Source organism: Corvus cornix, chromosome 1 (assembly GCF_000738735.6).
Source record: "Corvus cornix cornix isolate S_Up_H32 chromosome 1, ASM73873v5, whole genome shotgun sequence".
Lineage (NCBI taxonomy): Eukaryota > Metazoa > Chordata > Aves > Passeriformes > Corvidae > Corvus > Corvus cornix.
This window is the reverse complement of record NC_046332.1, coordinates 113,978,098-114,039,045: the sequence shown is the minus strand read 5'-3', so window position 1 is coordinate 114,039,045 and position 60,948 is coordinate 113,978,098. Positions and strand designations below refer to the sequence as shown.

Here is a 60,948-nt window from a genome sequence, read left to right as displayed (position 1 = left end):
CCTGCTGCAGCCTGTGCCCAGCCTGGCTGTGTGTCACATCCTGCCACCCACAGCCAGAGCTTGGGAACAGGCCCTGTCTGAATCACTGCCAGGTGAGGAATGAGGGAAAAGGGCTGGGTCTAGACAAGTGTGACTGCTGTGCAGTCAGACCCATGGACCTGAGTAAGGCAGTTTGAAACCCACCAAAACAGCCAGGAATCAAGAACAGCAGATCACTCGAGGTTATGGACAAAACCAGAGGGAGTGAGAACTAAGGGGTGATCCTGCATCCAACTTGCAAAACCCCTGACTGAACAAAGAATACTGATGTTGCTTAACAGCTTAGAGCCTATTAACAACAAAGAAAAAATCCCAAAACACAAAAAAATGAGGACAGGAAAGCAAAGGCAGCAGAAGAGGAAGCATCCTGACCCAGTGATGTTGAGGAAATACCACAAGGTCATGAGAAACAACTTGGAACTGTCCTGAAGCAGTGCATAACAGAGACAAATCACACTGTGTGTCAGCTTTCTTGTCACCCACATCCAACAACCTCAGCCATACCCTGCAGCCTCTGGCAGCCAAGGCACAGCCCAGGTGAATGGTGGCATGGTTGCCCACCCTGGCTGGGCTGGAAAGTCTCACTGGGAGGTGGAAAAAACATCCCTCTCGTGTGGAGGGGGCCCTCACCCATGTGCTTTTTGCATGGAGGGATGAGGAGGCTGAAAGGGCCCCTGGATGGCACAGGACCAGCATCCCCAGCAGGCGAGAGTGGGGCACAGCAGCTTGAACCAGCAGGTTCTGCCCCAGGCATGAGTGAACTGACTCACTGAGATGCCTTTTTGTGGGGGGGAAAGGTACGTTTTTGCTCAAAGGCAGTTATTTCCAAATGCCGCTGCCATTTGTCCCTGATATCCTATTACACAGTACAGCCAAGGAAGGAGGAGCTCAGCTGTGTTGTGACAAGTTTGGTTTCTGGTGTGCACTAAACATAACAGGGAAATGAAAGGAAAAAACCCAACACATTGCATTATTATTTCCAGAGCTATCACAAACCTGTCACCTTAAGAGTATGAATTTCACATTTGCCTGACAGAGCCCCTCCAAGGACTTTCATGGAGACAGTTTTGCCAAGTTGAGAATTGTGTTTTGAGGTGACAGCTGTAACAGATTCAGAATTGCCTTTGATAAATGCATTTGCTGCATTAGTGCTAAATATCCTAAGGCTACACAGTGATTAATTAATAATTCACAATTCACTAAAAGTTCAGCAATAATTAAGCTTAGTTTCACCTGGGTATCATCTGTTGAAGAGCGTTACAGAAGCGTGGCTGGTCTTCTGAGAGGGTTCAGTGAGAAGACTGAGATTTTTACAAGGGCAAGTAGTATTAGGACAAGGGGGAATGGCTTTAAATTGAAAGAAAGTACGTTTAGATTGGATATTAGGAAGAAATTCTTCCCTGTGAGGGTGGTGAGGCCCTGGCACAGGTAGCCCAGAGAAGCTGGGGCTGCCCCTGAATCCCTGGCAGTGTCCAAGGCCAGGTTGGACGGGGCTTGGAGCAGCCTGGGACAGTGGAAGGTGTCCCTGTCCCTGACCATGGCAGAGGGCGTGGAACAAGATCATCTTTGTGTCCTTCCAACCCAACCCATTCTAACATTCTATGGCTCTCTGAACTTATGGCTGTGAGGTCTCCCATTCTCTGTGGACACAATCCATGTGTTAAGATAACCATGCCCTTAATTGAGCCAGGTGCAAGGTAAGCACATGGTACCCACTTGTGGCAAATCTATCTTTTGAAACAGCCCGGTCATTTCCACAGAAGCCAAATATTTCTCCTGTGAGAATTAGTTTCATTTCTGCTGTTTCTCATCGTAGTGGGTAGGTGGAGCCTGTATATAAAAATGCATCTGAAGAAGTTTCGGAAAGTCACTGCTTCTCCTTGCTACAGGAGGTAAGTTTCTCCTTACAAGGGTAAGTTTCTCCTTTCCTTCTAAAAACAGTAATGCAATTTTTTACTGTTATCTTCATTCATTTTAATGTGACAAGGCTTCAAAAAGTGTCTAAAGTAAGTGTGTTTAAACAAAGTTGCTAGGAGCAGGATTATTTGCTTTCTGGAGTGGCAAAAAAAAAGAAAAGATGTTAGTATTATTTCCTCATTAAAAGGAGACAACTGAGAGATGGCATTTAATTTTTTTTAAAGCCAGTATTCAGCAAGATGATCTAGCCAGCACTATTTATGAGTAGGATCGTAAGCTTTGCATTGCTTCATTTTCTTTATGAGAAGACAGCTAGAGTTAATAAACATACAACACAGAAACTGTGAGATTTACCCAAAAATTTATCCTGAAGTCACAGGATGTGCCAGCCAGAAGTCTATGTGCTCCTCTGGCTGGACAGAGAGTGAATAATCCAAGAACTGTGTGGGTTCAGCACTGCAGCTCTGTACCTTGGATTTGAGAGGGGATTTTTTTGGTAGGGGCTTCTCATCTTCTCCAGATGCAAAGCCAAAGGCTCATTACAAAAAAACAAAGCAACTCCTCTTCAGAACCATGAGCAGGTTGGTGTTTGTGCAGATGTGGGCGAGCAGCAGAGTGCTTCGTGTTGTGCTGGGAGAGGCTTCCCACACACAGGCAGGCAAATTCTGCAGGTATAGCTCAAGGAAATCAGTATTGTCCCAGCAAAGGAGGCAGGGGCAGCTCTGGTGAGAGGAAATTGTTGGCAGACTTTCAGTATCATCATGTCATCCAAGTGTCATGTTTCACATGTGGATTCTGGCCCATTGTAGAAGGGCTCTTAAAAATTGCAGCTGTTTTGTTTTCTTCTCCCCCTTTCTTCCATCCGATGTTGTCACGGCTCAGTACACAAAGAAATCACTATGCCATGTGGCACAGGGAAGGGTTACACAACCTACTTACCCTTTCCAGGTCCAGGGGGAGAACAGAGGTGTGGCCTCAGAAATCCACACGTTTGTTTATTCTGGTGCTGACTGCAGGTGCCTTTGTTCGGGGCTGGTGTGTGTGTGTGTACCCTGTGGTCTGCACCCCATCTCGATGTTTGTAAAGGGTGACAAAAGGTAGTTGGGTCTCCTCATGCATCCTCAGCCCCCTCCATATCCCTTCCACCTCTGTGATAGCCATGGGGTTTGTCTTAAGTAAACACGCTAGGGGGTTACTGCGGGATGTCTGGATGTTTGCATAAATAATTCATTCCAGAGAGCAGGAGCTGAGATGTCTGTGTTTAGCTTTGGTGGACACTGGCCACAAAAAGGATATAAAATGCTGCTGGAGACTGGGCCAACAGGGCAGCCTGGTGTCCCAAAGTTGCAGGGAGTTTCTGGGTTGATTTTCCCCCACTTCCCACCCCCTTCTCTCCCCACTTCCCCCAGCGCCCCCACCAGGGATACCCACAAGGTACCTCCAGCTCCAACGCTTTTGGACAGGTGTATAAATTCAAGGTCCACCCAAATATAGACATAAAATCCTAAAGGAGCCCCAGAGGTGCTTTGTTGCTTTGTAATGGTGAATTCTGCAGGGCCAAAGACTGTAAATCTGTACATTTCCAGCTGAACCTGCTCATACTGTAACTCCTTAGACATGGACTGTTGACCAAATCTGAGAGTAAGTGGACCAGGTTGCACCTAGGCTGCTCTGAGAAGTTTTGGAAGCAGGGGGAACTCACTTGTGACTCAACAGGAAGGACCGTGACCTGATTATAATCCATTGGAATAGATGATAGAGATGTTATTTTGATACTGCACTGGCAATATTTACATACTGTATTATTACATACTGTATTATAAATCTAATTATAAATGCCCATGCAGTCACTGTGTCCAGCTTCCCGTGCCTGGCCCAGAACCTTCTCTCAACTGCTCTGCTACAGTGTGTGGTGTTTTTTCTAAACTTTACACGTTGAAAGTATAACCTGCATTGTGTCTGATCATCTTCTTCTGGCATCTGTTTAAATTAGAAAACCTGTAAACTTAATTCAACCAAAACAAAATTAACAGAACAGGAAGTTAATTGCAAGCAAAGATGTGGGTCTCCTAATTTGTTTTCCGAAGTGTTTGAGTTAAACAGATCTTGGTTTCGGCAGAGGAAGGCTAAAAAAAATCTAGCTTTGAAAAAGTACTCTTGCTTTTTTGCCCTTAAATCACTCTCTCTGGAAATCACCTTCCCTGGAAAATGTCACACCAAAAGCCTCTAATTTCCTCAGTCACCAATAGAGAACAAAACTTCTGCATAAGGAAGTGCTGAACAAGGAAATAAAAGGCCTCCTAGTCCTCCCTTCTCTCTAACATCATATCAAGCAAAGTCTGCTTTTGGGAGAGGGTTTTAAGCTATAGAGGAGGGGACCACGATACAGAGCTTCTAAAACAGGAGTCAGACTTGCCTCTAACAAGTGTTTCTTCCACAAAAGAGGTGAGATGGCCACTTAGCAGACCATAGCTTGGTGTGTCCCACCTATGCAGAGCCAGCCACAGCCCTACATTCCTGACACCAGGAAGTGAAGGATTCACACTCCCTCCAATCATGCCCAGATGCTGACTGAGCTTCTCCAAACATCTTTCAGCAAAATATTTCATCAAGGAAAATTGGCTTTTTTGCAAAAGCTGGTGTAACTTTTTTTTCCCACAGAAAACAAATACTTTTTTTTTCCCCGTGGCAATTTTTTTTTTTTTAATACAAAAAAAAAAATGCGTAAGAGAGGTAGGGAGAAGGGTTCAAGTCTATTCTCTGGAGACCAATTTCAGTGACTTGAAAAGAGCTGTGGCACCTGGTACCTACCAAGGGTTTGGATCAGGGAATAAAAGTGGTGTTTGATTTTTTTCTGCTCTGATCAATGTTGCAAGGTGGAGTCACTCACTGCCCTGTGTTTGATTTCAGAAGCTGCACCTCAGAGTGGTTGGACCAGGCAGTGATCCCTGCTTAGTGAGTGTAGTGGTTTGGTCCAAAATACTCATTACTTATTTACACACTTGTGGAAAACCTACGTGGAAGCCCAGAAAATCAGCGGGTCATGGATAAAAAGAAAGCAGCATTCAAACAACCTTCTGAAAAAACCAAAAATACCCCAAAGAAAGAAGGGTTTGTATTTCCTTTCTTAAAACCATATCCAGAAGCTGTTACAGTGCCTCTCCCACCAGAAGAACCAGAAGAAGCTGATCTGATGTCAGAGAACATGTTTGAGAGAAGGCCTGACTATGAGCAGAAGGACTTGGAGAAAGAGTTTTCCGGAGAAGAGGACAAGGTAAGGCAAGAAGAGAGCACAGATTCTCCCACTCTTACTCTGTTGTTTCACTTTGTGCCTCAAAATGAATCCCTTGGTCTCTTCAGGCAATCTGCACTTGTTAGGTCTAAGGAGGACTTTTGGGATCAGGGCCAAGCAGTTATTTGTGTAACTAGGAAGAGAGGTACCTGCAATTAATCTGCAGACATTAACCATGCAGGTCTAAAAAAAAAGAGATGGCTGCAGCCTAGAAGCCAGTTTAATGTGTGACATGTATCTGTTTTGATCCTAACAACAAATGTTGAACAGAAATCATAAAAGCTGAGATATTTTTTACTTGAGGCTCTTCAACCCTCAACAGAAATGCACAGAAAGGTTAATAATAACCTGCTTGGATATTTTCCACTGAACACAGATTGGTTTAAAGTCTGTGACACAGTTATTGAAGTTTTTTGACAATTTGCTAGCTATTAAACATTGTAGTGAAGAGAGTAGGCAGGGGTTACCAAAAAGGGTTTAAAATGCCTGCCTCCAGTAATATGTGCTGCCCTCCTCATCTTGAACCAAAAAATCTGCTCTGTTTGAGTACATCTGATCCACAGACATACTTTTAGATGCATCTTTTTTGGATAAAAGTGATGGAGAGAAACGTAAGTTTTTCTTTTCGAAAAATCAGGGTTGAATGTGTCTGGCCCAATATGTCTGAAACAGATTGGTGTTCCCAAAATTGCATCTCTAAATGCAGCAGTCAGACTGGAACATGGAGAGAGGAACAGGGAGAAGAGACCAAGCTGATCTTTATATACTTCAGTTGAGCCTATTTAATAACAGATGGACGAATTTTGCCAAAGACTGGAAATTATTTGTTTTGTTTTCATGTAAATGAAGAGCCTGTGTTGATATCTGGACATGTATCAAACCCAGAAAATGACAATAATCAGTCATTTAAAACAACCCACTCATATCCATGCCTTATGTGAGCCTAAAATGAGGTAAATAAAGAAGACCCATGATGATCTAAAATATTTCAGCCACCTGTTAAGAATGTTACAGCAGAACACTTTTGGTGTCTGTGCACAAACTAAATCTTCAAACTCCAAAATAAAGATCTAATAAGTTATTCTTTACCAAATTCAGTGATTTCTGGGATCAGTCTTCATTTGCATACACATATTCAGTACATCTGTGGATGAGTGGAAGAAAATGGCAGTTATTAAAAAACTTGTTATTAAAAAAAATTAACAAAGCACACTTAGTAATGTGTTCTTTACCTTCTCAGGATGGCTTCCAAAATTTGGTATTTTTACTAAGCATGATCTTTGAGCCAGCCTCAACTGTTTCTTTCATATTTCCAGACACCCGTTTATTACCTGGAGATGTAAGGATGCACAGTGATATGAAATACAGCTTGATGCCAGTAAATAAGTTTTACTGAAGAAAAATGAGTACAAAATGAGTCTAATTTTATTTTTTTTTTAAATTATGGAAAATTCACTGCAAGTTTAACTCCAGCAGGCTGCAGAACACACCTTGTACAACCAGTATGAGGAGAAGATCCGACCCTGCATTGATCTTGTCGACAGCCTGAGAGCTCTTGGAATAGAAAAGGACCTGTCCTTGCCTGCAATTGCAGTGATTGGAGACCAGAGCTCTGGGAAAAGTTCTGTGCTCGAAGCCCTGTCTGGTGTTGCTCTTCCCAGGGGCAATGGTAAGAATTCACTCTCTCAGGTTTTCACTTTGATGAGGTGGAAGGGGGTTTTTTTCTTCTTTTTTATTTTTTGGTCTAGAATTGGATAACTCCATGACTGAGACATGGAGGTGCCAGTGAGGCACCACAAAGTAAATCAAGGCACATGTTCCAGGTGGTCAAGAGAGCAGGAGTAAGAAGTGTGGTGTAGTTGCCCCACCTGATTCTGTGCATTTCCCAGAAAACAGCAGTGCAGCCGAGTATTACTTTCCCATGGAAAACCAGTTTTTAAATTTGCTTCTGGGGTTGGTTTGGGTTTTTTAAACAACATTTTCTTACAGATACCATTATTATTATTATTATTATCATTATTACTATTATTTCTATTATTATTATTATTATGTGTAAAAAGTGTACAAAGACCTTTACTTAAAGCATTAAGTCAGAGATGATGGTTGGAAGACTTTGCAGCTCAAGAAGATCCGCTTTTCCGCTCTGTGTGTGTATTTTCACACATATAAATTCTGCAAGTTCCGTGTGAGTTTACCATATAATCTAGTCTTTCAGGCTGGACTTGTGGAAAAGTTTTTCATGGGACTTAGCTGCAGCAGTGAAACAGATCATCCAGAGAGGAGCGAAGCTCCATCTGTGGAGGTTTGCAGGGCCAGACGTGTCTGGGAAGAGCCGTGGTTGTCCTCATCGAGCACTGGTGACAATCCTGCTCTGAGCAGGAAGTTGGACAAGCCCCCTCTGGCAGCATCTCTTGGAACATTTCCATGTTTTTGTGTGAAACATTAGGCAACCCTGTGTACATCACACACTTCGAGGCTGTGTTTCATGCACAGCAACCTCTGCCTTTGGAACTGCTGCAGGTATTGTCACTCGCTGTCCCTTGGAACTTAAACTCAAGAGGGTGCCTGAAGGCCAGCCATGGAAAGGGAAAATCTGCTACCGGAATGTTGCCCTGGAGCTCCAGAACGCCTCTGAGGTGGACAGAGCAATAAGGCAAGGTGAGTGGATTTGGCTGGCTCCATTTCCTCTGAATCCTCCTCTTAGACTGAGCAGCATCCACAGTGATTGTGGAGTAACACCAAGAGCTGGATTCAGAGCAGAAGAAGCTGGGCCAGGAAACTCTCTCGAGGGAGTTGTACCAGGGCTTCAGTGGTGAAGATGATCCATGATGAAGATCTCAGAATAGCCTGGGTTGGAAGGAACCTTAAAGTCTTCTGGTTCCAACACCTCGGGCAGGGATGCCACCCGCTAGATCCATGATCCTTTTATCCTGATCCATGATAAAGGCTCAGGCTGTGTCTTACCTGGTTGGTGTCTTCCTGGTTTCCTGGTTTCCTGGTTTGGGGAGGTTGTCTGTCAAATTGTAAACATGCAAAGCCTTAAATGGTTCCTGTCATCAGTTCAAAAGCCCAGAGAGCTTGCGGTGTCTCTGGTTGGAAATCTAATGATTTTGGAGGAAATTGCAAGAAGGCAGGGTGGAGGACAGAGAGCTTCTGCCAGGTACTGTGACCACGGGCTCGGTCACTGCCCTTTGCACGTCACATTTGCTGTTATGGCATTTCGTGCTGTGTAAGAAATCAGTGTTCTTACCCACAGGGCAGTGAGCACTTGCCCTAAATGTGAAAGTTGGATTGTCCTTACTCCCTTGAATAGCTCTGCACACTGTTATTCTTTCTATTTTTTTATTAGCTTTTCAATACATTATTTGGATATTCTCAAAACTGGCCAGGTGATTGGTATGAATTAAGTAAGGTGATTAAAGACCTGAAAATCTCTCATGAGAATGACTGTGGGGTTTCCTTGCTTCTCTGTGTTCACAGTTCAAGCATTATTGCCTTGTAGGATCTGGGACAATTTACTCTCAATCTCCCTATCAAAATGTGAAGAGTATAGAACAGCACCTATTTTTCTTTCAAGGCATCCAAGGATTAATTAATGCCTACAAAGTCACTTGTTGTTGAGGAGGTATTTCTACAACTGACCAGTATTTTACCTGATCCCTTTCATTGTGGTTTATTTACATGTATTTTGTCTGCATACATGAGAGTCCATAAATATATGCTCTGTAAAATATTACAGTTCATATTCCAACAGGACTTCACATCGCCCTGTGCTGCATGATAATTTCCTTTGATTTTTGCATAAATGGATTTAAGTGTGTGGCTGGATCTGAAAGAAAAAGCCAAGCCTAAAAGAGCCTCAGGTGGTAGTAGGTACTTTTCAAAGTCGTTGTGTTCAGCTTTGGTTTGATGCACCATCTGAAGCTTGTGTGCATTGCCTTGCTCTTTTCACAGCCCAGGATGTTGTGGCCGGTCCTAGAGGTGCCATTAGTGGACAGTTGATTTCCCTGGAAGTTCAGTCCCCTGATGTCCCAGACCTGACACTAATTGATCTTCCTGGAATTGCCAGGGTGGCCGTGGGGGACCAGCCGAAAGACATCGGGGACCAGGTAAAACTCGGCCTCGTGTGCCAGTCTGTGCCCAGGGTCTCATCCCTTGAGGGGTCCCAGCAGACCTTTTGTGAAGTAAACAGAATAAGTGGAGGGGATCTCTGCTTTTCCTCTGGCTGCTTTTAGAATAAATGCTGGGGAATGCAAATAAAGCTCTAGTTGGATAAAACCTGCTGTGAGAGTGATGTGCAGGAGCTGGGTGTGTTGTTTCTCCTAAAATACCTTTAAATAGGAATTTGGAATAAGAGGAGCCCAAACTAAACTAGATATACCAAATAGAAATGAGACAAGATTGGCTTGTCTGGGCTTTACTTTCTGGGAGGAGAGTAATTTAATTTGACAGTTAGATAGCAATCTTTCTATTGTATTGAGAAGAAAGCAGCAGATGTGATAAAATCCAAACATTACCATTGTCCCCAGCTGTCTGCATGCTCCAGAGATGGAGTCTAAAGCATTGCAGCCTGTCAGAAATTGGGAGGGATGGGGAGTAGAAAAGAGAGGCATCTTTACCAAAATCCGGGTGAAAAGGAGAATTGATTTACTGCAGAAGAAGCACAATAGGGCTGTGTGAAGCTTCTGCAAAACAACACAAATTATGAGAAACTCGTTTAGTTTGGCATTGAAACAGAAAAATGCCAACTAGATGCCATGTGCAGCTTCTGTTTTGGCTTTTTTTTGAATTTTCCCACAAACATTCTACTGAAATGTAAGCCAAAGACATTTGTGCTCCTTTCAGAGATACAAATTTGAGATTTATCAGCAGAATTGAGCTTGCTTTCTTTCCATAAGTGTGAACCTACACATCAGAACCAGATTTTCTTACATGTGATTAAATATCAAATACCTTTAATATTTCCATAATGAAAGATTATATATGCACAAGATGTTAAACTCAAGACAGGCTTAACAACATTAGTCTGGTCTCATTCAAGCCAGATGTCTGGATTAATCCTCACATCAGAAAAGAGTCTGCATTCTTCTGCTGACCCCTTTCCATGCCATCCTCCAGCATGTAATACTACCCTCAACATATGTGGCATTTAATGTCATCACACAGTGGCTCATATTGTTAGAAATTGTCACATCCTACAAGAAGCAAACGTCTGATTTCACTGAACCTCCTCACTGCTGTATTGAATTGCAGATCAAAATGCTACTTAAAAGATTTATTGGCTGCAAAGAGACAGTCAATTTGGTCGTGGTGCCATGTAATGTGGATATTGCAACAACAGAAGCATTGAAAATGGCTCAAGAGGTGGACCCCAGTGGAGAAAGGACAATAGGTGAGAGAATTTGTAAGCTATGAGTTGAAAAGGAGGGCAAATCTTGGGGTTTTTTTCCCCATGAGGGCTGATGTCCTGTGTTCTGCACCAGATCTGTGAAATTAGCTACTAGAAGAAAAAAAAAACAAATAAGGAAAGCAGCCTAAAGAAAATATTTGCAAATGTTTCTAGTCACAATTCCTGAGCAGCTCCAAGAATCCCTTAGATTGGTATCTTGCTGGCACTCATGTTATGAATAACTGGAAGATGAAAATCTCAGTTAATGGCAGTTAATCTGAAGTTAATGGTAAAAAAGCTTTGCTGCTGCTTGGTAAAAAAGGTTTGCAAAGCAAAAGACGTGGTGGGAGGCCAACCACAGAGCGAGTTTTACAGTACAAAACCCAGGAGTTGAGAGCTTTCTAGGAGAGAGAATACAAAAAAATTGCTTTATAGAACATAGTACAGAGTGTTCCTGCTTGGTGGGTAACTTTCTCTTTTAATTTTACAGGAGTCCTCACAAAACCTGACCTGGTGGACAGAGGGACTGAAGAGTCTGTTGTTAAGGTAGTGCAAAACAGGGTAATCCCCCTCAAAAAAGGGTACATGATCGTGAAGTGCCGTGGGCAGCAGGACATCCACAACAGAATGACCTTGGCTGCTGCAATCCAACACGAAAGAAACTTCTTTGAGAGTCACAAACAGTTCAGGTACTCCTCGCAGAAAAGTTCTCATCAAAAACATGTTAAAGTCACCTCAAAGCTTCCTGTTGATTTGCTGAGATTTAACTTAGGGGTTACAAACAGGTATTAATTATACTCATTATTTCTCGTTGCCCATGTAGGGTTGTGTTTCAGTAACCCAGAAGATTTTTACGTAACCAAATAAACTTTTAAAAGGTTGGTTTGTTGGGGTTTTGTTTTTTTTTTTGATGCAAAATACATGGGGGAAGTGCAATGAACTTCAGAAGTTCAGAATAGTCCCAAAGAATTTGAGTTAAGCATCTGAGCACTTCAAGTCAGGCACTGAAGTATTTCTATTCACTGGAAAACATGGTGAAACAGCATGAGAAGGAAAGGCTGTGCTGAGGGCACAGGCTGCCCAGATGACTCAGCAGCTGATCAATCATAATACAGAGAATGGCATCTAAAAAGGGTTTTGGATCAATGAGCTTCACACATGAAGGAATAGTAGAGCAGCACATTTATCTGCTGTTAGAATTTGCTTTATTTCAGATTCTTTTCTGTTTCCCTTCGTTCAGTCAGTAGCTGTCAAACAACTCTTGAATAAAAGTGCCCAGAGAGTCCTGGGCTGTTGCCACATCTGCACCAGCATGGCCCAGAGACTCTTTTTTTACTCAAATTGCATAATACAACTAGTGAAAACAGAGCAGAGCATCAGTGCTGCCTCCTTGCCCTGCACAGCCTGGCTATCCAAACCCACCTTTTCCTCTTTTTTCACAGGGCTGTTATGGAAGAAGGAAAGGCTACTATCCCCCATTTGGCAGAGAAGCTCACAAATGAACTTGTGAAACACATTATTGTAAGTAACAGAGGTCCCATGCTGAGCTGTTTGTATCAGTTACTACCTAAAATCTAGTTCAACCCTTCAGCCTTGGACTGCAGTCGGATTTCATCTTTATATGCACAGACAGTGCTTAATGATCCTTCAACCCAGTGATCTGAGAACAAACTGAACTGAGAGGCAGAGGTAAAAAGCCCCATGCTCTGTCCTCAGATTTGCCTTTTAACTGCAGATCAACAATAAGCAAATTATTTCATCTATTTGTGACTCGTAACTCCTGCCTTTTCAGTGGCAGCTTCTTTTTGATACTTCTCTTTGTTTATGAGGTATGTTGATCACCAGGGTGACAAGTTAGTGCTGTCAGCTTACTGAAACATGGTGATTTCTATTTAACTGAAAATGTCTTCAAAACATCAAGATGTTCTATTATATTACTATACTAATGTAAGGATATTGGGGGGTTTATTTGATATACATATATCTGTATGTAATTTATCTTATTCCATTAAGGGAAGACGCTAAACTATAGAGAACCTCTAAATTCAGTCTCAAAGGAGAAAAAAAAATTATTTATGTAAGTTACAGAAAATAAGCAATTACACAGCCATGTTCCATCAGATATTTATCAGGAATTGAGCAGTCACCACCTCATCACAACCTTTCTGGCACAACCTGTGAGGACAGTTTTTGGCTCACTGTGGGTGGCATCTTGCCCTAGCCTGCAGCTGTTCTGCCCAACTCACAGTGAGGTCCAGCCTCATTCCTCAGGGAGATCCTGGCCCCTTGCATTCCCTCAATGAAGGCCATATTTGCTCTTCCACGTTATCCCACTAGTGCACATGGGACACAGACAGCGAGCTCTTGGATTTGTAGAAATAGCAAAGATCCTGTGCAGGTGTAGGTCACTCTTAGAGGGATTTTGTTTTCCTTCCAAAACCAGGCAGGTTCAACCTATCTCAATTTCCTGCTTCACTGTCTCCTCCCCAGAAAACTTTGCCAGCACTGGAGAGCCAAGTTCGTGACACCCTCCATAAAACATTACAGGATCTGCAAAGGTACAACAGAGGCACACCCAGAACAGAGTCTGAGAAGCTGCTTTTCCTCACAGATGTAAGTATCAGTATTGGTCACAGAGCAGAGCAAGGAGGTAACTGGGGGAGAAAAAGAAACCGCTTGAAATTATCAAAACATCAACATGGACCACCAGGAAGTTTGTGGTATCTGTCACTGAAGTGCTTTGAGGGTAACAGAGACAAGCCACACCTGCAAAAATAATGGACCACAGGAGCTCATGGCACCTTCTAGCATTTTTTTTCCTGTAATTATGGGACAAAAAAGCCAAACAACTTGGTTGATTGGTCAAAATCAAGCATCTCAGCGAGGGAAAACTTATCCTCCTGCCTGCTCAACACTTTGAAGGGTTCCCATTGTTTACAGCGCTCATAAGATCAGATGTATTACTGATATGAAAATGTGATCTGCAAAATGTGATTTCCATCTAAGTGTCTCATCTCAGGGAGTTAGTCCCTCACAGTAAGCCTTCAGCAGGCAGGAGAGGTGCTTGTGAAAGCTCATCAGGCTTCATGCAAGTCTGGCTTATTAGAATTTAGTAAATGGTTCTAAAAGTCTACAGGGGGGAAAACAAAAGAGTATCAAGTTTGTTCTCCTCTAGCTGTGACAGTTTGGGGAAAAAAGAAAAAAAACAAACCCAAAAAACAACAACAACAACAACAAAAAGAAAACAACTCCAGGAGCTAAGAGCATAAAAGATGCAAGAAAGGGATGTTTTTTATGAAATGTGTCCCTGCTTTAACATCTAACAACTGCAGATTTACTTAACATCCACAAATTAACCTGAAGAAATGGAACTTTACTAAATTGCCTACTTGTTGTTCAATTCTCTGCAGTTGATCAAACTCTTTAACCAAGACATCTCTCGGACCACGCGGGGAGAGGAGCAGCTGTTTGGAGATGAAGTCAGGCTGTTCACGAAGATCCGCAAGGAGTTCCGAACGTGGGGCGCGATTCTCCTGGAGTGTGCTGCAAGGGGTAAGCACAGAAACCATCCTGGCAGCTGTCCTGAGAGCCCATCCCCTTGCTTTTAAACCTAGACACAGCATCTTCAATAAATATTTTTCAATAAATTTAAGAACAAGAAGCCAGGAGCATCCATCTGTTGTGGTGTTAGGCAAGTTATGCTCTGGTCCCTGGGGACACGGACATAGTTTGTGTTAAATGCTGTCATTACAGAGGGGTCAGTGCTTGTCTCTTCTCCCAGCATAGCAATAAAATCAAGACACTGGCACAGAATTTGTTGGTGATTTTCTGAACCACTCTTCTAAATAACAGCAACACCAATGAATAATAATAAGTAATAATAATCTATGTAATAATTTTTATGATTAGTGCTAATGTTTTTATTTTATTATTGCTATTAATAGTTTAGAATCTGGGTGGGGTCTGTTCCACTTTAGCTCTGGGCTAAGGTGATACCTCATACAAAAAAATATAGCACATTTGTATAATATCAACAAAGAAACATTGACTGTGATATCTTAAATAAAAACAGCTAGTCAACAGTAGATTCCCTGGAAAAAGTGTTTAAAAGTGTTTCGTGAGCTTGGAGGTTTGTTTTGTTCAGGGTTTTTTTTTAAACTTGGAAGTGACTGGTAATGGCCAGCTACTTCTGTGGGGGTAAAAATACCAAGAAGAACCAAAATTTTTCTGCCCTGTCATATCTTCTGTCAGTCAGATGCTCGATGCCATGTGTGAGAAGGCTCATTCACTGAGCCACAATGTGTTAGCTCTGTTCAGTGGTAACAAAAAATGATCTCAGTTGTTGTTCCTCTCAAGAACAACTCAAAGAGGAGAAATAAACTTCCTTCTTAAATCTGAAACGTATAAACGGAGTGATTTAGTAGCAAAGCAATGTTACTTTACCATTACAGCTAAAAAAAACACCCCCAGTAGAGTGTGGAAATATGAAGACCAGTACCGTGGACGGGAGTTCCCAGGCTTCAGCAACTACAGGACTTTTGAGGACATTATAAAAGAGCAGATCAGAGAACTGGAGGAGCCAGCAGTTGAGATCCTGAACAGCGTGATGGGTATGGCCCAGGCCACGGGGGGCTCTTGTGTGGGAGACTCTGCTGGGCCTGACGAGTTTATTTTCCAGGAGAAGCTGATGCTCTCACTGATGTTCTCAGGATCCTTCAGAGTGAGGAAGTAAATCTGATTCGACTTGGGGGTTGCTCCTTCTCTAGAGCCTTCAATCTCCACCCATGGTCTCCAGCATTTGTTCATACTTTTCCCACTGGCTCTTAGAAGGGAGTTAGAAAATAATAACTGTATAATAAATAACAAAGCAAGGAAGCAGTACTGTAGAAGTACCTAGTGCCAGTTTGGTATTCCCAAACCCAGGGAGTGGAATTCACAACCCTGAAGTGGGAACACAGCTTTTTTTGCATGACATTGCATGTATTATACAAGGACTGCTGGGGCTGAAGGAAAGGGTACATAACTCATCCAGTAAAAAGCACCCAAGGAGAAATGATGTTGTGATCCTGTCTCTTCTGTGTTGTGCCAGACTCAGTGTCTGTAAGCACAGAAACTGCTTTATCCAAGAAAATCTCACTGTTATTCAATCTCTCAGGTGTTAAGTGGTCACACTCTTGGACCTGGAAAACTAAATTTCTACTTGTTTGTATTGATCATAAAGGCAGAATATACAGCTGGTCAGCTATTTCTGAATGAATACAGAAAATCTCCCAAGACTCATATTAATACCTTAAAAACCCCACTTACTTACCTGACTTTATTTTGTCTCTCTGTTCTTCCCTTAGAACTGGTTGAAGAGAAATTTATGGAACTCGTTAAAAGGAATTTTGCTAATTTCCACAATCTAAGCAGAGCTGCCAAGGTGAGGCACTACCTATAACCTGAGATAACTCAAAAGATGGAATGGCATTTGTAAATGCTTCCATGCTTGTGGTACCTGTCTCATTGCATTACCCTTGTGCAAGTGTGGAATTTCTTGCAGGAAAATAAGGAATATCTTGAAAATGTTAGCATGATTGTAATGGCACTAATGAAAGTGCATTTTGTACAACTTTTACAAGATCTAATATATACATTCTTTATTCATTCTGCTCACATTCTTGATGTTTGCAACACAATGCAAAGAAAACCTGGTATGGCTGCCTTGAAGAGTTTATCACCAATTTCAAATTTAAGTCCTGCAATGATTTGTCAGAGTGCTAAACAGTGTTTTACCCTCTCTGAAAGCAAGCCAGGGTTTTAGCCAGTGCAGGAATGTCATCTTTGATGAAAGGGAGCAGGAGGAGACAAGCCAAAAATCATCCAGCTATGAAAAAACTAGAAGATGACCATTCACAGTTTGGGCATTAGCATGTTTTGGGGTGGAGTTCAGTGATATGGATGTCCTTGAAGGCCTTTTCTCAGAAAGAGCTTTGAAGAAGAGATGAGAAGCAATACTGGCAGCCAGGAAACAGAGTTCACTCACAGGGTACTGCTGAAAAAGGAAACTCAGAGGCAAATGTGAGTGAAATAGGTGGTTTGCTATTTGACTTGCCTGGTCAAACCCTACTAAGCTCCCAGGCCAACCAGCTGGTGAACAAATAAATTATTTCATCCAAACACAGAGGTATTCAGGCAGGGTCTTTAGGTACTACACAGTGAGAGGAATGAAGAGGGAAGAAGTTCTGGCAGACACTGGATATGAGAAAAGAGATGGGGTGTTTTCTTAGGGGTGCTAGGAAAGCATTTTAAGGGAATTTGAGCATGACTGAGGGAACTTTGCCACCCCCACAGACTTTTAGATGGAAGTATCAAAAAGGCCAGAAAGCATCAGATGGCTGCAATAAAAGCGTCAGACAGGGAGGGGCTGGGCAGGGTTGGTTTGCTGACAACAGGTATTTTCCTTTGGGCTTCAAGCACCAGGTTTGGGCTGATCCCACTCGTCCATAAGGAGGGGACAAAAGCCATGTTTTGTGCTCTTTCACAAAAGAGGAACCACAGTCTAAAGCATTATTCCATGTTCCCATGGTCTGGGATTAGACAGTGCTGCATAAGGGCAGTTGAACACTGTGCCCACCTTGCCATTCCCCGGGGCCACTGCTAAGCACTGGACCCTTTCCAAAGGAAACAAATGTCTTAGGACTTCTTGTTGCTTTCTTTTGCAGGTGAAAATTGAAGACATTCGAGACAAACAAGCAGCAGAGGCTGAAAGACATATCCGGACACAGTTTAAAATGGAGAGAATTGTGTACTGCCAGGATGACCTTTACATTGGTGCTTTAAATGCCGTTAAGGCAGAAAACGGCCCCAACCTTGCCATGGGGAAAGATCTGCAGTTTCTTGATCCAAAGGAGCCCTCTTTTGTCACAGAGATGGTTTCTCACACGAGCGCCTACTTCTCTGTGAGTTCACAGGCTGTGGTACAGAGATTTGCTGCCCCCTGAGTACTGTAGCAGATACCCCTCGAGCAGATCTTGCTGGGGTCAATATCGCCCTGTATGCCATACTACCACTATGCAGGGATAGCAGCCAGAGGGTATCTAAGTGTCTCATTCAGGTACATGCTCAGCTTCTGTACAAACTCCTTGGAGCTTCTGACCAGTGATGAGGATCTCAGGACAAAGCTGGGCTGTATCAGCACAGTCGCTGGGGATAGATGGTTGCAGGATGCTGGATATGGTGATTAGGAAAGCCTGAAGGTGTCAAAGTGAGAGCTCCTAAACCACTTGTTAGCTACCTCCCAGTCTGGCTCAGGTCAGCCTCAAGCCACTGCATATTCCTGCAGCCAGCAGAAAGTGGTGTCAGCGGCTTGTAGTCAGATCCTAAACTACTGCAGCAGGAGGAGCAATAATAAAACATTACATTATAATATATCAGCTGTCTGTAGAGATCAGAGTGCATCTGCTGTATTGCAGGTAGCACCCTCTAAGTGAAGTCTCTGGAGACAAATGGGGTGTTTAAATAAAGGATCATGTTAAAGAAAGACAGAAAAGAGAGCACGCAGTATCCAGACTTGCTTTGTCATAAAACTCCCTCAGAAAGCAGCAAGTTCAATATTAACAATGCAGGAAGGTAGGCAGCAGCTCACTTTGAATTCCAAGAGTAGGGTTTGTGACAAATCCCTGCAATTAAATGTTCAGGCTGCTCAGGCTGATAAAGAGAAAACCATTAGCTTTCAGAGAACAAGAAACAAAGCCAGGAGTGCATAAGCCCTTCCGTCTCACCTTGCTACACACTCTGCTGTATGTCTTACCTGCAGTTAAATATTTTTGTAGATGACCTGAGAGCCATTTCCAACAAAAAAACCCCAACTGCCAGGGCATCACAGCTCCGTGGGACTGACTTATGCAAGGCCAAATGCAGTTTGAATGAGATGGAAGCTCTTTTAAGTGTCCATGGTTGCCTACACCCTATAGGAGCTACGAATGCCATTTTCAAGTTGTATTACAAAAAGAAAGACAGAACCTCTCAACTGCAGAAAGGCACTTAGGTCTGAGTGCTCACCCAGTACCAGGAGGGCTGGAGGCAGCCACTTCCCAGAGTTGGGAGAGGTTTAGAACCTCATGTTGCCCCAAAGCACCAGGATGTCCATGGGGAAAGGGCCCCACAAGCTCTTCTAGGTTGGTCTGTTTCAGTTTGCATCCATAAATCGACCAGGCAGTTGGTCAGGTCAGACAGGAGATGATCTCTTGGAGATATCAATAGATGTAACTTAGGCACAGACATTTCCCCTTAAGGCTAAAGCTTCCTCCAAAGCTGTCTTACACTTAAAAGAACAACCACATCAGAAATACCATCTAAATGCCACCATCTAATAGAGGAATTTACCAGCTTCAGGAAAAATCACTCTTTGATGTTCTGCACCAAAACATATTGTTAGCATTCAGTGAAGACAGGTTGGACACCAGAAACTGCACAAGTTCTGTTTGTCAGGAATGTCCTCCTATAACTTGTCCCAGTGACAGCTGACAGAGCTGAGCAGAGAACAGCCTGCCTGGGCTTTAGTTTGCTGAGGGAAGAAAAGCAACAGCTGACATCCCCATGACTCCTAATTTTTAGATTTCAGGCACAAAAGAGACTGGTTGCAAACATTTTTTAGTTCATAGCAGTATTCCCTTCTTGAACAGTAATTCAGTCCAACATTTTAAAACCTTGGTACCACTTTTGTTTTTACCAGATTATCTATAGACCCTTCATTTTTCAGTTCTTTTTACCAATTTAGTATTTTGCCTTTTTCCCCCCTATCTTGCAGGGAGCAAGCAAACGCCTCTCCAATCAGATTCCTCTGATCATCCTGTCTTCTGTCCTTCATGACTTCGGAGAAAATGTGCAGACCGCAATGCTGCAACTTTTGCAAGATAAAGAGAAGTTAAACTTTCTCCTTGAGGAGGACACTGAAGCTGCTAAAACCAGGAATTACCTCAGCCAACGAGTTGATCGTCTCAGCAAAGCCTGCCAGTACCTGAGAGACTTCAGCTTGTTGTAACTTCTTTGTTTTTCAGAAGTTTTTTTCTCCTCATCTTCTAGCATTACTGAAAAATGTAACGTCAGCCCAGACCTTTAATACTAGAGTTCAGTTTTTCTTTATTTTCCATAATCAGTTATATGCAAACAGCTGCCTTTACGTAAAGGGCTCCACTGGGGAAGTTGTGATTAATGAACGTTATCCCATTTCTAAACATTTTCTTAATGAAACTTAACTCTGTGAAACTGTGAAACTCTGTGAACCACTGAAATAAGCACTAAAAAGCTACCACTCTGAGGATTACATGTTTTGTTGTTGTTTTTGTTTTTCTCTTTTTAATGATGGGAGCTGTGTAATTCACAAGCTGGAGAAATCAAATTATCTAACTGTTCCTCAATGAAGCTTAGTGCGTGACACTCGTGATCTCCCACTTCCCTTTGTGTTTTTGTCTTGCTGGGGTTGTTCTCTTTCCTGCTATCACCTAAAAGACACCTCTGCAAAGTGTCACCACTAAGTCAGCCCAGGAGGGAGAGAGGGAGCACACAGCGGGCATGAAACAGCTCCAGCCTAGAAGGAAAAGAAAGTTTATTTACTCCACTTCATCCAGAGGATGCCATTGGCTCTGTTCAGTCTCCTTTCCCAGCTGTCTGATTTGCAGAAGGGCCAAGAAGCTCTTTCTCTCAGATGTCTGCAGCATCACCTGAAAGTTTGGGACTGATGGGCAATGCACTGGAGAGCAGGATTTGGATGTCCAAAAGGAATGAAACCTCCCAGGATGTTAAATGTTACAAGGGTGTCTCAGCATGTGTTTTGCTGCTTTTCTCCTTCCCCTCCCCAGGGCAAGGAGAACCTTTCCAAAATCTCCTTCATTTCATGAAAGCTAATGCAAAATATGTTATCACACACCGTGTTCATGACATATTTTTCATAGAGTGCTTTGTGCACCAAAAGTAATGTCAGTATCCAGCTAGAAAAAATGTGCTTATACCAGTGTGGGATGTAGTAATTTCCAAGTTTCTTGCAAGAGAAGCCTTCTCTTCAGGCTAGAAATGACAGAAAGTGTTTGTCCCTGTGGCATGGAACTGCAGCTGGTGCCTGACTTCTGGTACAGCATTCACCCCAAGATCCAGCTTCCTTAACCCTCTTGAACACTGCAGCCAGTTTCTCCTTTCTTCCAGTACATGATTTTGCTACCATTGACTTGCAGTGATGCAGGTCAGAAGCCACAGAAAAAGCACCTCAGACCTGTAACAACTTAATTTTTTAATTTCTGTTTTGAAAGTACTTTCAACTCATGGGCTATTTCACTGTATCCCCATGCCCCAAGGTGCACTTGATGCACAAGTGCTATTGAAAACACCCATCTCACACCTAAAGAGGAGAGGCAAGGACACATTGCTCCAGGCAGCATGAGGTGGAATAACAAAATAGGGTGCAACTCGCTCAAGCCACTGCCTGCAGGCTAAACTTCCTTATTTAATTCAATTAATTCAGGGTGATTTCACCAGACCCAGCCACCAAAGACATTCAGCATTCCTGGGCACCCTGCTCTCTGGGTTTGTTCAAGGGCCTGAAATATTGGAATTAAAAAAATCTCTTTGCTGACTGTTGGGGTCCCTCCCCCGCCGTGTAGCCCTGGCAGAGGGGCCCTGAGGGCACAGACACGGGGTTTCCCTGCCCCTGCTCAGCCTCGTTCCCATGGGTTGGTTTGTGTTCCCTGCGCGGGCAGAAGGACCCTTGGTCCCGTGACTGGAACAGTTCCTGGAGCAGAGCTCCGGCCATGCGGCTGGAGAAATAAACATCTCTCTGAAACAGCTATCAAGAATCTGTCTGTCCATATATATTTCCTTTCCACGGGACTCCTGGTTTGATATATGCGTGTTGCAGTATCCCCACTGCAACAGCTGACCCTCTTGAGGTGTTTTTCTTTTTTTTGTTTGTGTGTTCGTTGTCGGTTTTGGTTTTTTCAGTCAGATTCTCAAAGCACTTCATACACTGAATCCAGCAATTGCTTCCAAAGAAAACTCCAAGTAAACAGATATAAAACACAACTAGGGAAAACTATTTGTAAAAAAAAAAAAAAACAAACCACAATTTATTTGGTGCAGTGTTTACATGTAAGATAATTGCATTTCAGTACCAAAAGAGAAAACAAGACTAGTGGAGTCATTTCATTCAATAAAGATTTATCCTTCTTAACAAAGTGACTTGATATGGCTTTTTGATCCTCTACCATGATTACAAATTATTTTCAAAATCCTAGTTCAGGTGGCACTTGGATATGAATTACATTTTGCTACAAACATCCAGGCAGATACATAAAGCAGAGCTCTAAGGAATCAGAAGCCAAATTTAGCAAATGAGGTAGTTCATCTCGTCCTGCAGAAACGCAGCTCTGTTTCCTTGTAGAAAACATCCAGTCTGTGTGTGTGTGTGTCTCTGTGTGTGTGTCTCTGTGTGTGTGTGTGTGCAGTACAGCCTGGCTGAAAATGTTTGCCCTTCGCCTTTCACAGCAGGGAGAGGTCAAGAGTCACCCTCGATGTGCTCAGCCAGGGAGCTCAGCACTGACTGCGCTCACTGCTTCCTGCTGCAGCTCCAGAGCATCCCTGTCCCGGGCATCCCTGTCCAAATCCCACATCCACAGCAGCAGCAGGCCTCGCCCATTTTGGGTTCAGAGCAGCTTAAGGCAGAACAGCACTTTTTGCAAGGACTGAGGCAGCCAGACTGCAACAATCTGACTTTTGATGACGGCTGTGTTGAGATCCTGAGGATTTTTAACTACCTGAATAGACAGTATTTTCTTTTTTTCTGTACCTGTACTGTAGTGCATGAAAAATTCCCTTCATATATACCCCTCACCCTCTACTCTCCTGAGACCCCACCTGGAATACTGCATCCAGCTCGGGGATCTCCAACATGGACCTGTTGGAGCGAGTCCAGAGGAGGCCACAAAGGTGTTCCAAGGGCTGGAGCACCTCTGCTGTGGAGGCAGGCTGATAGAGCTGGGGTTGTTCAGCCTGGAGAAGGTTCAGGGGAGACCTTAGCGCCCTTTCCAGTCCCTAATGAGCCTACAAGAGAGCTGGAAAGGGACTTTGGACAAGGACATGTAGTGAGAGGACAAGGGGTAGTGACATCAGACTGAAAGAAGGCACATTTAAATTAGATTTTAGGAAGAAATTCTTCCCTGTGAGGGTGGTGAGGCACTGGAACAGGTTGCCCAGGGAAGTTGAGGATGCTGCAGCCCTGGAAGTGTTTAATGCCAGGTTGGATAGGGATCTGAGCAACCTGGGATATTGGAAGGTGTCCCTGCCCATGGCAGCGAGGTTGGAACTGGATGATCCTTAAGATCCCTTCCAACCCAAACCATTCTATGATTCTATACTAAAAAAACATTCATTTCTTTTTAAATTGCCAACCAGCAGCTTGGAAATTCAACATTCACATTACTTAACATTTAATTTAAAAACTACTAAACCAACTGTCTCGGCATCCCGCTAACGAAATCTGAAATTAAATTGTGATTTAAATTGTCATTAGAAGCCTGATTATCAAGCGAAAGTTACTCAACAAAGGAGAGGCATTTCTGCAAGCATTTGACAGAATGACTCTGCCAGGCACCACAAGGAGAAGAAAGGTGCTCATTGTAATAATCCTTCACTGATTAAGATCAGTCACTGTAGCCAGCACAGAACCAAGTGTGCAATCCTTCATGTTACTTTTAAAAAGAAAAATCAAAGAGGAAAAATGAAATCAACTGCAAAGTGAATAAATATCCCAGGCCCCCATGGCTTCATATATTCTTGTCCTCAGGAACATCGATTAGCAAAGAGAGAGTTGTCATCTGTTTGCCTGTTTAAAAGACAAAACAAAACAGAAAACAATGGTTCAAGTTCTGTCTTAACAATTGCTCAGATGCTTCCCAACAGAACAGCTAAGTTATCATGCAAATCACATGTATTTATTAACTTCTTTTAAGCAAAACCACATTTCAGGATGTGAGGCCTTTACATTTATGAAAAAACTCAGACTATTTTACCTGCATGTTTTTATAAATCCAGTCTGTAAACACAGTCATATTTCCATACACCCCAGGTTTGTTGGGAGTGGCACAGCCAGTGCCCCAGCTGGTGTCTCCAACCAGCCACCACACGGAGTGGTGGTAAGTCACCAGAGGACCTCCACTGTCACCCTGCACGGGACACAAACACCTTGTTAGTGACACAGCCACCAGGAAAGACACGACCCTTTCCACTCCAGGAAGACAGGTCTGGTTTCAAAAAAAATCTACCCACCATTTAGGGAGTCACTAAAAAAAATGTGATGGTGATTTTGGTATTAAATGATGTCTGCTTCCAATAGGGATGAAAATAATTTGCCCAGAGCCCCCTAAGTAAGATTGGCATTATTGACTTTCTTGTTCACAAGCACAACACTGTGATTAATAATATAATAATGATAATAACGCTGTGATTATGAGGAGCATTTGATCACTTTCAAGTACCAGGTAACAAACCATCCTTGAAGCATTAAAAAGGAGCCTCATCCTCTTTGGGAATTCAGTGAGAACTCAGCACTGGCAGCCATTCAGGTGATGAAACAAAAGCTCTCCTCTTTAAAAGGATACACCACCAAAGGAACAAGAAGCCCAACCAGATGTTATGCAAATGTTTCATTTTTGGGGGGCATGTGATTTATTTGAAATAGAGAAATGGAGAAATGGAGAAATGGATAAATAGATAATTTTAAAAGCCTACTAGCAAGGCCTCAAAAGTAATCAGATCATTATTAGCTATTATTTAGGAATAATTACCTGACAGGAATCAATTCCCCCTGCTAGGTCCCCAGCACAGATCATTGTAGGCAGAATCATGCCATTGTAGATATAAACAGCATTACACCTCGAACGTTCTATCAAGGGCACCGCCACGTAATTCAAGTTATTGGATGTTTTACCTGGAATTGAAATATGCACAAACAGACAAAATTAGGATAAGCATCACATTACCTTGCTGTTACAAAAAAATCCCAGCAGCCAAGAAGAAAAAACCTCCTAGAAGCAGCTGGATGGAAGTTTAAGATGTAAGAAGTCTACAAGAGGTCAAGAGGACCTCCCCCAGTACCTTTTTCATACCAAAAAAAAACCCCTTTCCTTTCCTTTTCCCATTCTTGCAAATTTACTTGCATTGTGCTGTTTCAGCCTGAGGTGGTGGAAAGGAGCAGCTCCTGCCCTTTCCCACATCCACAGGACACTCTTGGCACACAGCAACCCTTGCTGCAGAAGAGGTGGCCCTGCCAGCAGGGGCACAGAATTATTTCCTGGGTGGGCATTTCTTGCCCCCAGTACTGATTTGAGGGTCCTTTTCAGTCTGCTGAGTGCAACACATCACAACTTGCTTTGAGACAGAATGCCCTGGGTAAATATTGGATGCTGTAAAACAGGTGAAAAAATAGTGTATCAACAGATCTAATTCAAACTGCCCCATCAGCCCATGCAGCAGTTATTTGTAGGCTGAAGAGGACTAGTTTATGTTAAAGATCAAAAAATTCCAGAAGCACTCTTTACCTCCTTGGTACTCTGCTCCCCATCCTGATATCCAGCACTGCTGGTTAGGCTGGAACATCATTCCTGGATTAGGCAGACAAACTGGCCTCACAGTTTCTGGAAAACAAACAGAATAACAGATGTTCAGACGGAATTCAGAATAAATTTGAACAGCCACCGCTTACACACCATGCATTTCCTCTGTACTTTACATTCCTTGCAGGCAGCAGCAGAAAGTTTACCAGCTGCCCTTTCCCTGAGGGATACGTGATCTTCCCCTCAAATCTACCTGATCTTCACCTCAGTGAGGAACAAGCAGTTAAAAGTTCTAGCTTAATTCATGAGGTTAAATAGAACAATTAACACCAGCTCTTCTGAGCAGTAGAAGATGAAGGAAAAATTCTGAAAACTACAGCTCTGCATTCTCTTTGCAAAACTCTGCTGAAAATAATCACAAGACAAGCAGGATTCAGTACTGATATATACAAGAAGTGTGAAGCACAAAAACCTGGAAAACAGAGAACCTCCCTGCTCTCAGCAGCAGAAAATCCCTTTCAGATTACTCCTGGTAGCTTTAAGCTGATGCACTGAAACACAAAGGGCCTATACACAAAAAGCACTTCGAGTTGAAGTAATGGCTTGTGCTCTATTTTGTACCCATTGCTTACAAACAACTTACATCTGTTTTTGTGGAAGGAACTTCTTGTAATGTTTAGTTTTCTGAGGGTTTTTTTGACCATCATTTGACCTGACTTGATTTGGGATTTAATCAGCTGCTCCAGCACTGCACCTGTAGTTGTCTGCACATATAGCAGTGGCGAAACTGAAGAACCATACAGCATTCTGGGGTAAAAGTACATTATTGAGATGAGCCTAAACCCCCTCTCCATGTAATAGATTTAAATAAATCCTGCTTAGGAAATCAGAGGCTGTGCCCTTCCGTCTCTAGGGTCATTTTGTGCTCTTCCCATAAGTAGCTACAAGGATTTCTTGATGAAATTCAGAAGTTTTAAAAGATGTGCTCATTGCCACTGGATTTTTCCCTTAAGAAGAGCAGAATACCTACCAGTAAAACTCAGTGGTGTCTCCAGCTTCATAAGGGCAACATCATTGTCTTTAGAGTCTGTGTCATAATCTGGGTGGGAAATTATCTGTTGCACTCTGTATCCACTTCTAAAGAGCATCTCATCCTGATTCAGAATCCCAGCATAAACCCTCCAGCTGTGTGGGTCAGAAAATCGCCTACAGAACAAAGAAAAGGTCTGAAGGTTTTCTTCTATGGTGACAAGACATGGATTAGGACCTTCAAAAAATTGTCTTCAGGAGTTGTAGTCAAATGTTTGTGTGACCAAAAATGCACGTGCATAGAATAAGACACAAATTCCCAGACATGTAACTTGAGGAAAGCTTGGCTTTAACTTCAAAAATATATATAAAATAAAATCTTTGCAATGGGTTAACTATCACTGTCCATCCCCTTAATCACTCAGCACAACAAATTAAGTCTGAGACTGCAACACTGAAGTCTTTTGATTTCCGTGGCTGAGGGATCAGGCAGGTATTTCTGAGGTCTCACATGTCAGCGGTATCAGCAGAAGCCAGAATTAGTAAAAACATGATCTAGTAGAAGAATTTCACTATCTTGAAAATGCCAGGGTCTTTTCGGCTGGTTTTGGGTTTTGGTGAGGGTTTTTTTAATGTTAAGCATGCTTGCTAGATGCAATTTAAGCAGCCTCTTGTGCTCCAGCACAATTTACAAAAGCTTAATAGAAAACTTGCCACAAGTGCTAAAACTCCCTCCGTGAGAAGTGCCAAGGCAGTAGTGGCTGCAAATTATCCCACCTCCAAAAAAAACCCCAAATCAGACTGAAAACTAGCTTTGTGCCAGCTGCAGCTTGGTTGCCATTCCCAAAGCTTTTGCACACTACAGAGCTCAAATCCAGACAACAACAGAGGGATAAGATCTCCAGGTAGAAATCAACACTTGCATTCCTTTCTCAAGGTTAAGGGCAAATATTCTTCCTTGCCTTAGCCTGTAATCCAGCCAACCAACCTTTAAAAATGTTTTTGCTTTGTGGGCTTTCCCTCCAACAGATGCAAATTTTAAGCACCTTTTAAACAAATTCTGCCCTTTACACAAGGCACCACAGCACCCTCAACTCTCCTTCATAGGTTAAAAATGTACAAAGCACCAGCTATTTTTCCTGATGGCTACACAAAGTGCTCCTTGGATAGATAGAAATCTATATTTAGTACTGAATTGGACTTTGCTGCCCTGTGGCAGGAAGATATGGAGAAATAAATGGCACAGGCATCTTTAAATTGATCATATCTACGGGAGTGTGATATTTGAGAATTTGGGAGAGGGAGTTTCCTTTGGCTTTTCTCACAGTGTAATTCAACATCTTCATGAAATTGTACTGGCTGGCATTAAATTTGTTGCCTTGAGTTTACGTCTTAAAGTGGGTGGATATTTGTGCTCAACACCACCAATTTCATTTTGCAAATAAGACAAAAAATAAAATAAAAGTTCCTGTAGAAAGCAGACAGATGAGCTGCAGCCAGCCTCCTATTAATCTTCCCTTAATACTTCAAACCCACACTGCTACAGAGACAAAATACTGTGCCCAGCACCTGCATGCCAGGCAGGGGGGAGGAATTCAATTTTAAAGGGGAAAGCTGGGAGAATTGAATAAATTTATGCATTTCAGCTTGAAGAAAGGCAAATAACCATGGAGAGCAGAACTCACCCTTCCACACAGTGTGCTGCTGTCACAATCCAGTGGTGGGTGATGATGGAGCCCCCGCAGACGTGGGTGCCCTGCACGTGCAGGCTGACCTGCCATGGCCACTGCCCCAGCACGGCCCCACTGCCACCCACGATCCTGTTCATGATGCTCACACTCTTACTGGACAGGCCACACTCTGGAAGGTCAGTGACACACAGGGGTTAATTAAAGAGTGAGCTGGGAGATGGATTCTGCACCTCAGGCTTCCCCGGCAGAGGGGAGCACGTGTCTGACCTGTTGGGCACACCCCAGCTCCAACCCCTGCCCTGACACCAAATCCCAGGTCTGCCACTGCCCAGGCCCCATTAAATTGCAAACACCATCTGGCAGCTGCTGCCCTTGGTTCACCATGAACTCTTTACACCTTTCAGGAATCTCTGGCAATTCAGACACCTCTGTGCTGTGCAACAAAGCAGCCAATGGCCAGGAGACTCTTCAGGACAGCCATTACCATCAGGAGGGCACTGCCCACCCAGTTACTGAATCTTGGAGAGCCACGAACATCCCAACACAGCTGCTGGGTGAGGGATATGGAGCTTCACCACAAGTCATTTAAAGGAACCAGTGGAGCAAAGACAAAACCAACTGGGGATCCAACGTCCTCCTTGTCTCCTGTCCCACCCTGCCCCTTAAACTGAACTATTTGAAACTTGGGAACCAGAGTTAAACCATTTGCCCATGCAAAGGCAGCAATTAATGCCACAGGTCCAAAAGGATTCCCCAGACAGAGCATTTCAAAGCGTGAACAAGCAGAAGTTTGAAAAAGCCAGTGAGTTACCTATGCAGCGCAGAGAAACCACGTTTCCTGAGGAACAGGAATCACTGCAGGAGAAATAAAAAAACCAAACAGGATCTTAGGCACTCAGTGAAGGAACTGATGAGCAAAGTCCACTCTCCAGCTGCTTCCTACCCTTTCCAGCTACGTGCCCTGCCTTCAGCCTCATCTTCCTGCGGAGGGTTCCCTCCTTTCTTCACTCTCTCCAGCTACCCTACCAGCAACCATCTGGCCTCCACCATGCCTTGCATTCACCAAAAGTGTCCTATGGGAAGCTGAAGACACCAGTACAAAAGGTTCGTAAGCCTACTGAGAAGCAAGATGAAGAACAGCATGAGAGAAAGTTGAGCTGATTTAGGAAGTCGTTGTAGAAGAACCTAAACAAGGGAGCTGCAGGAAGTTTGCAGGCCCAGCAGTCTACAGGTTTTGAAACTGGACACTTCAGAGTTGTTTAATGAGAATAAAAATGATACTCTCCCCAGTGAAAGATCCATTTTTGCATGCTGTTTGTACATGTGACTGAAAAAAAGGCTGTGCCAGCTGCTGTGAATGTGTTGCAGCTCGTAGCTGTTGTCACCATACACAAACAGCTCGTAGCTGTTGTCACCATACACAAACTCCTGCTGATGGTCAGAGAGCCTTAGAAAATTACCTTGGATATGGCAACCTTCCAGAAAGCACAGAGGATGGGACATTTTTCCTTTTAGAAGAGGAGAGGGAGGATGGAAAATTGACAGAAGAAAGAAGAACAGTTGCTGCAATCAGATTAAAAACAAAAGTCTCTTTCCTTTCAACAACCCCCACTGAAAGACATGCTTGCATTGTGCTGCAGGCAGAAGCTACAGCTCTTACAGCCTCTGAAGAGACCCTGATGGAAGGAGAGAGGCTTGTATTAAACAAAGATACCTGCTGTACAGCTTTTTGTACAAGTCTATATTCCCAGCACTCGTGTTCAGCTTCATGTAGCTCTTAAAGCTGACTTCAGGTGGTACCCCACGACTGTAGAAATACGTATCTCTGCAAAACAGAAAGTCCACTGTGAAGCCCAACAGTGGTTTCAGTTTTCAAACAAATGATAACAATAAGCTGTGCCAAACTACAGCTTCTGACATGACAACATTAGAAATATTTATTTTTGTTTTTAAGCAAACACGGAACCCTGGTGGTGCAGCTCAGCCAGAGTCTCAGATTCTTTAAACATTTGTCAAGTTCCACTTCCCACCAGTCACTAGGTTAAAATAATATTTTTAGCTGACGAGTATGCACCTCGTGTAACAGGGCAAGATGAAGAGATGCCTTTGCCAGCACATTTTCACAGCACGGCAAAGTCTCAGACACATTAAAAATGGCAAGAAGGGAACTTTAACCTTTCTGTGTCTGAGCAAAGGCTGACAGAAGTTGGACTTACACACTGTAGCCCATGTCTTTGCATGCAATCTTCCCATAGCTGTCATTCCAGTCATCTTGGCAAACAGGATGCCAGGATTTGCTGACAGGTGAATAAACTTCCAGGATAAAATTTGGTCCAAAAAGTCTAACTGCCAGAAAAGGAAGAAAGGGAAAAAGAAAAAAAAAAAGGAAATCAAGAACACCACACACTATTGCTGCTTTCTCTACTTGGAAGTAGTTACCCATAATATCCACCTCATGCATGAACTGATGTTAACTTGATGCTGCCTTCTACTCAAATTCTGCATGAATATCCAGTAGACAGAAATATGGCAATGACTTACTTCTTTTCATGTAAGGCAACTTAAAAGAACTACCAGCTTTAAAATGCAAGTGTACAAGATAGGGTTCATCATTTCATTTCAGCTTTTATGCTCAAAATTCTATTTTATATTCTACCACTGAGAAAGGTTGCAATAGTCAAAATTTTCTTATCTTTTCTCTGTTCTACCATATATTTCTTATAATGTCACATACTGTGTATAAATAAAATATGATCTATTGAAAAATACTTTTTATTATCTCTTAATAAATTTCCTTAGAGAAGCACTTGTAGAGCAAGTATGTAACCAGGATCAATTAGCTCTGATGTTCCACGTCCCATTATGTATATACTTGCACAAGAATTTAATAAAAAATAGTTCAAGCAAAAGAATGGATTGAAACAAGCTTCTCCAAGAACCCATTATTCAACCAAATGGAGTGGAACAGCTCCAGAGCACAGGCCAGCAAATGCTGACCCTGCAGGAGAATGTGCTGAATCAAAGTTTACAGAGAGGAAATAAGAGCACAGCTGGAGTTTTCCAGTGTGGCACTGGCACAACACAAGATGCCAAACCTCTGCAATGGACAAGTCAATGATGTTTCCACCTTCTACCTTCAGCTCTGCACTAAAGCCTCCCTTGGCATCTTTTCAGTACAAAGCAATGACCAGGCCAGTCTTTCTTACACAAATGAGTTATGAAGTAGTTGAAGAACTAAGGGCAGAACGAGGAATACAAGATACATGGAAAAAGACAAGCCTGACTGAAGACCACCAGGTTTATGTTAGCACCTGAAGCTTACTGAGAAGTCAACAGTGCCTGTTCCTTCCAGAGACAATGCTAGATGCAGTTCTGCACAAACCCCACTCAAACTAAAAGGTAATATTTAAAAAACTGACTCAAAGTCAAGGCAGCTCAAACCCCTGAGCCAGGCATTTTATTTCAACTTTTCTAACAGGCTGGAAACAAACTGAATATCTCTATACACCCTTCAAAGTACTCTCACATCCTAAACCATTTCAAAGATATACTTGAAGCTAAACCAGCCTTGTTTAACAGCCTTAGGCAAGCTGTGGACAAGGCAATTTGCTCCCAAGCTCTTGCAGTTGATGCAGGTTTTGTCCCCCAGCCCTGGGCTGCTGTCACTCACCACAGCGGGTCTCGTCCTCCCCGTTGGGGCAGTCGCTCACTCCATCACACCACTGGGAGGGGGGCATGCACACCCCTGAAGAGCCACACTCAATCAGGGAGCTGAGACAGTGGTTCTCTACTGCAGGGAGAGAGAAACACAGCCACGAGGCTGCACATCAGCTCCAGGTGCCCAGCTCACAAGAGGTTTCCCACTTTGATGGAGCAAAACTTGGGAAGCGGCTCTTAAACCCGGGGGTGGGAGGGAACCCAGCCTGCCACAACAGAAGATTTATTGCTCTGTCCTTTGCATCGCTTGTCAGATCAAGGCACTGATGCAGCTGGTTGGATTTTGGCCACTGGCCTCCCCTGAATAATCAGGCACCATTAAGTTGTCAGAAAGGTCAACTTTTCACTGGCAAAGCGTTAATGCTTAGAAAAGGAGGAAGGGAGTGAGTGCCTCAATTATATACTTTTGCTATCACTTAAAACAAGATTACACTCACCCTGGTTAAATCAAAATGAGTCAGAAAAACATCTCCAAGAACACAAAATGTCATCCTAATAGTTCTAAATGAACTCCCTTAAAATCACAGAATAGTTTGGAAGGAGTCTTTAAACATCATTTTAGTCCAGCCCCAATGCAATGAGCGGGGACATCTTCCATTAGAACTCTCTTCCTCTTTTCCTGAGCAGAACAGAAAGGAGAGGCTCCCTAAAACAGCAATTTGGGTTTTAGTTTCCTGCTTTTTCAGAAAAGCAGCTTCCATTGAAAGGGAAATTAAGACAGCACAAGGCAAACTTCACCTGAGCTGAACAGAATTGGTCCAGCCCTGCTTCAGAGCTCAGTCACCCCAGCTGGGGATGATTTCCAAGGCAAACATCCATAGTACAACTTACAGGGCTGAGACAGGCTGGGCTCACACAGCATCTACACATTTTCAAAGCAAAAGCCCCCCAGAAACAAATAAATGGATGTAAATGACTTCTGCTCCAACAGAGATCCCATTTTACTAAAACAAAATACTTCTTGACCATTTATACTATTGCAGTTAAGGTACACACTCTTACTGCAATCCCCTCCCTTTGCTTGAAATTAAGTGAAGCTCAAATTTGGAAAGTAACAGCGGCGTTAAAAAGAAAGAACATAAAAAAACCTCAACCCACAAACAAAACTGATCCATTAAGAAGCAACATTAGTTCACCTCTTAGGAGAAAAGGAACAAAGACTTTCCTGTCCTTAATTCAGCATAAAACATAAGGATGGATATTTCTGACTTAAAAAGCTTACAACATCTTTTCTTTCAAAACAAAAAAAGAAAAAAAAGAGAGAAGAAAAAAAAAATAACTTACCAAAATACCAGATGAAGAAAGCAGCAATTGCACAACAAATGACTATTAATATAGATAATAAAATTATTATGGTTTTCTTTAGACCTGAAATGAAAGCAAGGGAGAAAAGAGAAATTAGGTTTACCAGTAAGGCAATTTCCACTCACCAGCACTATTTATTTGACATTACAATCAGACATTTTCAGCCAGACTTTTCTCCATTCCACCATCATTCCTCCGAAACACCCCTGTTCCCATCCTAGCCAGCTCCTCCTTCTTCATCCACAGGAAAGTGGCTCCTTCAATGCACAAGTTGGAAGGGAAGGTCCCTTTCCTTTGTAATCTTACTTCAACAGATCTCACATCCAAAATCAGAAGAAATGCCCCCAAAACTTACTGGCTGCACACGTTCTCCTGGATGGGTGTGCTACTGGCCTGGTGGACTGGTGGGTGGCAACCCTTGGGACGTAGCTTGGCACTGAGGGAGCGTTTGTGGAGAAGAACTGTGGGTATGGATTAGCACCTGCTGCCTGCCTGGCGGCATAGATGGGCTCTGGCTGAAAGCCCCGATTCTCGTAGTATGGTGGTGGACCCTGAGGGATGACGTGGGGAGGAAGCAAACAGGAGAAAGTGAAAAACAAGGCTGCAATCAGGACAAAATTTCAGAACCTTACTCTGTGAAATACACCCCGCACACAGAACACTTACTAGTGACTCCAGCTTACACAGAGATTCACAGAACATGCCTAAAACCTCACGTTTTGAGTAATAGAAATAACGCAGAGTGAGGCTGGAAAACCTCTGGCAAGATCAGTTTCCTGATCCATAGCAACCCAGCCTAAGAAGGATTCTTGAGCCCAGCCTTCCTAAGCTGTTTGCACACACGCTTGCCCTGGAACGTCTGACAGGGTAGAAATAAACAGCAGGGACAGCTGTGGGCAGCACCATCACAGAAAGAAATGCTGACAAGTAACAGCCTTTGTCCAGCTCCAGGACAAATGCTTACTGCCCCATTTCGTGCTGTGACAGCACCAAGTACACCTAAGCAATTTCTGACACATGCTGGCCTGCAACAGGTTGTGGAATATTTATCCTGGAAGAGCTTTAAGAACTAGTTAGAAGTCGTGCTAACCTATCCCACCAAAATAAGCTTAAATAAATCAAAAGCATATGCTCAAAAGCATAAATCTCCCCTAAAAGTATCTGAGCACTTGAAATGTTGGTTAATTCAAGCCTCTTACACCTGCCTCACAGCATCTTTTTCCCAAAAAGGAAACACAACAAGTATTCCATGTTTTAAGACTTGTTACTCAGGACATCACTCAATGGGCTGTTACATGTAAAGAACTAAAAACGCATTAAAAGAAAAAAAAACCAGAGAGGAATATTGTGAATATTTTGTTTACTTACTACAGTTGAGGTCATTTTTCCTTTGTCAACAGTACAGAAACAATTCAAGTGTTAGGGAGTAAAGTGTGAACCTATACAAACAAACAAAAAAGAAAAGGAAACAATCACAACTGGAGGCTTTGTCCACCTTTCTTGTCAGTTTTTCCTTCGGAAAAAGGCCAAATTTGCAGAGGGGGGAAATAAAACAAATGAAAAAACTCCTGAACCAAGCGGAAGTATTTGAAGAGAGGGTACAAATCAAGGTGCAGCATGAAATCAGATCTCAGCAGCCTCTCAATACAAGGATTATACAGTGGCAGCTATTCATTAGCACGAGGGCAGCACAAACTGAGAAGGTCAAGTCAGTGCTCACTCTCGCTGACAGAACGAGAGTCAAAGAATATCCTGGCAGTGACCCACACGGTGTCAGTACCAAATTCAGGTCCTCCTGCCTCTCTCAACACTTGCTCATGTATCTTTATGCCACAGAAACCAGAACATGAGCAAAGCATCAGGAAATACAAACTCAACCAATTCATGGGAACACCACAACTTGCAGCCCCCACAGGCCACATTTTTTTTCACTCTTACCTGCTCCAAACAGTTGTTTTCTTGGCTGAGTGTTGCAGCCACTGCACCAAAAACAGGGAGAGAAGCACGGCAGGGGAACCTTGCCACAACAATAGGGAAGTTTTGCAAACAGGGTAGAAGAGAGGAGCTGCATCCAATGTCTCAAGCATCCAGCAGTTTATTTTGAAGTTAAACATTAACGTTGAGCAAAACCACCGATTGCCACAGACACAAGAAATACAAAATGTTTGCTGGTGCAGATCCAAAATAGGCAGTTATACACCTCCACAAGCCATCATTCTAATAAATACTGCTAGCTACTGAATCCTCTCATGTTACTCTACAAGAAAAAAAAGCCTAGAAAGTGCCTCAGTCAAGCACTGAGAAATACCTTTCCCTACCTTGCAGAGCAAAAGCCAGCACATGGGCCCACTGCAGCTGCATTAAGATACAGCATAATTCAGCCCAAAGTGAAAGTTTATTTTTTACACCATCTCTCAAGGCATCATCTCACCCAAAACTGAACTGCAAACGTCTCTGGAGCAGATTTCAACAGCTGCTTGGCACCTCGAGCATGCCAATTCTTTGTGACACTTCAGGAAGGCCATGCTGGTATTTGCTTATCAGCACTAGCAAAAAGGTGTAAATAATGCACCACTGAACTTATTTGTGCGTCAAACAAGTGAGAAACGAGTCTTACTCCTACTTACTGAAAGTCCATCAGACCGGTGACTAAGGCTCCAGGACTTCTGCTTCACTTTATGTCCCATCCATCCTTGCCCAGCTCTTCACAGCAGTCGGGAAGTGCAGCTCTGCCCACACTCAGAGACAGATAAGTCACAGCAGGATAGTTCTGTTCCTTGTTTTCTGGAAAGGAGACAGGAAAAAAGGGTTAGGAAGTTTAGTGATACCAGACAGAAGTGGTGATTCTGAGGTAAGCCAACAGGTATTATGACAAAAAAAAAAAAAAAATCCCTGATTTTTTTTATTACCATTTGAAAGGCATTGCAAATTAGCAGGAAAAAGCGTTCCTCACTCTTTTTGGGGAGTTTCTGGGAGTGGTTTTGGTTTGCTTTTTTTCAAATGAACTGAGGAAAAAATCTCTCTTGCTTAGATGGTTTTCAACCATCACTCCCAATTTAGTTCTTGTTAATCTATTTCCCATCCAGCTTCTGATTAATAACAATTTCCCTGTTATAAAATACAGGAACTCATAGGTACATAGACTTCCACGGTATTACATATACACATTTGCCAGTGTTTTAAAATGACATGAAACCAAAAGCACTGAAGTCCCATTAGTTTTGAAAATGTTTAATGCAAAAATCAATCTGTAGCATCCAGTAATGATATAATCTGGTTGTCCTAAGCACACATCACTCCCACCCTTCAAAACGTTTTACAAACACATCAAGGGAACTGCAACAACTTCTCAGATAAGGAAGCTGGGTCATGGAGAACCAAACTGACCTGTCAAACACTCCCCATCCCAACAACTAGAGAGCTAGAAGGGACTGGTCTGCCTTATCTCAGCCCCCTACTTTGGCCTCTAGCTCACCTTATACATCAGACAAATTTAAATAGACCATGTAAAAGTGTCATAAACCCACTCTGGTGCAGAAGAGTTCAGTGGGAATGTACAACTGTCCTTCCCTCTCACTGCCATCACTCCTCCTGATGTCTGCTGAGCTGTAATGGCACTTTACTGGGTGCATCTGAAGGAATAAACTTAAAGAGTCCTTTAAAGGGAGCTGGAGATCCCAGGCAAGGGAACAGGGATGGAGCTCCCCAGCAGAGCAGGCTTCAAGGTGTCACAGGGTACCAGAGGCTTGAGGGTTGGCTTGGTAACACCTTCCAGCTCTGGAAAAAGTGCACCCAGATAATGAAAGGGACCCCTCAGTCCTACGCAGTCGAGTCCCAGAATTTCAAAAACACCAGTATGGATGGAGCAGAACCAGCATTTAGATCTCCAGCAACACAGAAGGTCCAAAACTGAGTGTGTTTTTCTTGCATGACTTGAATTACTGGAAAAAAGCCACTGTTTCTTAATGACTGGGGAAGAAGAAGAGTAAAAAGCCACCACTGACACAGGTCACTGATGAATAAAGCAAAATGTGTTGCCTCACAGCTGGCAGCTGCTACTTGCAGTATCTGAGCTCCTTCTCACATATGCCTTAGGAGTGTTAATATTAACCTTATGTCATGGGTCATTAAGATTAAAGGAATACACCATTACTTCCAGTAAATTTGTCAAAAATGAAAACAAAAAAGGAACAAAGAACAATACAAAAATTAAAAATATTAGATTAATTCAAAGCAAGTTCAATCCAATAGCTTTTGGGGTTTTTTGTTAGTTTTTCTATGGATTTCTGCAAATCAAGTCTTTAAATAAAAGTTGCAGCAGAATTGGTCAGTACTTCATTTGACAACATCCCATTTAACCAAAAATGGACTTTCCAGACTCTCAGCCCTCCAAAGGCTTGTCCTCCTCCCTACCACAGTGACAGTCACTCTTCCCCCTGAACAGGAAACACCAAGCACAGAGTTGTACTGCTCAGCTGTACATGGCCCTCACCACCAGTCCTAAAATCCCTCACCTGGTGAATTTTGGGCAAAAGTGAGATTCTGCTTTTCCCTCATGACAGCAGAATCAGCTCATGGCTCCTTCACACCTCCTGTGTCCTTTGCTGGCCAGGACCCAACATCCCAAAAAGGCAACAGAAAGGATGAAAGCCAAAGAAACCCTAAAGGTCTAACCAGGATTTTGTTAATGTCACCACACCTGCTGCCTTTTACCCTGGCTCTCCATGCAAGAAATAATAACAGGATTTCCTTAGCACACACCATGTCATGATTGTTAATTGGTTTCCACAAGCTTTTATACAGAGATCCCTATAGGCTGTTTCCATGCCCAGGTCAATAGGATGGAATAACCACCTCCAGATACCCTAATTCAACACTGTGAATTCAACTGGCCAGAGAAGCCAGAGTTATATTGGCAACAGCTTGCTTCCTGCATTTACATATTGCTCCAATACATGTCTTGTGCTACTTCCTGAAACAGAAACATCAGCTGTTTGCTAAGCTCTGTAATAATTATCAACAATTGGAAAAAAAAAAACCAACAGAACCAAAAAACCAAACTAGTTCTTCACAGTCAGACCTACATAAAAGCAGCCACATGCAAACAAGAAAGATGTTAAGAGGACAGAACTGTCAAAAAACAAATGAATGAAGTCAAATTCATCTTCTAAAAGGAGGAAGCATAAAAGCATCCAAATACTCTACATGAACCTGACTAACACACTGCATCACATCCAAAAAATTCCCTGTATCAAGCATATGAGCAAACCAACAGAACTCATTAAGATAGCAAAGGAGTAATTTCAGTGCAAAGCTCAACCTTAGAGAAGGGCAGGCCAACAAATTATGGCGTTGATGACGCTAGAAAGGAAATATGATTTCATTTTTTTCATTCCCAACAGTTTTATGACCACCTCAAAGCAACATAACCGTGAACACAATATAACCATGACATGATGGTGTGGAGGAAAGGCCAGTGGGGCAATAAAATTAAAAAAAAAATAAATAAAAAGAGGGAAAACAAGCAAAGAGGTGATTCCAGATTCATTTTCATGATCTTTTCACAGAGCAATTTCACAGGACAGTTCCTGCCTTGTCACCTGGACAAGAGAAAAGAAACATGGTCAAGATTCCTGTTTAACAATCAGGACTAAAAATTATCATGAATTCCAAATGAAGCATAGAAAAGTTTTAAAAAAATCCAATTATGAATGAATGAATGAAAAAGGAAAGCAGCTAAATAAGATTTTTCATCTCATTTCATTAACAAGATTCCCTTGACACCTCTTCGGGAAGTGGCACTGAATATTTTTATTGTGATGATGATTAAAAAAAGTGATTTTAATTTACTCCATTTATCCTCTGGAAGGGGTCAAAGGCAAATTGACTGAATGTCTCAAAGTCATCAAAATCAGGGTCCTACAGTGTCCTGGCCTTCCAACAAACCTCCTCAACAGAGGTGAGCTCTACTCAGAGTGCCTGTGAAGTAACATCACACGTCTTCCAGAGAACTACATGAGACTATGCAAATATTTACATGAAAGGCTGCCACAAATAAAACCTTGTCCTTCCCATAGCTCCTAAGAAATAGTTTTGAAGCTATTCTAGATTAGCTCCTTAAATACCATTATACTGTACAACTACTTATCAAGAGGTGTTAAAAACCAGTGCCTCTTGATAAGCACTATCAGCAGCTGCTCAGTGAAGTCCACAACAGTATTCCAGGTAAAACAGAGGCCAGGAAACCAAGATTAATTCTATTTCCACGTGTAAAAAAAAAAAAAGAGGCATTAAAAGCCTCTGAGTGTAGCAGTTGCATTTTAAAAAGCTATAGTCATACTACAAATAATCATCTATTATTATTATTATCATCTGAAAAAAGACATTGACATCAAACTCAGCCTTATCACATCACGTGCTTTGTTAGGAAAAGTGGGGTGGGGAATGAGGCTGAAATGCTCTTTTCTCATTTCACTGAGTGGATGATGAGTGGCACAAGACCCTATAAAACCAGCCAGTTCTGAAACAGAAAGGACCAAGAGCCCAGAAGAACCAGAGGTTCTGGCATGGTAGGAGATGGACCCATTGGTCAGCAGCAACTGCAAACCACAGCACTCACCAGCACATCACCGGAGGATCTGGAGCATGCAGCAACAGCCAGCTTGGCCTTTGGATTCTTACTTCACTACATCCCAGGTCCTGCCTCTGCCCTTCTTCCACGGCAGAAGCAAATGACTTTCTGGCAGAAGCATGTTTGCTTATCATCTTCATATTTGATTATTACCTTCTGGCAGTAAAATTCAAGTGTCTGTCTACGTCACTGGAAGTCGCTGGCAAGGAATTAAACCTCTCAAAAACACTTGTTTACCATATTTGAGCTGGAAATTAATGTGCTCTGGGTACCCACAATGCAGAAAAATAAAACCCAGCAATGTTAACCAACCAGACTTATTTAAGATACCTGTCCAGGTCAGCTATTTTTAACCTATGACCTACAGGTCCTGAGGAGCTGCAAACCACTTCTAAGAGGTCTATGGCAGATAAGAGTCAAAAGCAAATCTGCTGGCAGGAGGTCTGAATTCAGTCCATGGGGAGGCTCGTGTTGCCAGAAACAGGTTTCAGGATGCACACATCAAAGCTGTGGGGGAAGAACTGCTGCAGAGCACAGGCACCACTGAGCCACAACCATGGCACCCAAGCTACTCGGTGTGGACCAGCCCTGGACTGGCACAAGAGGAAAAGCCCATATCTTCAGAACTGGCAACTCCAAGACAAATATTTTGACCAGCATCCCAGAATAATGTGTTGCTTTGTTTTTCCATCAACATCCAGGAACATAGTTCCAACTTATTTCCATTTTCAGGCTACGCTACCATGATAGATTTGCTCCAGGTTGTCTGTCCTATGAACAAGTATAAATTTTAACGGTTTAAGAATGAAAGGAAGAAGGACAAAAAGTCACATGAAGTCCTACTTTGACATCAGAATTTATCTTAGTCCACCTGTCTTTTGGTTGTACATTTACACCTGTAGGTAAAAGCCACAACTTGCCATTTTCCCAGTTCATTGATCTATGCCACGCACAATGTCCACCTTTTTCCCCTCCTAATACTGCCCTACACGATGCAAATAACCCAAGCTGCTTCCTCTGGCTCTTTCTAAAGCACTGGAGACATTAGTGTCCCCTGACTCAGGGCAAACAGGGCCACTTAGGTCAAAGGCTCAGTGTGACAATGGTCCCTTAAACTCACAGACACCCACCCACCCAGGAAGCTGAAGCTGAGATTCGAGGTCAATGAACATAAAGCCACCTGCGGGGGCTGTGGACTGGATTGATTTCAGCATGCAAGGCTTTGGCACAGATGTTTCAATGGTATGGCTCTTCCAAAAGTTACTCTTCCAAAATCACTTGACGAGCTGTGCCAACTTTCACCAAAAATTAGCGCTTTTGCTAAAAACCAAAGCGTTAATACACACTGAAGAGGCCCCAGCCCTAAACGCTGTTCTGGTTTACTCTCTCTGCTCGCTCGGTGACCTTGAGGAAGTTGCCCAATCTTTCACCCTTCATGACCAGGGCAAGAGATGGACAAGCTCCATCTGGAGCGGTGCGGGGTGGGCCGGCGCTGGCTGCGCCCTCCGCACCTTCCCCACTGCGCCTCCTCGGACCGCGGTATCACTGAATCCACAGCGCGCATCCACCTCTTCTGTGTGCGTTTGGCTCCCGGCTTTCTCTTACACTCCGGGGAAGCACAACTTTATCGCGCTGCATCTACCCCTGGAGAAACCGGCTGCGGAGAGGGGGCACCGGGGAAAGCGGGGGGAACGCCGCGGAGAGGGGCGAGCGACGGCCCCTCTTGGTTCTCAGTCATCCGGCGCCTCCTGCCCCGCGGGACGGGGATCCCAGACGCCGCCGCGGTCCCTCCTCATCCCCCCGCAGAGCACAGCCGGAGTTCCTTAGTTAAAAGCCAAAACCAGCAGGCGCAACTCGCAGCGGCCGGGACGGCGATCCCCCTGCCCTCCCTTCCCGGCGCTCGGGAGCCGCCCGGCCCCAGGTGGTTCCCGAGGCGAGGGGGCCGCGGGCGGGGAGAGCAGCGCTTACCTGGGGCTGCCGGAGAGGCACGGCACGGCACGGGATGGGATGGAAGGCGGCGTAGGGAGCCGGGAGCGGGCGGTGCGGCCGGGGAGGAGTCTCGGTGCGGGGCAGGTGCCGCAGGTGGATGCGCCGCCCGGCCCCCTCCTTCCTCCCGCGGCGGGCGGGACCCGCCCGCGCCCGCCTCGCTCGCCCCGAGCCACCGGAGCCCACCGGCCCCGAGGGACACGGGCAGCTCTTCCCTTCCCTTCTCCTCTCCCCAGCCCTCCTCCTCCTCCCGCGGGTGTTTGCGGAGCTAAGGAGCCGGAGGGAAGCGAGGAGAGCCCGGCAAGGGGCCGAAGGGGAGGCGGCGGCTGCGTCCCCTCCCTGTGTAAGACCCCCGGGTTTGGCTTTTGCTGCTGCAGCCCAGCGAGCTGTGGCTGTGCCCTGTGTTTTGAACTCGCCCATCGGTCCCTGTTGGCCTCCGTTTCAGGATGTTGCAGGCAAATACGGAGTCATAACACTTCCCTGAACAGGGCAGGTCGGCACCTGATAAAGATTGCTCGTAAAATACCGGCCGGGGCAAATGACTCCTGTTTTCTTTGGACTTTTTTAGGGTCATTTAATAACGGGTCATTCTGGAAAATTACTGCCATCTCAATGGTCGCGTTACTTACAATGCTCTGGTGGTGCCTCCTGTAAGGCAGAACTACAGAGAGAGAGGGTTTTTCTCTGCCAAAGCTGAGCTCCACAGCAAAACAAATAAATTCTACTCATATCCCAAAACTTCAGAGTAGTGCTGTAAAAGTCGTTAAATGAAGAAATTCCACTCACTGCTAATAACAGCTCTGATTTAGCTGCAAGATTCCTGCATGCTACGCTTAACATCTCTGTATGGAGACGGCAGATAAGGCAAAGTACACAAGTTCGGCATGCAAGTGTCTGGAGTTTGTTTATATTTCCAAATGCATATCAAGGAATTGCATCAAGCGCACCAAGATCATACCTTCCGTATCTTTTCCGGGTCTATGTGTTTATTCAGAGAGAACTATGAATCTTCAGACTCGTTAGTGTGAAAACATAAGGAGTATTGTCTAAAACAATAGCTTAGGTTTTTCACGTGCAGCATTTTGGGGGCTACTCCTGCTCCTGCGCTCCCAAAAGGAATCAGTGAGATTCAGTAATTTTCCAGCATGGATTCAGTTGCACGAATTGGATCTCAAGTTTCATCTGAAGCAAAAGGTAAAATCATCCCAAGACACAACTGAAACACTGTACTGTGCCCTTCTGTGGTTCTCTACGATGCCCACCTGTGTGGCATGTCCTTGCCTTTAATCCACAACAATAGATGGCCTTCAGAGCTTAGAGATGTTTTAGGTTTGATGCAGGGTGCCTGGTCATAAGACTTCCCTGTTGAGTTTCCTTATGAAAATGGAGGGAAATGGCCCTGCAAATTGTTACTTGGCATCATGGCCACGAGAAAAAAAATCCCTCAAGATCTGTTCTGTTCTACAAGAGAAGCTGAACATTTCTCTTATACAGAAATTCACTTATTTTTTTTCTTTAAAAGTCATTTGGCAGTTATGTACTCCTGTACTGATGGTGTCTCGTTCCTCTCTCAAGACATAATCCAATAATTTATAATTCAAAACTCTGTTTCTTTTGAGTTTAGAATATCCTGGAGCTCAGCTTGGATTGCTCCAAATGATCCAAATGTCTTGCACGGTGGCTACGGATAAGGAGAGAGATATAAAAAATGTAGGCTGGCTCCTGTCAGTCTGCAGGTAGCCAGCCACTCGTAAGGCAGGACATCAATTCAGGTGTCACAAGCAGAACTGGGCAGAAGGACACGGCAGCAGGTAACAAATACGCTGTGCTGCGCTGCCAGGGGAGTTTAAAACCCTTTACGAGGACCCAGCGTTGCTTTGTCCGCTAGGAAATAACACCAGACCTGCTGGGGGGCAGATCCAGGGCAGCTCGGCTAAAATGAATGGAGCCCTGCTTAGTTACAGCCTTGAAGATCTGGGCGTAAGCCAGCTCGTTGATTACCCCTGTTCACACCTTTTCTTCTCGGAGAGGGCTGAGCTGGTCAGTGAACAGCGCATTCCCACCCTCTTTCCCCCACTTATTCCCTCCCTCCTGGCTGGTACCTGGCTCACTAAAAGGCCTTGCAGAGCTCAAGCGTAGTAAAAGCCTTTTTTTCTTTTTTTTTTTTTAGCCTGGGTTAATATTCCCCGGGGTTAACTCAGCTTGCTAACAAAGGTCAGGAGAACAGGAGCGCTGGAGCGGCAGCGCTGGGGAGGGGGTCACTGCCTCCTCTTGGCAGCAGAAGCTGCCTGGTCTGTTCAGCTTGTCCTCCCTGGTCGAGGGCTGAGCTCATGGCCCTGTTATCTCATCCGGAATAGCTCCATGAGCGTGTAATTGTGTTTTAAACCTTGCAGAGATGGCTTTGGCGGAGCGGGACGCAGAGCACTCGTTTTATTAACGGATTATAAACAACTTCTAAAGGAGAGATCAGGGCAGGGTTTGGTTTTTCCGAGTGGCTGCATGTTTTGGGAGGAGCAGGCAGCGTCTACTGGAGAGGGATGTGCTCTTGCTGGGTAGACCAGAGGTTACTGCCCAGAATTCAGGGTGTGGAGAGCTTCAACATGACCCAGCAATTCCTCCAAACACCTTTATCGCACTTAAATATGAGTAAGTTCAATGATCTTAATAATAAAAGTTATTAATAAGTTAAATGTTTAGCAAACCACTTCCTCCTCCGTATTTCTGCAGCAAAACGATGTTTGGATGTTTTCTTTTGGTTCTTTACAGGCATGCAAGCTAGCCTTTTCACAGAGCGGTGCTAAGCATCTGAATAAATAAACTGATGAATAAACTGCTCTTTTTAGGTGTCTGGCATCGCTTACCGTTGTTCATCCTACCACGGGATACCTTTGGCTTCCTGTGGCACCTCCTCAGCCTTGTTCTATAAAGTAGCTCTGCCTACCCATTTAGTAGAATATTCGGAGTCGGAAGAGACCCACAAGAATCATCCAGTCCAACCTCACAGACCCCCCCAACAATCCCAGCCTGGGCATCCCTGGCAGCGCTGTCCAAACGCTCCTGGAGCTCTGGCAGCCTCGGGGCCGTGCCCATTCCCTGGGGAGCCTGGGCAGTGCCCAGCAGCCTCTGGGAGAAGAACCTTTCCCTGCTCTCCAGCCTAAACCTCCAGACTCAGCTTCATTGTGTTTCACCGGTCACGAGAGTGAAGAGGTTGGAACCTGCCCCTCCGTTTCCCAAGACCACAATGAGGTCATTTGTCATAACTCCCTTTGTTTCTGCGGGCACTCTGTCAACACAGTTCGTTCCTCACTCAGTTAATGCCCAGCTTGCCATGTGCTCCCTTGTATTGTGGTTTTTGCCTGTGTTTCACGTGTTTAATCAAAACGCCGGGGCAGTGGGAGATAAAGTCTCCCTAAATCCAAACATCCGAGTACTTACTCCAAACACAGGGAGTCAGGGTGAGCTTGCCCTTGACACTTCGGGATTACAGCACAAAACTTCCTTTTACCATTCCAATAGAACTACAATTAGAGCCATCTCCAGGGAATTTCGGTGCTAAAGCCCACAACTGGGAAAAAACCCACCAATATTCAAATGGTGTTGTCCTCGATGCATTCTTTCTTCCCGTGAAAGATCTCTGTGGTTGATAGAAACTAGAGTTACCCACTCACCCATAAAACTACAGCAACCCTGGGAACATAATTAGTCATTTAATAACTAAGTTTAAACTAAATGTATGTTGACTTTGGAAGTACATTTGCATCTGGCTGGTATTACCATGAATACACACTCATAAATTCACCTGCTGCAGGCATGTTTGAAAATCAAGATAAATGGGCAGACATCTTCAAATATAATCTCTTTTTTTATTCCAACAGTTGAATGAAGCAGAAGGTGGTCCTTTGTTAGGGCATTAACTAAATATGCTGAAAAATACACAACTCCTTAAACCAATTACCCTGTTATCAGGGAAGCAGGAGAGGGTCTCATGGGCCTGCAGATTAGAAAGGTGTGTCCTTGTGAACATTCTCACTTCTTTCCCAGTCTTTCAGAAAATATTTTAAGAGTTTGAAGCCCCCCACAGATGGAAACCTATAAAATTGCCCAGACTCTTCTTAGTTCTCAATTTGTATTTTTTTCCCCTTTTTCCTCCCAATTCAGTTTTCTGGTATAGAGGCAAAGCCTCAGAGTTACGAAATTAAATTCTTTGCTGTCTCTCCGAGGGAAGACAGGAATAATAAGTGACCTTCACTTAGGATCAGGTGCATGTTGTTTCAGTGGGTTTCTCCTCTGTTATTGTATAACAAGAGAGAATAAAAATTCAAATACTTGCCCTTTGTTGGATTTTTCTGGGTGTATCATGCAAATACAGCTGCATTTTCCCGTATCAGAAGAGAATTTGACCTACAAATTTGACCTCCTATCCACATTAAAATAATCCTACTCTTGTGGCACAGACATTAAATGACAACTTCATTTGTTGTATGATTTTTCTCCTGATACTTGGGACTTTTTTTTTCCCTCACTGATCTGGTAGTTTAGCTTTGTCTTGCACTTGTAGCACAAAGCAGCCATAAATCCAAACTGCTCAGCCAATTAAGCCAGGTTTTTAGTTACTCATATGCCAGCCTGGTCTGAAGCAGGTAAAACGCATCAGTAAATTTGAGTTTCAATGCAGAATGATCTCACTGTTCTCATAAAAAGAAATGACAAAAATGCATTTTAACTTAACGTTTTAAAAATTTTTATTTCCGAAAGAAAAATTACTCAGTTCTCATGTGGTTGGCTTCAAACAATCAGTGAAAGAACTGTGTTTCAATATAAATTAGAATCAAATACATTTAGTCTTCCTGATGCATACAGAAAAATACTGATTGGTAAAATAAAAAGAAAAAAACACAATAAAACTTAAAATAAGATTTATTTTTTTCTGATTTAGTAACCAAAAATTATGTTTTGGATGTAATCTTGGACAAAATTAACATTGATTTAATGGAGCCAGATTTTCTCAACTGATCATTTAATTGTAAGTTTTTTAAATGTTGACTGTTAACCATGCCATCTCATATTAAAAAAAAAAAAACCAAAACAAAGAAAACTTTTTTTCTATACCTCCAGGAAGATCAGTGTTTTTCATTTATTTGGAAATAATTATATGCTAGTAGATTAAAAAAATGAACAAGAGCCTCTGAAGAGCTGAATTTTCTGAATACCTGCATGAGATAACCAGAGATAAATCCCATCCGAAAAGAATTGCCTTTTGTTTGTCTGAATAATAAAGAGACAGGGGTTTTTTTCACTTTCCATAGTAGTTCAGCTCCAGATTTGCTGGATAACTTCAGTGAATTTGTTCCCATCTGCCTGCATTTTTGTTCTGCAAAAGGGAATTATTAATGGTATGCAATATCAGGAGGAGAACAGCTATATTCACATTTAACCCAACATTTGTAAAAGTGCTTGGAGACTTGTTGATTGACCTGCTATAAAAGGGTAACAATAAAGTGTCCTCTTTATATTTACCTGCAGATAGACGAGCTTTTATGGCCTGTTCCTGCATCAGGTATAAAAAGTACTTGATTTTTATCAACAATTGGACATTGTTCTAATTCCATGATAAACAAAGCAGATGAAGTCAGAAAACTGTAAATCACTGATTGGTCACCAACAAAACACTGATCTAGTTCATTGGATCAGACAGGTTATAAAGGAGGAAAAATGCAGCTCAGTTTCACCTGTTTGTATTCTACAGCAAGCCAGAAGTTCACTTAGGAAAAAATAAATTTAGTTGTCATTATGAAGAAGTGCTGTTTGCATATGCAGTTTTCAGGGAGCTGTGCTTTCCGTGGAAGCAGCCAAATCTGTTGTCCATAACTTTTTGACAAGACAACTTTGTTTTCGACTAAGGCAGGGTTTTACACTTTGATTCCAGTCTGTTCAATTATTTTACTTTACCTTTCTTTTTAATTTCAACTGAAGTGGCTCAGTGAAACACTATTTGCACTATAATTTCAAGTGGAGGAAGAACGATGATTTCTGAAATTATTTCTGAATCACAACTACCACTCTTCCATGTCTTGGTATAAAAATTATTAACCTGTAGTAGGATGTCACACACTCGTCACTCTTGCTGCATTTTCCTTGTTAATGACTAAAATATGTCTTACTTCATCAGCCTTAATTTAGGTCTGACTCTCTCTTTATTCTGGTTCAGTGGCTGCCTTAATTCCTTAAGAAAGAATTTGTTTGCTTGCCTGCTGCCTATGTAAAGAAGCCTTGTGTTTGAAGGCACAAATAAAGCCCAAATCCTTCTTCTCTTTAGAGAAGGTGGCACAAGAAAACAGATCCTTTCTCATCAACAACAAGAGCTGTGGCATTACAGTTTTCCTCTAAAAGGTGAAAGATTGATGCTTTAGTTCAACCTTTACCTAATTGCCAACACTTTGTAATTAAGCAAGTAAATTTTCTAAAAGGAAATTCCTGGGCTTGGTTAACCAATTTGATTACCAATTTTTTTCTTTGGAGTTCTATATCCCTTTTGTGATCAAAACCCAACCACACTGAGAGTTATCAAAACTTCATAGGAAGCTAAAAGAAGTTAGCTGGAAGTGTTTGTTTTCTCTGGGATTGGTTGGACATAGGTCATCAGACTCCTGTATGAGCACCTGATGAGTAATTTTCAGAAGGTAATTTGAACCCATCCCGGGAAAGGAGTACAAGCTGGCTGATACGAGTTCCTGCTGGTGATGGACCTGTTTTCTTAAGTATTTCTGTGTGCACAGCAGCAACAGTCCCCATAAATACCAGCTAGGGCTGGCATCTGCACTGCTGCTGTACATAAAACTGCTCAAAGGGCAAGTGCAATAGAAACCACTTGACAACACTGCATGGACACTCTAGAAAATGGCTAAGAAATGAGTATTTCCATAAATACCCAAAGCTGGCAAAACCTCTGCTTTAGATCTTAACATTATACCTCTATCAGGCTGGTCTTTGCAAAATGCTGATTATCTTTCTGTCTGTGTGGGCAGGTTTTTAAGGAAAAAATTAAGAATGATTGGCATAAATGGAAGTCAGGTAACTGAAGCTGACTAACAGTTAATTTTATGAACATATTGTGTCTGTAGTTAGGGATTTTATTTTATTTTGGTTTATTTTGCCACTTTTTTTGCTGCTACATGCTGCCTGATAGATAATGAGTATCTGAACCAGCTGGGTTGTATTTGTTTTGGAGCAGTTGTATTTACATTCCCTGTCTTATTTTTTAAGATCTACTACAAGATCATTCTCCCCTATCTGATTTTGAGGAAGGCACATTGTAAATATTTTATGGTTTGGGGTTTTTTTAAATTTTCCTTTATTTTGCCCCTTTATTTATGGCTCTGGTTTTGTAATTTCTACTCCTATGTACATATGGCAACTGTTAATATTAACTGTGCAGTAGTGAAATTGTTACGTGCTTTATATTCTCTCCTCTTCAAGACAAAACAATCCTCTGACCCTGTTCCCTGTGAATTTCGTTCTACTGAGCTACTCCAGCCAGATGAAGAGGATTTCCACACCTTTGAGCACAGCTGCAACGTGCCTGTTGTACAAAAACAAGAAGTTCACCTCTTCTGGAACTGGCTGAAGTGGCAGAGAGAGTTTATAACTTCAGATTCCTGCTCAGCAGTGATGCAGGAGTTCGGTGCTTGTGTGTCCTGCCCCTTCCTGAGCTCTCCAGGCCCATTTCCAAGGGAGACTGGCTTATCAGGAGCGCCAGTGCCGAGGCTGGGAGGGTCAGCTGGTAAATGCATGACGTTCAGACCGTGGAAAATTATAATTCCCAGGATGTGGGGTGGGTAACCCGATAATCCCTCTAAAAGCAGCAGGACGGCCAAGGTGGACACCTCACCACTGTGCATGTCATAGATGTTGGCAGCATTTGGGTGCGTTTTAATGTATTTTTCCTACAGTTTATGAATACAAAATAACCCTCTTGTTTAAAGTTATCCTTTAAAGTTCGTGTACCTTGATACCAGTCAGGTTTGTTGGAAAAGCCTAGTCAATACACAGTCTTTTAATACTGAACTACACTTAAAGTAAGGACTGTGGGATTCCACATGGAAAATATGATTTTCAGGGTATCCTCGCAGAGGTCAGAGCTGGGACTCAGAGAAGTTACCCTTTAAGTGTTGGGAACTGTCAGAAGACCTTAAAGCAAAGAATTCCCAAAATAGCCAGACTTTAGCATCCCATTACATGCCCCAGAAAGGCAGACTTGGAGCTAACAATTCAGGAGAGTGTCTGTACTTGAGCCCTTGCTTGATCCCTGTCTGAGAAGACTTGGAAGTTTTGTCTTAGATATGCTAAAGGTGACAAATTAGCCCAGATGCCCGTGAGTCATTTCAGGAGCACAAACTGATTGACCTTCAAACACTCAGAGTTCGTCACTTATGAAAGGACTTAAAGGAGGCCACTGGGTCTCCTGCATCCTGTGCACCCAGAGTAGGTAAATTTTATGCAGTTCGAATGCAACCGGTCCGCACTGATCCAAAAATTGTAGCATCGTGTGATGGGGCTGCAAAAGCTGCAGCCTTGACTCTTACCTAGGTGGGAGATCAGGCTGTTTGTCAGGCTCTGAATAGGGCAAGAACAGCAGGTTTTGACTGTGGTGAGGCTTCACTCATTTGCATGTGAACAGAGAAGCCGAATGCCGGTGTTTCTGCAGGGAGGCTCAGCGCCATCATCCTCAAAGGGCCCCCAGAAGGAGCAGCAATAATCCTGTAACAGCTTCTTCAGGTGCTCCCTTCTGCAGGAGGAAAGTCGACTAGCAGGAATTATCTCAGCCAGCTGAGCTTAGCCTGCTTGTCTTGTGAGAGAGGGACAATCCTCGTGTCCTGGGGACATCCAGTGACCCAGTGCAGAAGGTGAGCAGTCCTGTGAAACAGCCCTGAAACTGGGTGTCTGTTCTTGTAGACGCTGTTGTGCTCATAATACACCCAAAGCTAAAGCTTAAAAGTGAAAGGCAAGTGGTCTGTCACCCCTGTTATGGGATTATACTCATTTTTTTCAGAGAGATGTCCCAATTACTCTCCCATCGCCTGAATAAAAGGAAATGAACATAAGAGGAGAAGGCTAAGAAGAAAAACTCTGTGTCTCCCTCAGAGGTGCCTGAAAGATTGATTCTTCCTTAACAGCAGGAGCTTAGACACTTGCTTGGACACAGGTTGGTTTAAAACCTGCAAGAAGATGATTTTTTTGGTGTGGCTTTCAGAAAAAGGGTTGCTGTGGTACACAGCAAGGGTCTTGGTCAGCTTCAGAGAAAAGTGGTTACAGAGCATGAAACTGCAGGGCCTCAGAGCAGAGGAGCAGCCGAGCAAGACATGGGTCTTTAGGGACAAAAAAAAGAAAGTTAAGGCACCCTGATTTCACTGTGATGCTTTTGAGGTTCTTTCTTGTTTTATTCTTTCTGCTCAAGTGTCCCCAAGAACACTGATGCTTTTTTTAGGTTACACTCTCCAGCTGTCTGGAGCTACCTCCTAAATGTGGGCATCCCCTGAAGTCCCTGGAAGGAACAATGTTCCAGCAAGGGCTCGAAATGCACTTTTGGTTATGCATAACACTCCAGTCCTCGCAGCACACACTGTTCTCAGGCCACTATTTCTGTCCCCTGCGAGCAGAGCAGTTGCAAATTGCCTTCCATTGAGGCTATTGTCTAGTGGGGTTATGGATCAGAAGCTTGATTTTTTTCCCCCCTGGCTTTCACATGGAACACACAAAAGCATCCTGGCTGAGCCACCCAGGGTGATTGGCTGCCACCCCCAAGTTCTGGGTCAGCAGGGTGTTTTGACTATAAAGTATATGCTGAAAGGAGTTTGTGGGGCACGGTGTAGGGCAATGGCACTACTGCTGAAAATCATGCTAGGAAATGGCACAGGTTTCAATGGGATTCCCCTCCAGGAATGTTTGTCGTTAAAAAAAATAGACCTATAATAGAAGTTTTCACCAACTTTTCAGGTATGTTTAAAGGCTGGTGGGTAGGCCTGGCAGATCTGTAAAAAAGCCTGGTTTAGCCAATGCAAGTGTTATGGAAGAGCTTAGAGTCAGGTGGATGTTAAGCCTGAAATCGAGAGCTTTCCCCTACCCTCGCATGGTCCACACGGGCTTGTGTGTGTGAGTCAGCAGGGGCAGGCAGCCAGAACAACCACAAATAACCACAAATTCATGACTTAAACCCAAATAATAAATTAATTTCTCTCTAACCAGGGGATCCCCAAAGCAGAGGCACACAAGAGGAGACACAGACATTGTTAAACTCATGCCCATGCCACGGGATCTCTGTCCTGCTGTTTACACAGGCTTATCAAGGGTTATTCCCAGCTCCAAGGTCACTTCGGCTGATTTACAACCCTCCTCCAGTTTTTCTGCTTTTTAACCCATTCCTTCCAACACTGAGTATAAAAGAACTCTGCCAAATATCTGATGTGTCCTATTGAAACCTTGCCTGGAAAAAGAAAATAGATGAGCTATTCAGGACTATAAATCCACGTCAAATCAAGAAGGAGCTGGTTCTCCTTCCTGGTGCACACAGAGCACTCACTGTACTTGTGTGAAACCTTTGCCAATGTTTTTATGACTGAACCCAGGAAAGCCCTGAGATGCAGACTATAAAGCCCCTGAGACTTTTTGAGAAGTATTTTGAGAAATATTTGAGAAGTATTTCTGGAAATTAAGAGCTGTGTTCGGTCTGAGAATAAGCATGGAGCTGGCCAGCAGCCTCATTCATCCTTGGGCTTGCTTTTCCATGTTCTTCAGGAATGTCAATACCTTGTGCCAGTTTGACATTTACTCAGGCCTGACTTAAGGAGTTACCGAAATGCCTGGGAAAGCTCAGGTACATTATGATCCTTGTTTTAATTAAGAGATTGCCTGAAATTCTTCTCCTCACAGGTGCTGTTCAGTGTGTAGAGACCCACAGCTAAGTCTGAGGTCTCCTGAAGGGAACTCTCAAGCACAGCCTGGTGTTTTTCGAGGAGCTGTCTTGTTTCAAAGCCCAGTTCCTCAGGATAAAGAGGCAGGTAAATTCCTCTTTTTCCCCATGGACACTTATGGACAGTCCATCTCATGTTGTGCTGCCTTTCACAGCTGCAGTGACAGACTCCATGGAGGATACCACCACAAAAAAAAACTTCTTTCAGGGTTCTCAAAGGGAAAAATTAAAAGAAAACTTTTTTTCAGGGAGGAGCCCCGCTGACTCTGACATTTCTTGCATCAAATGTGCCCTCTGTTTAGTTTTGTTGCAGACTATCTGACCTCAAAGCAACATACAACAGTGATATTAGGACCTCAAAACAATAAACAAGAGTGAAATTAGGGAACAGGCTCCTGCAGGATGGTTTGAGAAATGGAAGATGTAAAGAGTTGACTACAAAAAAGTCTTCCACATGTCCCAGGGACTGATTGATGGACAGATACGCTCCTGGGGAGGCAGCCTGGCTCTATCAGCATCAAAGGGGAAGGCAGTTGGAACAGGCTTTTCATACTGGGAGTGCAGCAACTAAGAAAAAAATTAGATGAAAAACATTTAATGGGGTATTGCATAAAAGAGTCTGCCACAAGACGACTTGAAATACTTGTTTCAGTAAAGCTACGTGAGAAACAAACAGAAAGATGGTTATTTTGTGTCCTGTGATAGATTTTTTTTTCTTGGTTTTGGCTGGGTTTTTTTGGTGGGTTAGTGAATCTAAAGCTAGTGTGAGCTCTTATGTGCATGTCTTACCTATTCTGCAGGACACCCTCTTGTATAGGTTTTCCTCAGACAATTTTTTCCAAGGTGGAGATGCCAGGACAACATGGTATCTGCACCGCTTTGGTTCTTTGGGGTTTTCAGTGCCGTGCATTCCTTAGAAAGGAGCTGTTTTGGTCATGCTAACAGAGGCTGAGATGTGCTGGCAGGAGTTGCCTGGATGTGGACATGAGCTGCTTGCTGACCTGAACACCTCCCTCATTTCTGTGTGTGCCTGTGTGACCCACATCCACCTTTTGCTTTTCCAGCAAAACCAACACAGAACTGTCCAGTTTCCTCCTGCTTTGACCCAACTATTTCTCTTCCTGACATGTTTTCCTAGTCTTAAATTTACGAGACCATTGCTTCATTCTTGCCCCTCTAAAAAGGTAATTCCATAATAAAACCCCACCTGTCAACACAAGAGAAAGGCAAAACCTTCTCTCTGAGTGTGATATCCACAGGAGAGAGGATTTCAGAACCCTCTTCACTTGCATTTCGTTGTGAATTTCTGCCAAGTCCATTTTTGTCATTATATAACAACATTTTAATATTAAATCTTAGAGATTATTCATATGATCAGCTGTATAACTGCAGTGAGCACTCAGCTTCTCATAGACTGTGCTGAAATGTCGGTGGTTATGCATTGAAAACAAACAGCAGCAGCCAGCTCCTTCGAAATCCAGTTTATTTCTTCATAAGGTACCCCATTTTTAAAGGAATACAGTCATCCTTATCAGCAAAGGCTGACCTTACATAGCTCAGTGAGGACAAGAATGCATAGTTTAGAACTGACCCTTTCCTCCTGCAGTTAATCTGGTGGAACATCTTGCCTAAAAGCACAAGTTTAGGATTGCAAAGGCGCATTTTTGCCCTTGATTGCAACACAGGTGGAGTACAGTTAATACCTGCAATGTGGCCCTGGCTGTTGGCTTGAAGAACTGAAATTTCTGAGGGCAAACACAGGCCCCTTGCTGGGGGTGCTGTCCCCGGGGGCTCCACTGGGACAACCCTTCTGTGCTGGGTGGGGAATGCAGGGGGCAATCAAGTGAGCCTGCAGAGACCTCTGCTTTCCAGCCTCAGGAATTTTTTCACCGCATAGATAAGGTCCCAGACATTCCTCTGACTGGAACTGGGAGACTTTCCTGGCCTGATGGGATCTTACTGGCACAGGTTATGCAGAGCTTGGGATAAGTGTTCTACTGGAGACTAGTGGACAGATCTTGAATATATGCAAAAATCCAAGGTGCTCAGAACAAAATCCCTGTTAAAGACACTGTGAATCACTGCCAAAACGTTCATGAGGGGTCTGGATGTGGCGCTTTGGGATGGTTTAGGGGTGATTATGGGGTTGATGGCAGGACTGGGTGGTCTTGAAAGTGCCTTCCAACCTCGATGCTTCTGTGATTCAGTGATTCTGTGAATGCCCCATCCCAGGTGCAGTGCTTGGCCTTGTTGAACCTCATGAGGTTCTCTGGTCCCACTTCCCAAACTTATCCAGGCCCCACTGGGCTGGCAGTGGGACTGGAATATCTCACTGGTATCTCCCAGCCTTGATGATTCTGTGACTCTGTGACTAATGAGCTGGGGCAGACACAGCTTAATTAAAGCCATAACAAAAATTTCCGCCTACTTATGAGATTTAAGTACTCTCAGAAAAGTGTCTTAAGTGCTACAAGGTGGGACATAATTTACAAAGTTAAGAACTTCAGTTTCATGTATCTTTTCCCTACTCCCGTTTGTTTTCTGGTCAAAATCCTTAAGATTGATTCATCTCTCAAAAAAGGGACTTCAGAAAGTCAAATTTAATTCAAAATCCAATAAGATAACTGGGAAATGTAATCTTTTTAATATCATTTAGTTCATTCCTAAATATCTAAATAAACTCCATGGGATTTTCTCCATTTTTTCCTCACTAAAATTTATTTCTGCTTTGTTTGACTTGCCAGTACTAAGACTTACCTAAGGTGCAAAGGGTTTTAAAAACAGAAACTGAAAAGCTATTAAAAAAAAGTTAAGTCATTTGTTTTACTGAATATGAAAAATTACTGTAGAGAGGATAAAATACTTGCCTATTTGAATCCTAGATTGATATATAAGTAGACACATAGATCCAGGTTTCTGAAGGAAAAAAAGTATATGTGTTTAGTGTAAAAGTTTTTGCTATCCTAATTGCTCAATAGTATTTAGTGAAAGGGCTTTTCTGCATAAAGGTGAAGAAAAATATACATAATATATTCAATACCAGAAAGAAAATTGAAAGGATGAAAGTATGTGGGTTTGCAAACCTGATGGCAAATAAAAATTAATGATCAAAATGACAGCAAGATGTGTGAACTTTCTCATTCATTATTCAGTTTTTCTTTTGCTGTTGTATTCATTATTTATGGTTCTTTGAAAATGAAGCTGTATGCTTAAAGTACAGTGCCTATTACCACTCCTGTTGTTGTAGATCCTTTGTTTGGCCATAAGTCCTTAAATTATCAAGCAATAGTTTTTATAAGATTAATACATTTACATTTCAAATGCATGTGCATGCTGTTGCATGAGTAAACTGAATGAATCACAAGCCTCAGAATAATAACTGTAGGCCATAGTGGCAGGAGAGATTTTGCTTTGGTTTATGGGTGTGTGTGAGAGAACGGTGAAGTGAGATTTTAGGAGGAGGAGGAGGTCGGACTTTATCTTCCTGCTTCCCCCAAAATCTGCATTCAGTGACGTGTTCAGAAACTCTCTGGAATTATAAGGCCAAAGTGCAAAGGTTACCCGAGTAACTATACTAAAGAATAATAATTATATAGTAAGAACACAGCTGGTAAAGACTTATCAGACTGGATAGCACCACAAGCTTTTAAAAAGTTTTATTTATTAAAACTGATGTATGCAGTTAAACGTAGTAAATCCATATTGTTGGAAACCAGATGAAATGAACTCCAGGGGTAACCAATTAAAGGCAGTGCAATTATACAAGGATTTATTCTGGGCAAAACGTTGAAGGGAGAGGTGATATTAAGAGGCTTAGAGAAAATGAAGACATAAGCTAAAAATGATAGAATTAAATTAAGATGGGAGGTAATCAGAAATTTAAAAGAAATCAGAAAAGTTTACTTCTACTGGAACTTGGGATGAAAATGGTCTATTGACTCTATGAATCATTTTGGGATGATTGTGTAAAATAGTTTAAAGCTCTAATTCTTAGGATGGTGATCTCAATTCAAAGAGATACCAGAAAAAAAAAAAAAGGGAGTACACAGAAGGAGAAAGCAGGGACAGTGGTGGTGCCCCAAGGCATTGCAGAGCATGCAGGGATATGGTTGGGAAAACCAGAGCTCAGCTGGAGTTGAATCTAAAAAAGGATATGAAGGACCACAAGAACTCTTCCTTTAAGTACATTTTGCAGTGAAATGAAGGCTAAGGAAGATGTTGCCCTGGGGTTGCGGATGCTATACCTAATGAAAGAAAGGCTGAGGTGTTCAGTGCCATTTTTTGCCTGGTTTATCACTGCTCAGATTGGTCCTCTGGCCCTTCAGGTGTCTGAGCCTCTTAGCAGAGCCTGTGGGAGCAAAACCATACCCAGAGAACACAGAGTTAGTGAGAGCTTGGGCTAACTAGGCATAGACAAGTCCATGGGAAGCATCTAGGGAGCTGGGGAAGTGGCCTCTGTCACTGCAAGGCCACTCTCTGTCAGTCATCACAGTGAGGTTTCCAATGACTGGAAAAAGCCAAATGAAACACCCATTCTCCAAAAGGACAAGGACGATCTGGGGAGCTAGAGGATGGTCAGCCCCAGCTCAGTCCCTGGGGATGTCACACAATCAGCCCTCTAACAAGCCATTTCCAGACATAGGAAGGACAAGAAATTGTTTTGGATCAGCCAAGATGGGTTTACCAAGGGGGTAATTGTGCCCTTCCAGCCTGAGCACTTCCAATGATGGCATGACAAGCTCTGTGTACGAAGGGAGAGAAGTGGACCTCGAATTCCTAAACTCCAGCAAGGCATTTCATAGTGTTTCCTTCAAAATCTTTATTGCCAAACTAGTGAGATACAGGCTGGATAAATGGATGATAAGGTGGGTGGAAAACTGGCTGGGCTGCTGGGCTCAGAGCATTGTTTGTACTCCGTCAGTGATCCAAAGTCCAACGGGGTGACCAGTTAGCAGCAGCGTGCCTGAGGGATCAATACTCGGACCAGCAGTGGTTCATGCCTTTATTAATGACCAAGACAACAGGACAGAGAGCAATAAAAGTTCCCACTGTGGAACCACTCGATGCACTGGGCTGCTATTTAGAAGGACCATGACAAGTGGCTCAGCACTAGCGAGGCCACACCTCGAGTGCTGTGTCCAGTTTGGGGCTCCCAGTACAAGACATGGACTCTCAGGAGAAAGTCCAGCACAGGGCCACCAAAATGGTCAATGGGCTGGACCATAGCACATACAAGAAGAGTCAGGGACTGTTCAAACTGCAGAAGAGATTTTAAATTCCCAGCACAAGGGAATTTATTGCTGTCTGGGCCTAGCTCACGGGAGGTTGCAGGGGATAGAGCCAGGCTCTTCTCAGAAGGGTGACAGGGAAAAAGGCAATGGGCACAGGTTGAAACACTGGAATCCCTGAGTAGATATCAGGAAAAAGAAGTATCAGCGTGAGTCTGGTCCGACAGGGACCCAGAGAGGTTGTGGGGTGGAGATACTGAAAACTCAGGCGCACAAGCCCTGAGTAGCTGGAGCTGCCTGACCCTCCCATGAGCAATGGGTAACACTCAGCGACTTGTCTTTCACAGAATCACAGAATATTCTGAGTTGGAAGGGCCCCACAAGGTTCATTGAGTCCAACTCCTGGCCCTGCACAGAACAACCCAAGAATTAATGAAGTCAAGTGAGCACAAATTTGAAGACAAGAGAAGGGAGTACCAAAGGCCTGGAGAGGAGCTCTTTGCAGAGCTTGGTGTGAGGACACATCTGTGGAATGTAATAGGAGGAAAACCTCACCTGAGTTTCAGGGAGAACAGCAAATCCCTTTCTCCATGTTTCTTTCATCTATTACAATTTTAGGATCCAAGCAGATCTTGCTTTAGCATATAATCTCTCCAGAACTTTTCTTTCTGATCAGTTTTCTGTCCAAATTAATTTAATTAAGAAGGCAAAGCACCTAGCAGCCTGGTTTAGGCACAAAGTTAAGTAAAAACCTCATTATAGTAAAATAATTTTATGTATTATCTTACACATTCAATACAGTAATTTTGTTTCCAGGCTGCTGTTAGAGCACATAATTTCCCCAACAGCCATAAGGAAGGGAACATGTTTTTTCATATCTGTCTGGTTGCCTGAGGAATTACCATAACATGATGAAGGATATTAACAGTTAAAGCTGAGTTGAAGGTGCCCTTTTGTGCCTCATCATGTAAATAAATCAGAAGTTTGAACAGTGACATTTCCATTGGGCTGTTTTGCTACTAAAGGGCTTTTATTTTATAATCTTATAATTAGTACTTGCACAACAACTCTGTTCCTCTCTGGCATGTTGCCAGTCAACTGTGCCCATCACGTGCTGGGTTTTGGGCCTCTCCGCAGTTCAAGTTACAGGGAACGAATTTAATTCACATTTCAAACAAAGTGAAGTCGTTACTAGGAGCTGATGTGTGCAAACGGACTGCACAAATATCAGTGGAAAACACGGGGTTGTGTGTTTGGAGACACCCCTAGGAGTGGCTGTGAGTGCCAAGGTACTCCTACGTAGGGGTATAAGGTATGGCCCAAGCTTCCTCTTCTCCTCACTGCTGGTCTTCATTTTCACAGGAAAGCAGGATGGAAGGTGGCTGCAGCTGGAGTCGTCTGGATTCTGCAGGAGTCTGAAGGAAGGAAACATGGGATATGAGGATAAAGATGTCCTAAGGAAGGTCACTGATAAGAATGAGCACTCTTTATACCTGTGGAGTAACCACCATCCTGGCATAGGGAAGATCCACATTCGAGTTACAGCCACAAATCACATGGCAGGTAGGCTGAGGTCCTTGTCCCTGTCCATGTCCCAGCTAGCATTTCCCACTCCACTGACTTTCTGGATCAGATTATATGCAAAAATTCAGTCTGGCCCAGGAAGAAGGTGCTGGCATGCATGGAGCTGGTGGGGGACCTCTGCACTTCCTCATGACCAAGAACTCCAGGTCACACAGCAAAGAGCTACAGAGGGATAGATGGCAGATGATGGGGGCCTGGAGGGGCTTCAGTGGAGCTAAAATTTTGGATTTGAGTTTGGTTCCACAAGGCTTGACCTCATTTGGTTTCCTTCTCTCAGTGTTAAATGGGGAGCAGACAGTAGTTGCCTGCCTGGCTTTGTGAGGATAAGTGCAATAAACACAGGATCCAGACACCACGATGTGAAAGGTAGATTATCTTTTATACAAATAAGGAACTGCTTGGCCTTCTAGCAAAAAAAAAAAAAAAAAAAAAAAAAAAAGATAAGGACTGAAGAAATTTGACTACACCTGGCCTGACACCATGTGTGTTATACACAGCAGTGCTGTGGTGTTTGCATCTCTCCAATGTGGCCAGTGTGCCAACAAGCTCTTGTTGATCAGCAGGACTTATGTCAGCACCTCTCATCCAGAAATGCTGTACGGGCAGTGCTCTCTCTCCAGAAGATGGGAAATCCATCAAGTGTTGCTTTCCCCTGTATTTTAATCTAAATTGATGCGTGGGAGAATGGGTTGAAAAAAAAAGCTTGGAGATGTCTTGCTATATTTTACCACGTGCATTTGCACTGTTGGCATCGGGCTTTTTGGAGCTCCTCCATTTTTCTTCCTTTCCTTCTGTGTTGCTCAATCTTCTGGTCACAACTGGGAGAACAAATAGCATAGTTTATAATCTCTGAAGCATGAGTAAAACGTGTTATCTTAAACTGCAGGCCAGCAACAAAAATAGCTGCAAATACTAACTATAAATATATAATAACACAGAAATATTAGGGGAAGAAAAAAGCTAAAAACTCTTTTCAAAATGCCATTCATTTTCTCAGTTCTGCCCAGCTCTGTGTGGAGCCACATCCATGCCCTTTGGAGGATAACTGTGTTGGGGCCCATGTTTTCCCTCTTTTTTTTTGACTCTGGAGAGCTCCTATAGCCTGGATTCTCCCCTTAGTTAATGGTTAATGGAATTTTAGCTGAGGTGATAAATCCTGCTTCCTGCTTCAACCTACACAGCCCCTTCCCTCCCCCCCCAAAAAGAGGGTTAACTGGAGATTTACATTTCTCCACCTCCTCCCCTGCCTCCACACTGCTGCCCTTTGCATCCCCATTGGGGATTGCTCCAGATCTGAACAAAGGGAAGGGTCTTCAGCAAGAAGAATGGGGGTGGTATGTGTATAAATAAAAACACACCAGCTCGTGGTGTTTCTGTTGCTGGTTTTGTGTTTTCATTCTGGCTCAGTACTGGTTTAGTTTGTCTGGCATTTTCTGGGAATGGGATTGGGTTTTAGGAAAGAGAATCCCACCTTTCAACTCAACAAGTGTGAGATCTGCATGGCAAATCTCATGACCGGGGAACAGTTTTTTTTGAGAGGACATAGACAGACAGAATGACAGGGTTTGGACATGATTCCACATATAGATGCC

General features: G+C 43.2%; 2 protein-coding genes across 3 annotated transcripts; one reads left to right on the top strand and one right to left on the bottom strand.

Moving 5' to 3' along the window:
* The first annotated feature begins 1,572 nt into the window (after positions 1-1,572).
* On the top strand, positions 1,573-21,246 carry LOC104686274 (interferon-induced GTP-binding protein Mx-like). 2 transcript variants are annotated; one of them, XM_010394652.4, is made up of 14 exons: positions 1,573-1,931; positions 4,867-5,230; positions 6,725-6,917; positions 7,769-7,906; positions 9,203-9,357; positions 10,502-10,640; positions 11,128-11,326; positions 12,080-12,158; positions 13,128-13,250; positions 14,048-14,189; positions 15,089-15,247; positions 15,983-16,059; positions 17,342-17,578; positions 19,429-21,246. In XM_010394652.4, exons 2-14 carry the CDS (start codon positions 5,000-5,002, stop codon positions 19,660-19,662), a joined length of 2,106 nt encoding a protein of 701 aa, XP_010392954.1. In that variant the 5' UTR covers positions 1,573-1,931; positions 4,867-4,999; the 3' UTR covers positions 19,663-21,246. The 2 variants fall into 2 exon arrangements, with proteins under 2 accessions (XP_010392954.1, XP_010392953.1); XM_010394651.4 differs by having other exon boundaries at positions 1,574-1,931; positions 6,722-6,917.
* Positions 21,247-21,710: 464 nt separating this feature from the next.
* TMPRSS2 (transmembrane serine protease 2) lies at positions 21,711-41,660 on the bottom strand. The gene is made up of 15 exons (XM_039553226.1): positions 41,561-41,660; positions 35,589-35,745; positions 34,330-34,400; positions 33,317-33,512; positions 32,941-33,024; positions 31,610-31,729; positions 30,156-30,285; positions 29,654-29,764; positions 28,751-28,794; positions 27,934-28,108; positions 26,250-26,425; positions 25,205-25,300; positions 24,452-24,594; positions 23,678-23,830; positions 21,711-23,490 (listed from the first exon to the last, which is right to left on the bottom strand). The coding sequence occupies exons 3-15, from the start codon at positions 34,342-34,344 to the stop codon at positions 23,479-23,481; spliced, it is 1,455 nt and encodes a 484-aa protein (XP_039409160.1). The 5' UTR covers positions 34,345-34,400; positions 35,589-35,745; positions 41,561-41,660; the 3' UTR covers positions 21,711-23,478.
* Positions 41,661-60,948: the final 19,288 nt, after the last annotated feature.

Excerpts from the sequence above, each read along its gene's own strand:
- LOC104686274 (XM_010394651.4), top strand. The coding sequence starts at position 5,000 with ATGGATAAAAAGAAAGCAGCATTCAAACAACCTTCTGAAAAAACCAAA. Across the intron at positions 14,190-15,088 it reads CCTGGAGTGTGCTGCAAGGG|CTAAAAAAAACACCCCCAGT; the intron begins GTAAGCACAGAA and ends TTACCATTACAG. Across the intron at positions 16,060-17,341 it reads ATCTAAGCAGAGCTGCCAAG|GTGAAAATTGAAGACATTCG; the intron begins GTGAGGCACTAC and ends TTTCTTTTGCAG.
- TMPRSS2 (XM_039553226.1), bottom strand. Across the intron at positions 30,286-31,609 it reads GGAGGACGAGACCCGCTGTG|TTAGACTTTTTGGACCAAAT; the intron begins GTGAGTGACAGC and ends CTTTTCTGGCAG. Across the intron at positions 28,795-29,653 it reads TACAAAAAGCTGTACAGCAG|TGATTCCTGTTCCTCAGGAA; the intron begins GTATCTTTGTTT and ends TTTCTCCTGCAG.